At 44.1% G+C, this 65,779-nt stretch overlaps 3 protein-coding genes across 4 annotated transcripts; 1 reads left to right on the top strand and 2 right to left on the bottom strand.

Annotated features, from left to right (window-relative positions):
- The first annotated feature begins 20,967 nt into the window (after positions 1–20,967).
- LOC117652510 lies at positions 20,968–21,963 on the top strand. The gene is made up of 4 exons (XM_034397476.1): positions 20,968–21,151; positions 21,219–21,389; positions 21,473–21,739; positions 21,830–21,963. The coding sequence occupies exons 1-3, from the start codon at positions 21,001–21,003 to the stop codon at positions 21,505–21,507; spliced, it is 357 nt and encodes a 118-aa protein (XP_034253367.1). The 5' UTR covers positions 20,968–21,000; the 3' UTR covers positions 21,508–21,739; positions 21,830–21,963.
- A 12,612-nt stretch (positions 21,964–34,575) lies between these two features.
- Positions 34,576–36,860, bottom strand: LOC117652677. The gene is made up of 3 exons (XM_034397765.1): positions 35,853–36,860; positions 35,385–35,762; positions 34,576–35,301 (listed from the first exon to the last, which is right to left on the bottom strand). Exons 1-3 carry the CDS (start codon positions 36,858–36,860, stop codon positions 34,576–34,578), a joined length of 2,112 nt encoding a protein of 703 aa, XP_034253656.1.
- Positions 36,861–42,482: 5,622 nt separating this feature from the next.
- On the bottom strand, positions 42,483–46,547 carry LOC117652509 (glutamic acid-rich protein-like). Of its 2 annotated transcripts, XM_034397475.1 has the most exons (7): positions 46,529–46,547; positions 45,435–45,515; positions 44,547–45,356; positions 44,134–44,475; positions 43,917–44,055; positions 42,840–42,902; positions 42,483–42,763 (listed from the first exon to the last, which is right to left on the bottom strand). In XM_034397475.1, the coding sequence occupies exons 2-7, from the start codon at positions 45,477–45,479 to the stop codon at positions 42,546–42,548; spliced, it is 1,617 nt and encodes a 538-aa protein (XP_034253366.1). In that variant the 5' UTR covers positions 45,480–45,515; positions 46,529–46,547; the 3' UTR covers positions 42,483–42,545. The 2 variants fall into 2 exon arrangements, with proteins under 2 accessions (XP_034253366.1, XP_034253365.1); XM_034397474.1 differs by lacking the exon at positions 46,529–46,547 and having other exon boundaries at positions 45,435–46,509.
- Between the last annotated feature and the right edge of the window lie 19,232 nt (positions 46,548–65,779).

Below are 65,779 nucleotides of genomic sequence, written 5' to 3'. Positions count from 1 at the left end.
CGTTGGTTTCACTCAAGGAACCTGTGACTTTCTATCACCCCAAATAAAAGAAGGAAAATTCTTGAATCTTAATCAAAATAAGTATGAGACAAGCTTCAGTAATACAAAAACTCTAAGAAATTGAAGGCTAACTTCCAAATTACATTTTGTAGTCAGAATCATCCAATCAGACGGAATAGTACAACTTCGTGTAAACGAGACCAAGGGCGACAGGAAGCAAATCTAGACGACCAGCAGAATTTCAAAGAAAATAAAACTGTATTAGTCAAGAGAGAGAAAAAAGATTCAAAACAGAAAAGACATTTACATCTTTTAAAAAAGTTTCACTTGTTTCAAAACAAAAAGCGAGTCAAAAGAAAAAAGATTTTTAAAAAATTCACTAGTTTTCTAAACAAAAAAACATAACATAACATCTTAATAACTAATGTAACTTCTCATTTCTCTTCTTTCTTCTTTTCCTCTTCCTCTATTTTCTTCATCTTCTCCTTGAGACGTAGAACAGCGGCTTTCACTGCCTCCTTTTCCTCTTTCTCTTTCTTTTCCTTCTCTTCTCTCTTCCGAGATCTCCCTTTCTTTATCTGGAGTAATTCTAAAGCTTCATTAAGGTCTTCTGGAGTCTGAAAAAAATTTCAATCATGACATTACTTATATCAAGGAGAAAGCTACATTGAAAATGTTGTTTTCACACTCACCACATAAGTGCTTCTGTAATTAAGTACAGGAGAGGGCTCCTTCTTTCTCTTCTTCCCTTGGACATCAGGATCACTAATAGGAGGATCAATAATAGGAATAGGTTTCGGCCCCAACCGATTAAAAACAGACTGAAAAGGAAATATTTGTTTAAGTACGTAACTTTTAAGTAAAAATAACAATACAAGCAAATTTTTTTTAAAAACTTACTTTTTTTGGAGGCCCCTTAATTTCTCCCTCCTCTTCTTCCTCCAGATCAATTACTGCAGGGCGTGGCAGCACCAAGCCATTGTGGGAGAGTTCTCTCAAGTCCCTCTCTAGAGGAGAGTTGGGCAGACTTTCCAGAGAGTTTTGTGGAATTTCCACCAAGACTCTTCTCTCTCGTGCCTGAAACAAAAAGCACGTTGATTTTAAGAATTTAAAAAAAAAACACTAGGTTTTACTTATGGGGTAAGATTTACATCATAGACTTACTGGATAAACCACCGCGACTGGTGCTGGCCTGGTAGGCCTCCGAACAGTCGGGTCTTCCTCGACGGGCTGAGCAGGCTCGGCAGGCTCTGCTGGCACCTCAATCTGCCTCGCCAGTTCTGATCAGATGAAGTTCTTCCTCCGAAGTTAAAATAGGGAAAAGACCCCGGGGACCATAAGCGACTTCGGGGTATCCCGGCCAAGGGGTTGAAGTCTGAAATCAGAGAACCATAGAACACATGAGAAAATCATGTGGCGGGAATACACTCAGCGACAGCGTCGATACCCCGTGCGTTGAGAGCAGCGCGGCCCTGCACTGAAAGGCCCGGCCCCCTCCCCCTCCCCTACCCCACCCTACAGTGGCGGCGGCGGCACGATTCTTTGAACCGACTCGCGACAGATACTAAACTCAAAATATCTGACAACGAAATTGAAGTTAATAAAGGGACACTCAATCATAGACACAGCACAGAAAAAGTTAAGTTGTCTCGAAAACACGCCCAGTCGTGGACAGGAAAAGACAAGGACAGCAGACCAGGTCAGGGCCGGACGCTGGTCAGTCAGCCTCAGTTCAAAAACACGTGAATTCATTACAAGACGCATTAGCAGCAATGCATCGAGAGGGAAACGCGAAAAATATAATTGGAGAGAGACAGACATACTGACGGTCAAAACAAAACATCGCCGTCCCGACACGCCGCGCTGCATCATCAGAAACACGACACGCGACCACACTGCGACGCACACACAGGGGTGATAACACTCACTTTATCCCCTTGAATAACAAGCTAGGACCCGCCCTTCCGTCGAACCGAGTTGCCAGCTCCGCTTCGCTGCGCCGGCAACTCGGTTCGACAGGGGGCCGGCCCAGCTTGGCCTGCCGGCGGCCTTTTCTCAGGCCTTCGGCCCTCGCATCAGACCCAACTTGGCCAGTCGAAGGCCCGGGCCTTCGGCCCGCTTGCGGGTGATTCCGTGCGTAGGGGGTCATTTCACACTGTTAAAAAAATTCTGAAAATTCAGACCGAAAGTGTCAGACTTGTCCGTCTGAATTTCGTTTTCAGACTAGAGTCCTAATATTTGGACCGCAGGTCTAAAAATACGGACCTTGTAGTCTGAAAAAAATTTCAGACGCGGCGGTCTGAAAATTCAGACTTAACAAGGTTCAATAATTTGCCCTGCGGGTCTGAAAGTAGAATTCAGCGTCCGGTCTTAATTTTCTGCCCGACTCGTCTGACTCCCGCCCCCTCTCTCTATACGCTGCTTTAATCGGACTGCCCCGAAGGTAGCACCTTGAGCCCCAGAGTAGCCCTCTTTATAGCGCTCTGGGAGCACCTTGACCAGCTAAGCTAGTAGGCCCGAAAGCGATCTATTTTGTCTCTGACTTGTTCGGCTGAGTCCGTTCGGCACCGAGCAGGGCCGAGCACCGAGCCGAGCCCAGTGCAGCGGCCGCAGGACTGTCCCCGCCGGTGCATTCTCGGAAAGTCCGGCGAGGCAGGGCCGGCTGGAGGCGCCCTCTGATTGGCTCGGCAAGGAGGGGAGCGCTAATCCGTCGGCAACTCGGAATGTTTTGGCCGACCCGGCGCCCTGCACGCAAAACGTCAGTCTCCAGCAGTCTTCCAAGGTGCACACATCGCGTGTATTTTGCGTCAGGTCCACTCGCTCGGCGCGCTGAAGTCATGTCGACGGAAAGAAGTGTATTTTAGTTCGAAGTGTTTTCTGCTGACTCTTCTTGACGCTGTAGTGACTCTGCGCTCGCTGTACGCATCTCCCGAAACTGAAGGGGCGGGCGGTGAGAGGGCGAGAGGTGTTCTAAGTTATTCGCCTCTCCCCGTTCACACTCGTCCCCAAAGTGCCTTCATCGGATATTAGTTCAAACTTCTGGTTGGACGAATCTGATACGTTCACTTCGTGTGCACCGGTGCGTGTTGGATCGTGTGCTTGCCACAGTGAGTTAATTGTTACAACCAAGGTTTGAGTTGATTTTGCGATGATAAGCAAAGAAATTTATGGTTATGATGACTCAAGTGACCAAAGTGACTTTCTAAGTTTTTTTCTAAATATTTGTCCAGATATCTCAATTCTTGGATAAAAGTTCCTTTCCATTGCATTAACTCATGCACTAAGAGTTGTACACCACCTTATTTTAGTTTCTGAGTTATGGATGTTTACGTTAACTTTTAGTCGTTTCTCTCAAATTTTCCTCACGACAAAGGATTAGCTACCCAGTCTTCATATTATTGTAATTATATCTATTTTTGCAAAGGAAATAGATAGCTTTTTTAAAAAATATCTCCCTTAGTTTTGCTGAAACACCATAAACCAATAATAAGGCAAAATCTTTTAAATTTGAAGAAAAATAAAAGTGGGCCTGATAAGTTAGCTTTTTAAAAGCTAATACAGCCTCTTCTGGACTTGTATTTTCAAATTTGACAACGCTTTCTTTTTCATATGCAAAAATAGATATAATTGCCAGAATCTGAAGGCTGGGTAGCTAATCCTTTGTCGTGAGAAGAATTTGGAGGAAACAACTAAAAGTTTACGTAAACCTCCATAACTCAGAAACTAATTAGAGTTGGAGTCCCCAACTTTGAGAATAAATTTATCTAGTAGTAGTGGAATTTTGACCTCAAAATGAACTTCCTGTGACAAATATTTCTAGGACATGCAAGTTTCACTTGACAGTATCCTTCAGGTTACAAAGTTGCCTTTTACTAGCCACAGCAATTTTCATCCTTCTTAAAGCATTGGTTGGATCAACTTTCATATATTACCTTGCCCGCACTGCGCACAAAGAGGGAGGCGAGGGGTATGGGAGTGAACTGCTGAAAGCAAATTCAGACCAGGAAGCCCTTTTTTAAGAAATAAGACATCTCAATTTTAAGCTCACCAAATTCCTAAATTTCAGAGTCCAGCGGTCTTAATACCAATTCAGACTAGAGGTCTTAATCCATATTCAGACTTGTGGTCTGAATTCACAGGTCTGAATTTTCAGACCGCATGTTTCTGAAAAAGTTGGTCTGAAAATTAGGAGTGCCTTTTGCGAAATTTTCTTCAGTTCATTTAGTCTGAATTTTCAGAATTTTTTTTTAACAGTGCAGGTCACCGGGGCCTTGCGCCTGAACTGAGGTCGATTAGGTGGCTCTGGCAATTCAAATTTGTTTTACTAAACGAAGACCATGTCCTCATGTGGATAAGTCAATCTAACTTTTGTTTTTTCTAGGTTTCGTTTCGTAAGCTGCTTAAGGTGCGAGATCGCGGACCGGGGTCCAAGCAACGGCTAAAGGAACTTAGACCGTTGTATTGACCGGAGTCCTCTCATGCGAATACTCCTTGCCATTTTCGTTCAGGCAGTTCAGGCAGTGTAGCACTTTCCCGAGAGATGGCACCACAGTCGAGTACTTCCAAAAAATTAAAAGGTCCTTGTTGGGGGTGGAGAGTCCTATCCTCACTGTGCATCATCTTCGTGTCAATGCCGCCTGATTTGGCAGTGTAGTTGCCGGTGCGGGCGAGGCGAGCACCGGCACCCTCGTCAAAGTGCACAAAGACAGCTTGACAGGTGTCATTCAGCATGAGCACAGCAACGGGTGAACTTCTGAGATTTCAAATTTATCAAATCAAACTTGTTTCAGTCGTTTTCCTCGTCTCGTCGCGGTGCCAGGGGTATATAAATTTATCCCAATAGTGCAAAATGAACGGGTAGTGTCCGCGGCCTAATCCTGTTGTTGGCCCTTCTGGGGCTGCCCCAGTGGCCGAGCGCGCTGCCGGTCCTGGGCTGCGTCTCCAGCGGGGGGAGGGGAGGGGGCAGACGGAGCGGAGACAATAGATCGGAATGCAGCGAGGTGTCCATCATAAACGTGTCGCACCGACTCGGCCGTCCTGCACGCAGTTCCGATTCTTTCCGCCGCGCCACCCTCCGATGCCTCAGGATTCGACCGCCAAATTCAAAACGTGTGAAAAGGACGGAAAACTGAGTGAAACGGCAAGAACGCCTACGCAAAAACTATGATAGGTACAGCGAATCCGAAAACGGATCCGTGTAGGGGAAGGGTGTCCGGAGGGCAATTGATCAGTCTGAAAGTAATCCGACAATAATTAGTGTCATTGGGGTAGCGTCAAAGAAAAGAGCGAAAGTAGTCAGTTTTGAACACCTCACCAAACGTACAAATATTGATCGCGCGGCTCCCGGCCTTATCAATTGCCCTCCGGACACCTTTCCCCTACACGAATATGCTTTTGGTTTCCAGATCAGACGCATAGTTGAGCCGTAGGCGTTTTTTTCCGCGAGCGCTGTTTTCACACTTACAACGTTCAATATTTCGGTTCAAAATTTTTTGAAAAGAAAATCCTTTGAATGGGGTGCTTGTATTGTCGTCCTTAATGCATGTACAAATTTTGAACGAAATCGGTGACCCAAAATTTACGCGATCTAGCACCTTAAGGGGGCACACCAGTGAAAATCGTCAAATTTTGGCCTCCTTTTTTATTTTATCTCATTTTTCTGCTATTCATTCCGAGTCGAACGCCGCAAACCCCACCTCAAAATTCCAATTACTTTGGCTTGGGCACATTTTTGAAGTTCCTAAAAAGGTAACTATTTTTGCATATTTTACCTCAATTGTTAACGTGCAGGTGTTTCACTTGAAGTCCAATGACAAAACCCTCGAACCATCGAAACGCAGTTGGAAAAAGGAATATTATGGCGCAAACCGAACTCAAATATGTCATAAATTGCGTCCGTAATGAGGAATAATGCGTGTAAACCGTAGTTTCACTTCAAACGTCGTTTTCTCGAAACACCATTTTATACGTGGTGCCCACGATTGCGGCCGCAAAAATTGAGATAATTGAGTGCGGTTTGCGGCAAAATGTTCCTTAAACTTCCCGCTATCGTGTGAACCTCGGATATGGTCGTAGCATGAACAGGGCCTGAGCCACAGACACGGAAACGTGAAAAATATGGTCAAAAAATTAGTTTCTTTTTTGCTTCTCAAAAAAACACATTTAGGATTGTGTTTCCGACATGTCCGTGGTTCACACGATAGCCACATGTGTCCTGATGAGAAATTTTGAAACCCCATGTTTGTGGCTCAATCGAGGGCTTCACCAAGTTGGGCAAAGTGGAGCCGTGTCACCGAAAAATGAAGATGGCGCCCACCCCCCCTTCCCGTCACCGCCCCTGGCTGCCGTGTACTTTTTTGGTTAAATTGACATATTTTATCGTTCAGAATGAAATTTCAACCCATTACCTTCGTTACTTTAATCAGAATAACGTTTTTACGAAGCCTCTGCATTTTCACTGGTGTGCCCCCTTAAGTGTCGTTTTGTAAGTTCCGTCATGGTCACCAACACCTTTAAGACAACATTGCCATGCTGTAGCATATGACTCAGCCACATCAAAAGAAAACTGGCTATTTCACTCTCTTCCCTGACTTATTCTTCGCAAAATTACGGAAGGTGACCTTTGTATCATCACTTGTTAAACCCGAAACAGCCTATGGGAAAATGTCCACCGTGTGACCATGTGACCTATGCTGCTTTCACAACTGACGGTCTACTGGGGTTCCTTTTCGTTTTAGAACCTCGCGACCACTTGGGATCGAAAGAACATAAAAAACGCTTCCAGAAGCCCGTGCCCGCGGGACATTGGGCGGTCAAACGACGCCTCCAGGCCGTCAGAATTGTTCAAAACGGTAAGGGTGTAAAAATAGATGTAAATTCCGTTTCGGGCCGTAGCTCCTATATCTGAGGGAGAAAATTTCCACAACCTTCGCTGAAAAACGCTATTTTGGATGCTCAAAATGACATCGTCAACAGTTTTTACCTATCTTGTAACCCAGCGGGTCAGGAGACGAAACACTTCGCTTTGTAAATTCCGTAATCTGTAAATTCCGTAATCTGTAAATTCCGTCATTATTTCTGTAATTTCCGCCGTATTTCATAAGGGGTGAAATTAAAAGTCAACTTGTAGCGCTGCCACGCTCAGAGGGGTACTGTGGGGTACTATGTATGCCATCTACACCAAATTTAGCCCCTAAAGTTGAACTTTAAAAATGAACATTTGGTACATCCAAAATGACTCTCTACGCACGGAATCACCCCCGCATCACACACACCGTGAGCGGGTAAAGCAAAGTTATCGATGTACCATCGTGACTTAGGCCCGCCCTTCTATTCACAATATGCAATAGTCCTTACACTTTTTACTCCAACTGTCCTTAGAATATGCCCGTTTCATTTGTCTCTTGGCCCTCATTCCGAAAATACCCATATTTGCCATGCTACTGCAACTCCTTGCAATAGAGGCACAGCAGGAGCGCAAAACGAGTCCGTCGCACTTTTTCCCATTACTCATGAAGGCGGGCTCCTGGACCCCCCATCCGACCCCTCGTTGAAGAGGTCTTGCCAAGACCTATCCAAAACTTAAGTAAAAATTTTCAGTCGGTCGACCCCCTTTTTTCAAGATCCTGATGTGACTAATAGACGAAATCGGGCTCCTGGACCCCCTTTCCGACCCCTCGTTGAAAAGGTCTTGCTGAGACCAATCGAAATCTGCAATAAATTTTTTTAGTCGGTCGACCCCCGGTTTTGAAGATCCTGATCTGGCCAACTTGTAAAAGCGGCCGATGGGGTCGGGACCAGGTCCACAGGGACCAGGACCAGTTCTATTTTTTGAATAGAAGGGCGGGCCAAAAAACATGAAGCATAAGACTTACCTTGAAGTGAGTGAGGATGTCCGACTTCATCAATCTCCAAGTTTTTTTGAACACACTGTTTCTGTCAAGTTCAAGCTCGGTGATATCTTTCTTTTCCATCACCATACGGTGGGCACAATGTTTGATAAAGCTAGTACTGGCCTTTTTTCGCCATGCAGCTTCGATGTCTTTAATGAAGTCCTGGGGGACTTCAAAGTCATCCTTGTAAGAAAGCTGGATGGCCTGCTTCATCTCGGCCTCCATATCCTCCCGGTCAGGCAGGTCATGTCCCTCCGTAATGGGGAACACCTCCATTAACTTTGTTTCCATCAGGGTTCTTAATTTTTGCATCCTTGCAATGGATTGGACAGCATTAGTTTGTTTTACTGATTCATTGTGGTTTGGGAAAACGTATCTGCAAATAAAAAAAAAACACTTGAGGTTTGTCTTTTTTTTCACGAAATAAGGCCACCGTAAACCGGGGTAACTTGAGACAGCAAGGGTAACTTGAGACACTTCTGCTTTTCCACCTTTTTGGAGCTGCCACCTGGCTTGGCACATTCGGAGGTCAAAACTGCCCTAGCAATTTTTTTCATACTTGTTTGGAAAGACGATTAAGCGTGTGAACGGCGGGTTGGGACCAAGCTGGTCAGATCTATAACGATTTTTCAATTATAGTAAATTTAACAATTTTAGAGAAGTGTTACAAGTCTCCCTTGGTACTCGAAACACGTCTTGCTGAGACCCAAATGACTGTAGTACCTTTCAACCCTATTATTTCAACATTCTAAATGCAGCATTGGTTTTGAGAGAAACCCATCATTCATCGGGTTATACTGACTTTTATAGAAAATGGTAACTGTGCGGGGTAACTTGAGACACCAAATTTCATTGAATTTAACGGAAGTTGAGTGGCGTAATTTGACACTGGCACCTCCTTGTACTACAGGGTGGTTTTAAGTAACGGACCTCTCAGTTCTAAGATTAAAACTAAGCCGCATTTGATCGGTAATCACTTTTTTAGACAGTGTAGAGGGTCCCAAGTGGATATGCAGCTTAAAGTTGGAGTGTTTTCTCAACTACACACGGACCAGGTGAGATATAATAAATCTTGAAGTCTCAAAAGATGAGGAATTTCATTCCCTTTCCAACGAGCTAAATGTCATTGAAATCGGACAACTTATAGCCCAAGAACCGTCGATTTTTGGAAGAAAAACAACTGTAAAAATAGTTTAAGGATTTTGAGTAAATTTTAAAAATTGACTAAGACTATATACCTTAGCAGGAATGGACTTGTGTACGTAAAATAAAGAAAAATTTCTTCACAGGTGTCAGGGTTGGATGTGAAATGAGAGAATCGCTGTACTTAGTTGACAGAGTTGGATGTGAAATGGGAGAATCGTTGTGCTTCTGAAGTGCCTGATTCCTTTGGTATTGGAATTAACTGTTTCAGGTAAGAAACCATCACCAGTTGGCTTCGGTGTTTGAAATAGCACATATCTTTCTTTGAGTAACGCAGTTTCTTTGAAGCGCTCGAATGGTTCCAGTCCATGCTTTTTAAAATCAACGTAACCCAGACGTGCATTCAACATTTGGAGCACCTTTGGCCAACTCCTTGAGCTGAGCCTCCTGCAAATAAAGGACCGTCACAGAGTTAAAACAGCATGGAACTTATTTGCAAAACTGCGTATAATTTATTTGTTTATTTACAGGTACAGATGGTTGAGATGGATCTGGGGAAGCTTGGGAAGCTTGACTTGCCACTTTCTGAATTTCCTCAGTGACAGACGTGCATTCAACATTTGGAGCACCTTTGGCCAACTCCTTGAGCTTAGCCTCCTGCAAACAAAGGACCGTCACAGAGTTAAAACAGCATGGAACTTATTTGCAAAACTGCGTATAATTTATTTGTTTCTTTACAGGTACAGATTATTGAGATGGATCTGGGGAAGCTTGGGAAGCTTGGCTTGTCACTTTCTGACTCTCCTCATTGACAGACGTAAGGGAGAGTGGGGTAATTCCGGACGCTTTTTTTCTTTTTGGTCTTTGAGCTTGAATATGCTTCTTGGGTCAAATGTTACTACAGGAGAGTAAAGTATGGACCTTTAACTTCAAAATGATATACATGAAAGCCAAATCTCAGCAACGGTTAGGGAGATATAGGCGCCCAACAAAAGCCCTGCAAGTGTCCGGAATTGCCCCAGGCTGGGGTAATTCCGGACGACCTATGGGGCAATTCCGGACGACCTTAATATTTGACACCACTCGAGCTTACTTTCGCTTGTTTTGATGTGAGGCATGCTTTCAGAAGGCGCACAAGGACATTTGCTGCGAACTGAAGTGTTTGATTTATTACTCAAAGCATATTATAAGAAATAGTTTCTATCAAAACCCCTAAATTGACAACACTGTCTTGAGTAATGCTCTTAAACATAGCTGCTATGCTATTTTTCGTTCTTTCTTTATCCTTCTAAACGGTGGGGATGCATGTCCACAGTTTTAAACCCACTACCTTAACATTATGCGGGAAATTGAAGAAAATAACCCCTCTTGTCCGGATTTACCCCACAGGTAGTGAAAACCTTTGATGTTCAATTGTAAGAAAACGGCGAGCCATACGAGCAATCCCGAAAGGTCATAGTAAAGTCCAATGACCATATAATATGATAAAATTTTAGTCATGGGACTGAACTTGACGGTAAGGTACGATAAGTACATGGAAATACGAGGGAAAGATGCAGCTTTTGCCTATTTTTGATGGTACTCAAATTTCGTGAAGCGACCACAGCCAAACGGTTTGACCTCCTACCTTGGCGATTTGGAATTATCATTTTTAACTGATTATCTTTCTCTGTTACGCGGGCTTTTGAGTTATCTTAACTCAAACCCAGTGAAAATCGAAGTGTCCGGAATTACCCCGTGTCCGGAATTACCCCACTCTCCCTTACATTGTTCAGGGGGCCGGCCCAGCTTGGCCTGCCGGCGGCCTTTCCTCAGGCCTTCGGCCCTCGCATCAGACCCAACTTGGCCAGTCGAAGGCCCGGGCCTTCGGCCCGCTCGCATCACACACACCGTGAGCGGGTAAAGCAAAGTTATCGATGTACCATCGTGACTTAGGCCCGCCCTTCTATTCACAATATGCAATAGTCCTTACACTTTTTACTCCAACTGTCCTTAGAATATGCCCGTTTCATTTGTCTCTTCGCCCTCATTCCGAAAATACCCATATATGCCATGCTACTGCAACTCCTTGCAATAGAGGCACAGCAGGAGCGCAAAACGAGTCCGTCGCACTTTTTCCCATAACTCATGAAGGCGGGCTCCTGGACCCCCTTCCGACCCCTCGTTGAAGAGGTCTTGCCAAGACCTTTCCAAACCTTAAGTAAAAATTTTCAGTCTGTCGACCCCTTTTTTTCAAGATCCTGATGTGACTAATAGACGAAGTCGGGCTCCTGGACCCCCTTTCCGACCCCTCGTTGAAAAGGTCTTGCTGAGACCAATCGAAATCTGCAATAAATTTTTTTAGTCGGTCGACCCCCTTTTTTGAAGATCCTGATCTGGCCAACTTGTAAAAGCGGCCGATGGGGTCGGGACCAGGTCCATTCATCTTGTCTCGTCGCCCCGATTCCAAAAATACCCCTATGTGCCCTGCTAGCACCAATAATGGCGGAAATCCCCCTCCCGCTCATGTAAACCATGATGCACCTGCAGCAGCCCTTGTGCGACCCGGACGGGATTTGCACCACCGCACAGTGGTCTGGGAGACCGATTTAGGCGGACAAAATGGGCATTTCTATAATCTGTCAAATATTAATTATATCGGCACTAACCGTTAGTATAATGTTTAGGAGAGTTAAGGGGGGACATCACTCCAAAAACAGTGCTTTTGTAAAAACGCCACAAAAACCAAACGGAAAGAGAAAAATTGTTCATATTTTAACAGACAAAGTATAAAACAACACTAAGTCAATCCGCCAGGGCAGTACAGCGCTTTCGTTGAAAACGCATTTTTGAGTGTTAGGTTAGACCATTTCGCACGGTTGCAGCGCTGGACGCCAAACGGTTTGACCTAGAACAACGTTATTTGGTGACAGCCTTCCTGAGATGTCTGGCTATGGTGGGTACCTCAATCACATTTAAAAAATAATTTTAAGTTGTATTTGTTTCATGCCAAAAAAAATTGTTCAATTTTGAACGTTAAAAAATAATAAAAATTGACCAATGCAAATTATTTTGCTACCCACCATAGCGGCATGTCGTAGGAGCTTCCATGCTAAATCTCCCCGCTATAGCTCAAAAACTGCGCCCTAGAGGCCTGCAACCGTTTGCAATTTCATGTTCCGAGAAAAACGCGATCAAAGTTGGGGAAACTGGGCTTTTCCCATATGCATGTCTGCGGCCCACAACCTCCTAAAACTGCAATTTTTTGAATTTCGGAATGCGGTTTTCGCCATTCGACGCAGAAAAGAATGATCCACAATATTAACAAATAAAAAAAAATTGCAATTTTTGATCATTTTGGAGTGATGTCCCCCCTTAAGAACAACACTTTTGGAGCAAGGGGTCACCTTATTTCTCACACACGGGGCACTCAAACTTAATGAATGCGCAAACGCTAGTTTTCACTTAAAAAAGTTGTTCACAATTTAAGTTTTGCAAAATTAAGTCTTGGTCACAGCTAATTTCTGAAGATACAGCGTGAAAGAGCGCTCTTTGGCGAATAAATTTGATTACTCACTTTTGAGAGTAGACCAATTTTTCTTTTCGCTATCGACTCGCGAAGAAAGTGTTGGACAAACGGTTAAATTCAAACTTTTCTAAGTTCGAGAAAGTTTCATTCGGCTTCATTCATTTTCATTTCTGGTCTAAAATGTCAGCAATATTTTAAGGAAAACGATGCAAAAAGAACCATCTGCTAATATCTGCTACTCTAATTTCTGCGCGGTCCAACTTAACCACGGAATGCACAATATACGACACCGGCCGGCACGCGCGCGCTCGGCGCACAGACCGATTTAGGCGGACATAATTCAATACTCCGGTAATACTCAGACAAAAATAATGAAACTGCTGAACATTAGGTTTAACGGGTCGCTTAATCCGATTCTGTAAAAATTTTGAACCAGGGGCGGCGCAGTTTTCCACAAAAGGGGGGGATTTTTGTTTTCAAGATATGGCCTTCAAAAGTATAGTGGAAGTGTTTTGCGGACCGCTGAGTCTGATTCTGTAAAAATTTTGGACCAGGGGCGGCTCAGTTTTCCAGAAAAGGGGGTATTTTTTCTTGTTTTTCAAGATATGGCCTTAAAAAATACAGTAATTGGGCTTTGAGTGCCGCTGAGTCTGTTTCTGTAAAAATTTTACATTACAGGCGGCTCAGTTTTTTTTAAAAAAAGGGGGTATTTTTGGAGTTTTAATTCCCTTTTTCCTTTTTCTGGAAAACTGAGCCGCCCCTGGTCCAAAATTTGGCAGAATATCAGACTCAGCGGCCCTCAAAATCCAGGAGCTGTATTTTCGAAGGCCATATCATGAAAAACAAAAAATACAAAAAACAATACCCCCATTTCTGGAAAACTGAGCCACCCCTGGTGCACACTTGTTACAGAATTAGACTAAGCGGCCCTCGAAACCAAGAAGCTGTTCTTTTGAAGGCCAAATCTTGAAAATCAAAAAAATACCCCCCTTTTGTGTAAAACTGAGCCGCCCCTGGTTCCAAATTTTTACAGAATCGGATTCAGCGACCCGAAAAACCTAACCTGCAGCAGTTTCATTATTTTTGTTTCAGTATTACCGGAGTATTGAATTATGTCCGCCTAAATCGGTCTCCCAGACCACTGTGCACCGGATTATTTGTTGGGACGGTACTCCTGAAGTACCCTCCAAATCTGGTTACTCTAGCTCAACTCCTTCCTTGTACACAGACGCCAACAACAACAACAACACACAGACACAAAGGCAAATGCATAGGCCCTCCCCCTATTTTTTGAATAGAAGGGCGGGCCAAAAACATGTGCTGATTCGAAACGAGAGTTTAACAGGACAGACAAGGCGACCCTCGTCAAGAGGCAAAGCACGCCATGCGGTCCGGCGGCGTCGCACACACGTTCCCACGATCGGAGTTTTCACTTACCTCAATAAATAACGAAAAAATTCGAATTTGGGCGATTTTTGCACGTTACAAGCAGAAACGGACCTTAAAACGCAGTCTGACATAAAATGACCAGAATCTTTTTTGTTTGTCTTAAAAAACTGAACAAAATGACATCGCGGGTTTGAGGATCGGAGGAAAATTGCGGCCTCAGAGCTCAACAGACTTTTCTTTATACTGAAAACAACGAAATGCTTGCCCCTAGATGGTAGGCAAATTGATTTGCACGGCTATATTTCACGTGGTCGGTTTGTTTTGGGATAGAGTAAGATAAAGAAGTGGATAGGGACCCATCTCGGCCGTCCGAAACAAGAAAATTATCTCCAAATAGTGAACAACATGTGTTTTTTTCAGCGAAAATCGCAAGCAGAATACTGAAGACGAAGTCTGACAAAAAATTGGTGAAAATGTAATTTCTTCGCCGTCTAAAACCGAACATTTTGCCGTATCGATTTTGAAAATCCGATAAAAACTGTAATTGTTAGGATAATTTTGGTGCTTAAAACGGGTTAGAAACCATTTTTGCTTTTGAGCCGGTATTCAAAATCGTCTCAGGACAAAACGCAAAAAAGATGGGTTATTGGCTGAGCGATAGCGAAGCCCTTGCCGTGTTTGGGCGCTCCGAAAAGTGACTGGTCGTGCGTCTGTCTGTCTGTCTGTCTGTCTGTATGTAATCACTCACGTTTCTCAGCAACTACTGAACGAATAGTATCCAAATTTCACACCTGATGTCTCCTAAACATCCTACAGGGGGAGTTTATCTCAGATTAACAATTATCATCGTTTGAAATATTCAAAACATCATTTTGAACTAGGTAATTAGCGTGTTTAGGTTGGTAGCAGTGTGTGGCTGACCAATTTCTCATACCGGCTGCCGCGCTTGCAAGCCGTCTGCAAGACGGGACGGCACTTATGCAAATAAACAAACTAAAGAGCAAAGGGGTTCTCAAATAGGTACTGAGATAGTTTTTTAACATTCTAGAATGATTGAAACCATTCCGGGGTGTCAACAGAGGAAAATACGGAAACTAAATGTGAGAATGGTTTACGTGTTTCGTTCCCCTCTTCCCCCTCCCCCGTCACAGGGGAACAGGTCAGTGCACTGAGTTTAGTTGTGGATAGTAAGAATGTTTTCTTTGCCTTTGTGTGCATCTACTGATTTTATTCTCTCTGATACTATCCTAATTTTTAAAATTCATAGTGAATAAAGTCAGGTAAATGCATGAATAACTTTTGTTGAAATTCGAAGACATGTTAATTGTCTTGGTTTGTCTCGGGGAAATGACACTCTATTGCAATGCTGCAAGCTAACATAAATTCTAGTACTTACATCTATTGATTAAAAGAATCCATCAATAGATGTATTTTGTGCAATAAATAATCCATATATTTAGTGCTAACAGATTTTGAACTGATATTGGGTTCAATGAGACGATTCAAATTTTGAGCGGTGGGTGACTTGGTAAGGGAGAGTGGGGTAATTCCGGACGCTTTTTTTTCTTTTTGCTCTTTGAGCTTGAATATGCTTCTTGAGTCAAATGTTTATTACAGGAGAACAAAGTATGGACCTTTCCCTTCAAATTGATATACATGAAAGCCAAATCTCATCAACGGTTAGGGAGATATAGGCGCCTAACAAAAGCCCTGCACGTGTCCGGAATTGCCCCAGGCTGGGGTAATTCCGGACGACCTATGGGGCAATTCCGGACGACCTATAAATTTGACACTACTTGAGCTTACTTTCGCTTGTTTTGATGTGAGGCATGCTTTTAGAAGGCGCACACGGACATTTGCTGTGAACTAAAGAGTTTGATTATTACTCAAAGCATATTATAAGGAATATTTTGTACTAAAACCCCTAAATTGACAACACCGCCTTGAGTATAGCCCTTAACATCGCTGCAATGCTATTTTTCGACTGTTCTTTATCCTGCTTAACGGTGCACTCTGAGAAAAAATGACGGCAAATTCTGGATAATTTTTTTGCCAAACTTTACCGTACTTCAAAAACCAGTATCCACCGTACAGTCTACAGTATTTTCCGTACTTGTTTTACAAAATATTCCGCAGTTTTTTAACAGTAGTTACCGTTCTTTCGTACAGTGCATGCCGTAGGAATTACCAGATCTGGTCCCAACAAAGGCCGCTCCGAAGAATTGTCTACATCAGGATCTTGAAAAAAGGGGGTCGACCGACTGAAAAATTTTATTGCACCTTTCGATAGGTCTCGTCAAGACCTTTCCAACGAGTGGTCGGAAGGGGGGTCCAGGAGTCCGACTTCAGCAGTTATGTACATCAGAATCTTGAAAAACGAGGGTCAACCGACTGAAATAAATTATAGCAGTTTTTGATACATATTAAAAGTACGGGATTGGCGGGTAAAAAAGTACGGGATTCCTTGTAAAACAAGTACGGTGTTGCCTGTAAAAAAAGTACGGTATTGCCTGTAAAAAAAACGACGGTTTTGCCTGTTAAAAAGAGTACGGTGAAGTCTGGAGTAATCAGTACAGGATTTACCGTGATCTTTTCTCGCAGTGTGGGGATGCATGTCCACAATTTTGAAGCCAGTACCTTAACATTATGCGGGAAATTGGAGAAAACAACACTACTTGTCCGGATTTACCCCACAGGTAGTGAAAACCTTTAATGTTCAATCGTAAGAAAACGGCGTGCCATACGAGCACTCCCGAAACGTCAAAGTAAAGTCAAAAGACCATACAATGTAACAAAATTTTAGTCATGGGACTTAACTTGACGCTAAAGTACGATAAGTACATGGAAATGCGAGGTAAAGATGCAGCTTTTGCCTATTTTTGGTGGTACTCAAATTTCGTGAGGCGACCACAGCCGAACGGCTTGATCTCCTACCTTGGCGATTTGGAATTATCATTTGTAACTGATTATCTTCCTCTGTTAGGCGGGCTTTTGAGCTATCTTCACTCAAACCCAGTGAAAATCGAAGTGTCCGGAATTGCCCCGTGTCCGGAATTACCCCACTTTCCCTTAATTGCTTTTAATGGGACGATTCCTTTCACTTCACCAAAGCTTGTGTCCGACAACTGGAACCAAGTATTGGTAATGATTTGAAAGCTGGCTTTCTGAATGTAAGCCCAATGTTAATATTTTACTGTATTCTTTTACTCTAAAGATAAAATATTACGAGGCATGAATAAGGTAAATTAAGGTGGCGTATTGAGCAACAAGTGGCCTCTGCATTTAACTTCATGAGACGATTCACTGAATTCGACAAAACTTGTTCTCCGTCGAGTGCTTCAGATCAGCCTGCCCTAAACTGAGTCACTTAATAAAAACTATGATTACATATTCCAGTCTATATTGTTCAATTCACTGGTTTTAAATGAAAGAATGACAAAAGGCTTCTCAAATATAACTAATAAATTTGTGAATTCATTAGTTTGAAGAAAAAGATGTATCAAATAGTGAGTCAAGCAGACGAGTAGCTAATTAAGCGATTCAATGCTGGCAATGGAATGTTACTCGACTGAAGGAATCGCATTGGTGTGGCATTAGGGTATTGGTGACGACAAAGGGTGATCCATGAAGACAAACCCAGACCCATTCTTTACCCATTATTGATCAATTTGATATCAATATTTTTCAATCGAATCTCATATTCATTCTTGGAGTTTTTGGAGTGCTGATTATGAAAACCACTTCCATCTCTACTCCAGACTTATATTTTCATCTCAAATTAGGTCATTTCGGACCAAAATTTTCAGGTCGAGTTTTATATTGTTTCCTGCAGTGTTTGATGAGCTGAACTCAAAAATAACTTCCAAATTTTTCCCAGACTCAAGCTTTACCCAATTTTGACCAAATTTGGACCAAAATTTTTGAATTGAGTTTGATGTTGATCCCAACAGTTTTTTGTATGCTGATAACGAAAATCACCTCCATTTCGACTCCACACTTTTATTTTCATCCCAAATTAGGTCATTTTGGACCAAAATTTTCAAATCAAGTTTTTTATCGTTTCCCGCAGTTTTTGGTGCGCTGAGCTCAGAAATGACTTCCAAATTTTCCCCAGACTCACGCATTACCGAATTTTGACCGATTTTGGACCAAAATTTTGGAATCGAGTTTGACGTTGATCCCAACAGTTTTTTGTGTGCTGATAACAAAAATCACTCCTATTTATACCCCAGAACTACATTTCACTCAATATGAGCCCACAAGCTGCAGTCCGAAGTGCACAAATTCGCATCGCTCAGCCACACTACGCGCCCACTCAAAACGGCGCGTACCCCTAGTTTATTTTTAGTCAAGAATCGATTTTTGAGCGGAATTGGACAGTCGAAAAACCTTCGTTTTTTTTTGGGCCACCCTAGGGGAGGGTGCGATGGGGGATGGGGGGGCTCTGGACCACTGTCTTCTTTCAGACACACTACAAACCTAACTGTCTACTAAGTACACACTTACAAATGCGTGCTTGCAAGTACACACTTACAAACGCATGCTTAGCCAAGTACACACTTACAAATGCATGCTTGCAAGTACACACGTACAAACGCATGCTTGACGCCGTATAACTCCATGCGTCAAGCATGCGTTTGTAAGTGTGTACTTGCAAGCATGCATTTGTAAGTGTGTACTTGGCCAAGCATGCGTTTGTAAGTGTGTACTTGCAAGCACGCATTTGTAAGTGTGTACTTAGTAGACAGTTAGGTTTGCAGTGCAGTTTTCCCACGGACAAGACATGACAGGGGGAGTATTGCCAATAATTCCAGAAAAAATATTTCAGCCGGAGAAATGATATCAAACACGTGCCAACATGAAGGGATAATGAATGAAAGAGTGTTAAGGCAGGTCGTGGACAGGGGGTGGGGGCGCGCCAGCACAGCGTGGCGCAGCGTGGAGTCGCTCGGCTCGGCCCGGCGCTCGGCTCGGCGCTCGGCTCGGCTCGGCGCTCGGCTCGTCACCGGCGGCGTGGCGTGGCGTAGGACAGGGAAGGGTTCCTGTGCAGCCGGAACTCGCGCGGAGGCGGGTAAAATTCAAACCGGCCGAAACACGCTCGGACTTGCGCGCGGCTGCGCGCGACCGCGCGGCGCTCCCAGGTAAAGATGCGTGCCGTTCCCTCCCCATGGGAGCACAGCGCTGTAGCCCAGACGGTTAGAGAGAGTTCTGCCGCGCTCCGAGCGCGGAGGCACGGGTTCGAGTCCCGCTGAGTGCCGGCGCCTTTTTCACTGAGTAGTTCCAGTTTTTTCCGTGAGGGCGCGCTGGCGGCGCTAGCGCTGGGTATAAATCCAGGCGCCCCGACCGCAGGAGCATCATTCTTCGTTCAGTCGCTGACCAGTACACATCAGCACGATGACTTACGGGGCATTCCAGAGCCGATTGACAGTGGTCGAAGTTGACCATTGACGATTTCGCTCATTTTTGGCTCAAATGTTACCTACCCATAGGTAAACACCTCCACAAAAATTCAGCCCTCTAGGTCAATTGGTATAGGAACTGTGAGCAATCAAAGTTTTGAGCTTTTTTTCTTTAGTCGGCCAGAGCAGTCCATCCTTGATAAAAATGCACTCTAAGTCAAAAAATAACTTTTTTTAGTGTTTTACAACCTTCAATTTTTTTTCTATCCCGGAATCCAAACTGGACCCGTTCTTGACGGTAAATAATTCCTCAGATGACTACCTAAAAACAAGCGGCTCGATATACTGAGGGTATGGGTATGGTTTAGGCGCTACAGCACTCGGAAAAATTACAATTGCGAAAAACACTCAAAAACGCTCAATTTAGTCGAACAACGTGTCCCTCCTCGTAGCTGTGGGTGTTTATGTGTCAGACTAAGACCCCGAGGCCAATTTCAAGGAGAAGGGTCCTCTCGCATCCACTTCGGGACCGTCTTGTAGGGGTGCCAAGGATCGGCTCACGGTGTGCCGGCTGAAACGCCTGCAAGGTAGGCAACTTATTGTGCATTTGGCGGGATAGTCGCCAGCGCCATCTGTTGAGGGGCGTTGGTACTTCGCGGCCACTTGTTTGTTCTTTTCTTCAGTCTACCTGTTGTTTGTTGGCTTTTGATTGAAGGCTAGAGTACTGGACGTATCTTTCTGTTGCCTTTCCAGTGTGCGTCATAACTTTTCTGCTTAAAACTATGTTAATTACATAGTATGTTTAGTATATAGTTCGGTTACTATGGACCAGCTAAGTGGCAGTCTCGCAGGTACAGTAGGGTGGGTTTGCAGAAGCACCCCACGATAACATAACCTCAATGAGTTGTGAGTTACTTTTAAGGGGGGACATCACTCCAAAAACAGTGCTTTTGTAAAAACGCCACAAAAACCAAACGGAAAGAGAAAAATTGTTCATATTTTAACAGACAAAGTATAAAACAACACTAAGTCAATCCGCCAGGGCAGTACAGCGCTTTCGTTGAAAACGCATTTTTGAGTGTTAGGTTAGACCATTTCGCACGGTTGCAGCGCTGGACGCCAAACGGTTTGACCTAGAACAACGTTATTTGGTGACAGCCTTCCTGAGATGTCTGGCTATGGTGGGTACCTCAATCACATTTAAAAAATAATTTTAAGTTGTATTTGTTTCATGCCAAAAAAAATTGTTCAATTTTTTGGGGTCAAAATTGTTCAATTTTGAACGTTAAAAAATAATAAAAATTGACCAATGCAAATTATTTTGCTACCCACCATAGCGGCATGTCGTAGGAGCTTCCATGCTAAATCTCCCCGCTATAGCTCAAAAACTGCGCCCTAGAGGCCTGCAACCGTTTGCAATTTCATGTTCCGAGAAAAACGCGATCAAAGTTGGGGAAACTGGGCTTTTCCCATATGCATGTCTGCGGCCCACAACCTCCTAAAACTGCAATTTTTTGAATTTCGGAATGCGGTTTTCGCCATTCGACGCAGAAAAGAATGATCCACAATATTAACAAATAAAAAAAAATTGCAATTTTTGATCTTTTTTGAGTGATGTCCCCCCTTAATAAACTGTAACTTTATTCTTATAGACACTGCCGAAGAACGAATGTGCTGCAATCCGCTGGGTACGCACAAAAAACCGATCGTTTCTCAATTGAAACTTGTTACTCCATTGTTTGGTTTACCTAGAGATCTTGACGGCCAATGGCTATGCAACAACTGCATAAAGAGTTTGAAAGTGTCAGCTGATAAGACCGGTACGTACAGAAAATTAATACGACGATGTGCTTATTTGACTGCATTATAATTTAAAATATATTGCAGATAGATCACGCTTTGCACCTTATGGCCACAAGAAAAAGACATTGAGATTTGTTGTTTGTATATCAAAAGAAGATGGTCTTCCCCAACGTCTAAACAAATGGGTGTGCACAAATTGTTTGAAACGGTTGAAGATTGATGCCTCAGTGAAACCATTACTTAATGAAGCATCAGGTAAATGCTCAACCATGGGAACAGCAGCTTATGCTTCACCTTTGATCTGACACAATGTTATAGTTTAGGCGCTTTCTTTCCAGGAGACGGAGGTTTCATTCAAGGAGACGGAGTTTAAATTCAAGCAGACAGAGGTTCCATTCAGGGAGACGCAGTTTCAACTCATGGAGATGGAGTCTCAATTCAAGGAGATGCAGTTACAACTCAAGGAGACAAAATTAGCCAGCCACCTGCAACAACTGCCTCACAACAGCATGGTGAAGATCCTGACTTAAACGAGCTGCTGTCAACTGCACCAAGTGTGGTACACCCTCAGGAAGATGTGACACATTTTGGAGAGCCGGCAGCTGGTAATTTTTTGAGTTTTCTTACTAAGTTCCTTGTATTTAGTAGTCCTTAATTTGTTACTAATTTTTGGTTTTATCTCTATTTTCTTGCAGATTCCTGTTTCCTCTCAAAATATTGCAACTCGACAATTTGCTCTGAAAAATATTCAGATTTTGACGGCTTGCCACATCATACCAGGGAAGCAGTACTATTTGTGACAAAAAGAGAAAGTAAAAATGTACCCCAGGGTACAAAGGGCAGGGACGTAATCAAGGCGTGCTGATGACACGCCTTTACTGGGAATTCCTCGTTCATGTGGTACAATTTCAAGCCACAATCCCAAGCACGAAGGTGTTTCAGCGGGTTACCCGGGCCTCTCGGCCAGGGAGGACACGCTGGCACCTCCATTGTAGCGCGCGTGCGGCCCAGAACATCTAAGGGCATCACAGACCTGTTATTGCTCAATCTCGTGCGGCTAAAAGCCGCCTGTCCCTCTAAGAAGATTTAGTACCGCCGGCTTCCAAGGAAGCCGGGTACGTCTATTTAGCAGGTTAGAGTCTCGTTCGTTATCGCAATTAAGCAGACAAATCACTCCACCAACTAAGAACGGCCATGCACCACCACCCACTGAATCAAGAAAGAGCTTTCAATCTGTCAATCCTTCCAGTGTCTGGGCCTGGTAAGATTTCCCGTGTTGAGTCAAATTAAGCCGCAGGCTCCACTCCTGGTGGTGCCCTTCCGTCAATTTCTTTAAGTTTCAGCTTTGCAACCATACTTCCCCCGGAATACAAAAACTTGTGATTTCTCGGAGGCTGCCTGCGGATGCATCAATGGACATCCCGCAGAAGGCCAGTCTATATAGTTTATGGTTTGGATCACAGGGCCGATTATCGGCTCGTCTTTAAGCCCCAAACTCTCGTTGTTGTTGTTCAACGAGAACATCCCATGCATATGCCTACGCTTTAGTCCGCAAAACCCCTCCGGGGGGGTTGAGTCTAACAGACCGCCGCACGACCCATCCCGGGGGGTTGAGTCTAACAGACCGCCGCACGACCCATCCCGGGGGGTTGAGTCTAACAGACCGCCGCACGACCCATCCCGGGGGGTTGAGTCTAACAGACCGCCGTACGACTCCTCCGGGGGGAAGAGTCATACGGACCGCCGCATGACACCTCCAAAGGAATAGCCTTACAAAACGCCGCAGGGAGAAGCATGTTACAGACGGCTAAACGACTCCTTTTTCGGAAAAAATTTTACAGCTCACTTCAAGAGCTCCTTGTCCTTCAAGAGCTCCTTCAGATGTTGGTATTTATTAAAATGTTTTCAATGTGCATAATTAAATTTTGTGCTTTTACTTCAAGTAAGGATGAATGAACACAAAAGGGTGAAATTCAAGGGGATTGACACGACCTGAACCTCATGTCGTCAGAACTTGATGAAAGTTGGCTCAAATGTTACCCCTATAGGGGTAAGTAAGCCCACAAAATTTGAACCCTCTAGCTCAACTAACATGGGCGCAGTGAGCAATCTAATTTTCGCCTGAAATTCATTTTCACCTTTTTCAGCAAAATGCACATTTTTGTAAAAATCGTCGCGCTGGCCGCCCCGACGGCCTTTCTTCCGCCTGATCGACGTTCCTAGACTCAAAATTGTCTGGGGAATCCGAATCTGGCGTCGGTTTTCCGCTAGCGTTCCGATAAAATTCCGAAAATGGCACTTTTTTACGGAAATTTAGTTATTTCAGGGGTTTACGCGACAGGCCGTATCCACTAGCCCCCAATCCAAACATGCCCGTTTCAACTTTTTTTCAGTTAGGGGACACCATAAGCTTAATTTTAAGTTGGGCCCCGATATTGTGTATGGGTCTCGTTTAGGAGCTAGCCCTATGCCCAACTTTTGACTTTTTCCCTAAAATTTGTTTTTCTGTGAAACCTTTAAAAAGGCATGCCATCCTCAAAAATCGTCCTAGGCGGCCAATAAAGTAGTCTAACGGACGCAGAATTTCCCGAGGATCACGATGCTGCACGTGCATTTGAGTTTTGGGGCCTCAAACACAGTCAAAACTCCAAAAAACAACAAATTTATGTCAAATGCCACAAAATGTTGAACGGCAATTTCGACCCTTTTCCCCGTCGCAAGGCCGCTTTGCCGTTGCCTAATCGGACTCCTTGGAGTTTCCACTTTGAGAATAAGCAGGAAAGAGTCAGCAGCCCAGCGGCGGCCAACGTGTGGCCGCCGCCACACTGGAAACTGCGGACTTCCCCGTAAGGACGAGGCACCGCGCCACCCAGGTAGGCAACCAGTTTGACGCACCCCTCGGCCACAGGCGGTGGAGGTCGCACGCGCCGCCCGGGTAGGCAACCAGTCTGACGCGCTAGGCCCGAGATTAAGTGGGGGTGGGGAGGGGGAGGGGAAGGGACGGTAGCGGGGGGTGTGAGACAACCGTCGACTGTTAGTGTTGTTAGTGTGTTGTTGTTGTTGGTGGTGGTGTATTGTGTTTTTGTGGCTGCTGCTATGTAGGTTATCACTTTTCGGCTTGAGGCCATAAGAAAGGAGCTCTCTCTGTGTGCGTTCGGGCTCGCCTGAAAAGAAACATATGAAGATTTAACTTCAGTTGAGGTTAAAAGAACTAGTACATTTATCAAGGTGGAACAACATACCCCCTACCGGCTTCCGCATCCTGAACCGATATGTAGATAAAACCTTACGGGATTAACAGGCGAGCCCGAACGCACACAGAGAGAGTTCCTTTCTTATGGCCTCAAGCCGAAAAGCGATCAACAACAAAGCAGCAGCCACAAAAACACAATACACCACCACCAACAACAACAACACACTAACAACACTAACAGTCCACGGTTGTCTCACCCTCCACCCCCACCCCACCCCCACTTAATCTCGGGCCTAGCGCGTCAGACTGGTTGCCTACCCGGGCGGCGCGTACGACCTCCACCGCCCGTGGCCGAGGGGTGCGTCAAACTGGTTGCCTACCTGGGCGGCGCGGTGCCTCGTCCTTATACGGGGAAGTCCGCAGTTTCCAGTGTGGCGGCGGCCACACGTTAGCCGCCGCTGGGCTGCTGACTCTTTCCTGCTTATTCTCAAAGTGGAAACTCCAAGGAGTCCGATTAGGCAACGGCAAAGCGGCCTTGCGACGGGGAAAAGGGTCGAAATTGCCGTTCAACATTTTGTGGCATTTGACATAAATTTGTTGTTTTTTGGAGTTTTGACTGTGTTTGAGGCCCCAAAACTCAAATGCACGTGCAGCATCGTGATCCTCGGGAAATTCTGCGTCCGTTAGACTACTTTATTGGCCGCCTAGGACGATTTTTGAGGATGGCATGCCTTTTTAAAGGTTTCACAGAAAAACAAATTTTAGGGAAAAAGTCAAAAGTTGGGCATAGGGCTAGCTCCTAAACGAGACCCATACACAATATCGGGGCCCAACTTAAAATTAAGCTTATGGTGTCCCCTAACTGAAAAAAAGTTGAAACGGGCATGTTTGGATTGGGGGCTAGTGGATACGGCCTGTCGCGTAAACCCCTGAAATAACTAAATTTCCGTAAAAAAGTGCCATTTTCGGAATTTTATCGGAACGCTAGCGGAAAACCGACGCCAGATTCGGATTCCCCAGACAATTTTGAGTCTAGGAACGTCGATTAGACGGAGGAAAGGCCGTCGGGGCGGCCAGCGCGACGACTTTTCCAAAAATGTGCATTTTGCTGAAAAAGGTGAAAATGAATTTCAGGCGAAAATTAGATTGCTCACTGCGCCCATGTTAGTTGAGCTAGAGGGTTCAAATTTTGTGGGCTTACTTACCCCTATAGGGGTAACATTTGAGCCAACTTTCATCAAGTTCTGACGACATGAGGTTCAGGTCGTGTCAATCCCCTTGAATTTTACCCAAAAAGATCTTTGGTTTTCCAGTAAACGCAAGCGTTTATTATTAATTCATATATAAACTTTTTCAAGCTGGTCACACAACGGTTATTTCATGTCCCTAGTTACCAAGTTGCAAACAAGTGAAAAGGTTTCACAAAACAACGAATTTAACACATTTGAAAAGTTTAACTTATCGTACTTAAAAGCATTTCCATTTCATTCTACAAGTACACTCAAAACGATGAAAAGGAAACCCAACAGAATTTCTCCAAAAAGAAGAAAAAGAAAATTCCTTCTGAGGTTTATATTTCTCCTTTGTGGATTATCAACAGAGGGTTCGACTTCTGCTAAGAAGTCTTAAACAGTACGACCCACGAACATTTCTAAATTACACACGCACCCTTTGCGCAACGTGCATTTGGAAAAATTTTCGCCGAATGTTATGACAAACCTGCCTTACAAAGGTCACAGAATTTCAATTAATATTTCTTAATTTATAAGCAACAGATAAAGAAAAACAAAAGAAAAACTGAAATATTTTCTTCCACAGAATAATAAACAAAAACGACGAACAGAAAGGCGAATTTTCACTTTTTTTTACAAATATTTATTAAAAATTACTCAAAGGCCAGCAGTTGATATTCTTATACAAGAAAAGAAATGAACTTATTGTAGTTCTTTGCCGAACGGCTCGGAAGAATTTTTCGATGGAACCTCGAACCATCTGAACATATTTTTCGTTACAATTTTGAGATACAAGTGACAAAAAGCTCATCATAACTTCACAAAGTCTGTACAAACAATGTTCTTATTTCTTTAAAGCAAGAAAACATGTTTTTTTTTTACTCGCGTCAACTCTTAAGTTAGCTTCTCCGTGCGAACAGCGGGAGGTGGAACTAGTCGTCGGACCGGAGTAGGACACGCCATGGACAAAGCCGATGGGCGACCTCAGACGCCCCGGCCAACAGATTTTAAAACACCATGCATGGAATCCAATGCAGAGGGTGACGGGTGCAATAGGTCCGGCCTCCTGCCGATCCGCGGACAGAACAAGCGAGAATTGACAGTACCATCAGGACGTAGAAATATCGAATCAAAGGACACAATTGTCACGCCACGTTTTTGTTTGAGCGATTCAATCCAAAAATTAATTTTTTTTACAGAGTCTTGGTGTCGTAAATAAATTGGATTTCTAGATGGTAAGAGGGGGATCACATACACGGCATTGACGCCAGCGCGAATAAGCGACCGGACGATTGACACATAATTTTGCCAGGTTTGAGAAATATCCCTAGCCTTAAGAACGTCATTGACACCGATCAACATTGCAACCTTGGCGCCGCGAAACGCGCCGGACGCCAGGGCCAACTTGAACGAACCGGACCTTTAACTCATCAACGTGCTGACCGCTCACACAAAGCTCACGACTCAAAGGGTGATAGCCGCTTTCGTGGCGTTTGAGAAGCCGTGCCAAAATACCGTCCCCCATAAGAATCATCATTTCCAAAATAAAACAAAATGATATTTTGTTTAAAAAAAATAAATAAACTGCACGTATCACATTGAGACTTTCTTTCTGTGATATAACAACGCTCAATATTGTATTATTTATATCTCATTTATGAAACCAAACAGCAGTGTAGTGAAGTGATGGCTTTACGGGCATGGCTCACATGATATACGCACACTTGGCCGAAATTACCCCACAATTACTAATTCCTCATTTTTCTACCAAATGTGCCTAAATAGACGTATTTTCAGCTGATTTAACACGCTTGACCGAAATATTTCGATGAACTGTGCACAATAGGCTCGGAGCTAGATGAAATTCACGCTCGTTTGACCGAAAATGAACCTGCTTCACACTTTCGTACTTAGAGTTTTTTTTTAAATTCCAATTACATGTCGATGAGACGTGCAAAACTACCAAGTTAATATCAGTGTTTAATTTTAAATGAAAAATGTTACTTTATGTTCATTGCGTCAGACATGTACAAAGCCAGGGACTATCCTGCTTGATTGACCGAAATTAAATCATTTAATAAATAAAATAGAGAATTTAAAAAAATGTATTTTAAAATATTGTATTTTATTAAATATTTTATTTTGGAAAGCGTGCTATTTTATCCAGGAGCACACCTAGAGTGCTTGGAGTGGCTCTCTAGGCACACCCACCTGAAGTATCTCTGCGGGATGCTCATTTTCGCATACCACCGTGTGGGGTGTATGAGAAGTTTACTACACCGCTACACGGTGCGCGTAATCTCTCGTAGAGGCCACCGTAGCCTCGCTAAAGGTGAGCCACTTCAATTCTACAATTTGGCATAGACTATCAACTGTGAAACCGTCCACCTTGCGGGGGCTGAGGGGGCTGGTGCGGGTGTAGTAGGACAGAGCGCAGTGGCACCGCCTACAGTTTCAGAAGCAGCAAAACGTTAGGAAAAAACACCTACTTTTTTAGTCGCTTCATTGCCTCCAAAGAATTCACGTCCAAACTTGGAGGTAGTTCCCGACCGTGCAAACGGCGCCGCCCTTCTCGGGGAGAGTCGGCGGGTGGTGGCCGACGGCCGGCAGTTGGCAGCGAATGGCATGGCATGGGTACCCCATGGCATAGCTTTTACGCCGAGGCAAAGGGACTTGGCAAAAGTGTGACGGAAATCCAGTGCGACGGAGTGCGACAGCCGAGAAACCCAAGAAAGATGACCGCGCCGGGGGAAGTCCGGCAGTAAGGCAGCGCGGCTTGCCGTCAGCCCGAGGACGCGCACGTGGTAAAGTCGCAAAGCTCGAGGGTCTCGACGTGGTCCTCGCTTTAGGCATCCACGCAGCTCGCCACGCCAAGGCCGTGTCGTGCACCTCGGTGTCGGAGAACCGATGCGACACGCATAGGCACAGTGGCGTGCGCAGAAATTTAGAAAGGGGGGTCAGGCCACGCTTTTTGCCTACTTACAGGGAAAAAATGACGCAATTTGCCTACCTTCCAGGCGGCTGTCTAGTGGCCAAAGACCCCCCCCCCCCCCCCCCCCCCCCCCCCCCCCCCCCCCCGCACGCCAGTGACTAGGCACCTCTCGAGGGGCACCCCGCGGCCCGGCGGCGGGAGGGTCGCCGTCGTGGACTCCGAGGCCGGATAGCCAGGACACTCCACGTAGATTCGCTTTGGCCGCACTGGGTCCCGACTGTGCCCTTGCCTCCGAGATTTTGTTGCTCTGAGGTGGTGGCCGTCGGAATCCTCTGTCACCCCAGCTTTGGCTTCATGCCTTACCGATATCCTTGCAGGCGTCCGGGACGCGGCACATCAAGGCGTCGTCGCCGAGGCCACGGTGTGGCTGTCGGCGGCGGCGTCGTCTGGTGCGCGCTCTACCATCCTCTTGGCAACCATGCCTCGACTTTTTTCTTTGGCTGAAACGGCCCATCGTATCAGGCATCCAAAACAGATTTTGTGTCACTTGGACCACCGAGATAAAATCGGCTTTCTCCATACGGTCCATCGTATCGGGTGTACCGCGCATTCACGGCAAGTTTCCAAGGTCACGGTGCGCCTGGCGGCCGCGGCGGTGTCGTTGTGCACCTTGCCGAGGCCTCGGCGTCGGCACGGGTCCCCGGCACTGTGCTGCGGCGCTTGGGCACTCGCTCGCGGACTACGGCGCGTTGACGCGTACTCTAGGCGGGAACCGCGCTCTCCTTGACGGGGCGGTGAAGGTTGGTAGTGACACAGCTGCACACAGCCGGACACGTCAAAACGAACACGTCCGGGGGTTGTGCTCGCTGTCGTTCCGCGTGCGCGGCGTGGAGCTGTGCGCCCGGAGGACCAGCGTCGTTGCGGTCCTCGCTGCACGATGCTCGACGATCCGACCAAAGCCGTTCTCTAGGTGGGACGCCGTCGTGGTCCCCGCTGCAGGGAGCCATGGCGTCGCCGTGCAGCGATGCGCGGCGCTCTCCGTGGATGTGCTGACTTCCCCATGGTCCCCGACTTGGCCCAGACCGCACTTCAGAGGCGATGGCGTCGTCGGCACCATTGACACGCTCCCCGGACGCACGGCGGTAGTAGTGGTACCCGGACTGCGCTGCCGTGGGCGAGGCCGCAGACAGGTGGCGGTAATCGCGGACGATCCCAGATGGCCGAGGCCGCTGCCGGCGTGGTGCGGCCCTGCTGCCCAAGTCACCCTTTGCTTGCGCGGCCGGCGGCGCACTGACGTGGCCGTGCCGGCCGTGCTAGAGAAGGGCGCCAACGCACACTTCGGCAAGACGGCTTGGCCGTCCCCCAGCACCTGTTGGCGGTGAGGTGTTGTGTCCTGGTGCAGCAGCATGCGTGCGTGCGTGCGGTGCGCCCACATGACTTTATTATTGCAGTCTCGACATTGTTCAGTAGCCCATCTCCTCTCCTGTGTATCTTTGGGGAGCAATGTACAAGTGGCAGGTATGGGTGAAACGCATGGGCACTGCCCTCCCCTCGGAGCATACCCGATCCGTCTGCGCCCCTACTAAGGTAAACCGCCGTTTGCTTGCTCCGCTGTGCTCGCCTCACACGAGGCTTACTTCGAAGCGATGTCGCCCGGGTGGAAGGATCTGCAGTTAAAACTATAAGACAAAACAGGAGTTTTTCTGTTGTAAAATGTATTGTTTTAAGTGAAAAAAATTTAAAAAATGAAGAAGTTAAAAGTAACTTCTAAGAGAAACAAAATTGTAGTTAAACTGTAGTCAACTGCAGTAAAACTGCAGTTTAACTATGCAAAAACTACCAGTTATTTGGAACAACTATAGTTTCTCCCTCATTCTCGTGCTAGTTAAACTGCAGTCAAACTGCAGTTCAACCTTAGTTTCGAACAACACTGTTAAAAAAATTCTGAAAATTCAGACAACTTTTTTCAGACTTGACGTTATGAAACTCCAATTAAGACCTTTTTATGAAATTTCATGACTTTTGTTTGAGATGTCAGACAGGGCAGTCTGAGACCGTGCTTGGTCTGAATATTTGTACTCAGTCTGAAATTTCATAATGAGGGAAGTCATAAAATTAAGATTAGGCTGACTAATACAAAACCAGATATACAAAATCAAACGTCGCGCATCAAATCATTATGATATTGGCAGTTGTTATGTTGAGGGAGCTTGTTGAATGCAAACTGTGGACCAATCACTTCTCACATGGTTTGGTCCACTTGCTTGCAGCCGCCTGGAGTTACGTTTCAGGGACCTGCCGCTAGGTGGCGCCTGGAGCGCCGCGGCAGATCGCCACTTTGTATTTCCGATTAATGCCATTAAAGTAAATAATTTTTGCAAACAGCATCATCTGTTGCTTTAGTAATTATCAGCTCTAGCCTTTAGCAATAAGTTTGAAACAAAATGTTACTCTGAAGTCCATAAAACCGCATTTCAATGTTGGCTCTCGCTGGCGTCTGCGTTCGGTCATTAGGTTGGGTGCCCGCATGATCCTCCGTGATGTTGTGGCACACATGAGAGATTCTATATGAGTTCTCACCCTCGAACGACGAGTGCCTCAGTCTTACTGCGGACCATCTCGTCTGACATTTTTGGAGTAGCGATGGTGTCCATCGTGCGCGGAATTCCGGCGCGCCTTCAAGTTTGCTCTTTCTCTCACAGGAGAAAAATCGTTATCCGTCCAGTACGTCCGCCCTAACAAGCGTCTAGACCACCACAATAGGCTGCCTTTTGCCCTTTCCGCACGATTGCTGCATGATGAATTCACACAGTATGTTCTAAAATTTTGGACAAAAAGTATGAATTTTCAGCTACAAAGCAGTGGGAATTTTAAGACTTGGCCATGTCTGAATTTTAAGACTTCATTTTCAGACCAAGACGAGTCTGAAAATTAATAACGAGTTTATGTAAAAGTACTTCACTCAAATTAGTCTGAAAATTCAGAAATTTTTTTTAACAGTGAACTTAAAAGCCATTTGAAATAACTAGAAAGAAAGTAGTGAGGGTTCAGTTTCCGAAAAGAGAGTGAAAATTCAAAATCGAGCCTCAGCACTGTAATCAAGTTGCCACCTTAGGTGTTTTCAACCTTAGGTGTTAGTGAGTGGAGTCACGTCCTTTCGGAGATGATCACTCGTATAAAATATACAGTACTACGCAACGAGGACTGATGCACTTGGGGGCACAGCGATCGGACCCTAACCAAACGACGACCCGTAGCCGTACGCGAGAGGAAAGTTGTACTCAATGTTATTTCCCTAATATTCCACCTATCGAGGTCAATCCTTTTGTGGTAGAGTCATAGCATCTCAAATATTTGCCCTGCACAGAGTTTGATCCAAAAATATTCCTCTGATCGGCTGCAAGAACACTTTTAACTCGAAGACGTAAATGATGCGACACTAGCGCCACCTAGCGGATGATGCACTAAGTGTCCATTTTTGCGGTAGTCAATATGTTTTGCTCCAACTGCACTCCACGAAAGTGTTATTTAATACTACTAGCATGTAATATTATGTTTATTTTTAAAAGGATATATGAAGGACTTAACAGATTTACTTTGATTTAGATTTAAATAAAAAAAATTCAAAACTAAGAATTTTTCTACATCTTTTAAACTACAAGCAATTTTAGAGTAATCCTATGTAAAGTTGTAGTCCTCTTCATGACAAACTTGCATTTTATGACCAATTTTAATGTTTAATGTCAGTATAAAAAATGTAAGCGCAAAATATTTTGGACCTTTGCGACAAGTCAGTTTACGTAAACTTGTCGCAGACTTTGGGTTACTTTGTCTCTTTAGGGAGGCTAACTTTAAAAAAGATGAAACTTGCATAAATTTTTAAACAGCGAACAACCATACCATTTAAAGTAAAGCCAACTGTATTAGGTATAAACCTTAAACGTTTGGTTTTAACCTGATACTTTTTTTAAAGGGAGACGACAAAAAATTCATCGTAAACCTCAACTGCTTTAAAAGCAATGAAGCAGCCACTGTAATTCTGAGTTCCCCTAGTGGTATGTAACTTTTACTTGATACAACTAGAAGATTGCATAAGAAGTATGGAAACGTACTAGTTTTGAGACATAACTATCAACGTTAGTATGTCGATAAGAGAATATGTTTAAAATACATACTAAGTACGGAAACATTCTAGATGAGAGACAGTTTTTGAATATTTATTTTCAGCAGTCGCTTTACTTCCAGAAATGGATATTAAGTAAATTGTAACTGAAACTTAAACTGAACCTCCAACTGAACTTCAAATCAGCACTAAAACTACATTGTGAACTGACAGAAAACTACAATTTCAACTGCAAAGTGGAATTGTATTTAGTCTTCAGTTTCTTTTTAAAACTAACTTTAGTTCGGGAACTGCAGTTTTGGTACTGTAGTTGAAACTACAGTTTAACTTAAGATCCTTCCACCCGGGCGTTTTGATTCTAGTCCCGCCCACTTTGACTGAACCAACTATACTCGGCGTCCTGAGGCTGCGACCTTTACAATTCACAACTCAATTTCACTTTTCGACTTAAAGAGTGTACCCGCGGCAAGGCTTGTTTGCAGGGACAAGGGGCGTGATGAGAAATTTCGCTTTCTGTAGAGTTAGGGAGGGAGGGTAGGGTAGGGCAACCCCTTGAGTGTTAGATATGGTGGAGAGTCAACTTCTCATACGAGACCACAATACACAGCGTGCTATGAAAAAGTAAACATTCTTTTTAAAAACGTGATTTATTTGTTTAAATATTAAATTAATTAAATTTTTAATTTTTGAATTTTCAATTAGGTGATGGATGTGTTGCACTCTTCATCGAAATAGTTTATCAATTATCGGCTAAGCGTCCATAAATCACAAAACATGGCCCGTTTCGGAACGGGATGACGAAACTTATTGATTCCATATAATTGAAATAACGCGCGTAAATCAATCATTCTCGCATCTATTTCGGGCAATCGTGCTTACTTACGATCTTATTTAAACAGAGTTACGCACGCTCTACCGAAAAATAAAATAGCTTATTTTAATTTTATTGCGCTATTTCGGTGATAATTATGCACGCTTAATCGAAAAGCCAGAATAACGTGAGAAATACGTTTCGGCAAAGTGTGCGTATATCATGTGAGCCCATCCCGGCTTTACTACGAGAAGCAACTAAAAGTACTTCAATTTTCCTAAGTATGCGAAAACTTTTTGAATTCTTTTAACTTTTATGTCCGATTTTTTAAAAATGCTTTATTAGTATATAATCCAAACAAATTCTTATTTACTTAAAACAATTGGAAATACAAGTATTAGCCTAGAATAAAGCGCCAACCACAAAATGAGATAAATCTCAAAATTTCACCACCCTGCCCCGCGAAGCAGGTGATGAGATGCTCGAATGGTCCAAGTAGACCAACTTTTTATTTCGATCTTTAACTTTTTGGCCCGTCCCGTTCATTTTTTTTTTTTTAAAAATGACGGAGGGACGGGCATATAGTATGATGCCTGCTGTGCGTCCGTCCGTCCGTTCGTCCGTTCGTCCGTCCGAGGACTTCCCGTGGTCCGATCTTGACCAAATTTGGTATGCAGCCTCCTTGGGTGACCCTTAGAACCGCCCGGTGGCAGCAAATCCGATCCGAGCCCCGGGGGCGCTGCTGCAGGTGCATCATGGTCTACATGGGGTCGAGGAGGATCTCGGCAACGGATGCAGCTAGAAGGGCATGTAGGGGTATTTTTGGAATCGGGGCGACGAGAAAAAACCAATGGTGCCAGTTTCGAGCGAATCGGAGAAGTTCGGACCCGGGTTCAAATCCCAGCGGGGTATTTTTGAACATTCTTTTTATTCGAGTTTTTGCATTGTTTCTGATGTCCTTGAGGGTGCTGATGACGAAAACTACATTTATTTTAACCCCAGACTCAGGTTTAATTCCCGTCAGGGTCAAACATAGGCGAAATTCGTACGTTTCTTAATGTACGGGACGGGCCAAAGTTGCCGATGAATATCGCTACTTTTCCTGTTAGTTTTAAATTTTGCGTTCTTTCTAACCACTCGACTTGCCTTATCAAAGAAGTGACCTGAAAACAATATTCTTCGTCCTGACATCACTGTAGGACCCATTTCCTCCTCGGAGGTTTTGTGGACCTTGAGATGACCCTTTCAGTATACAAATCCGAACATTTTTTTGTGCCTTGGCTCTACCGACCGCCACATAAAACTGCCCATGACTGAAGACAGGTTTTCTAAGGAAGATGCCAACGTGGTCAAAAGTCTGGCCCTGGCTCTTGTTGATGGTGACGCAGAAAGCCAGAGTGATGGGAAGTTGAAACCGTTGCACAGAGCCTGCAATAGGGATGTCGTCACTACGCATCATCATTCGAGGCAAAAAAATTTCATCCATTTTTCCTTTGAATGCCCTTAGCCGTTTGACCCCTATTGTGTTGGGGAAAAGCTTCGTCACGACAAATCTGGTGCCATTGCATAAGCCAAGTCTCTTGTTAAGGTTGATGAGCAACATTACTATTGATCCAACCCTTAACGACAAATGATGTGGAGGAAGGTTCGGAGCATTAATCATGTTCAGTTCTTCGGGTGCCATAATGAATTCTGCAGGATTCTCTTCAGAACGCTGCCCCACGTCCTGATGAATAATAGAAGTTGTGCCTAGATAATCTCTGGATGGAATTTCCCTTGACAACATTTGCTGACAGACGTTATCATCACAGACATCATTTGTTGGTGCAACTATTATCCCATCAGACAAATGTTGATTTACCGTTTCACCATATATCTGTAAGAGAAAAAAAAATATGTTAGTAACGATTCAGTGGATAATGAGTTACATAAAACTTAACGTCTATAAATAAGACTTACCTCTTGGGCGAGTTTTTTGGCAAGGTTAAACTCAAGCCGTGTTTGCACGCCACACAATCTATGGTCTTCATTATCACCTTTGTCATTTGCCATGACGAGCATACTTTCTGGTATTCTGATGAAGTCAGACCCTGCGACGTTTTCACTTCCATCTCGCACTTTCAGGATCCAGTCAGCGTATACTGGGTCTTCAGCTGCTCGCATGTTGTGAGTCAGTTTAAGTTCGCGTCTTTCTTGCCAGTGTGACCAAGATGGAAGGGAGTTTTCAATTAGATCGAAAGAGGAGGCATTTCTTAACACAGGAAGAATTTGCCCCATGTCACCACCTAACAAAACCACCTTTCCACCGAATGGGACCACATCATTGTCCATAATATCCTGTAAACAAAGAGAAAAGACAAAAGTTATCAAATGTCATAAGAGACAAAACATTGGACCCAAATTTTAAAAAGATTTTCAAAGACTCACTCTTAGCAAAAAATCGATGAGAACGACCTGCCATTTGGCCATCATTGACACCTCATCAATGACTATGAGCTTGGCATCCCTCAGTCGGATGCCATCGGCAGAGTCACATTGTATGAAAGACCTTTGGGAACAGTCAGTTTTTGCTCTGATGGGGATGCCGAAGGTTTTATGACAGGTATCGGCGTCTTCTAACAAGCCTGCAGCAATAGCAGTCATGGCACAACTGACAACAGGGATGTGATTTGTTTTGCAGTCCATCAGAAGTCCAAGATAAACGTAAGTTTTTCCGCAACCTCCAGGAGCCACTAATGAGAAGAACTGTGGTATATCATTTCGATTAGAACGGACCGCCTGCATAACTTCATGATGTACTGACCGCTGCTCTTCTGTGTAGCTGTTTACATGGGAAAAAAGAGCATCAACTTGGTGATTCGACTCATGTTGATTTTCGTCATTGAATTCAGTCTCAAGTTCATCTAAAAACTCGTCGTCATTTGGGGGTCCCTCCAAAACGTCCTCAAAAATCTCTATACCATTAAGTAAAATTTCCATAGGTACATCGAGATCAAAGTTCATTCTAACAGGATTCGAAAATCGACTGTTAACATCAGGGACCATGACTGTGTCAGATACATCGCCCGTCATTTGACTGACTAGATGCAAAATTTCTCTTCTCGCTCGAATGAGTGCTTCTCTTCTTCCACAACCACGTCTTCGGAAGTCAGCACTCATTGCTTCACGATGCTTTTTCCAGAGTTCTTCTGCATTTTCAACGAAGCAAGTTGCTAGTATCGTTGCAAAAAATGCCCTGACTTGGCGAGAGGCACCATGACTTGCAACCTCACACATTGCCGATGTGTAATCTACCTTAGAAGTATCATTAATGCCTAAAACTTTGCACACCTTGCCAAATGAATCGTAAAACTCTCCGTCGACAGTGAGAATGTCTTGAAAGGACCGCATACCAGGGCGGTTTAAGAGCAAGAGCCTCAAATGAAACAATTCCATGTTTCTCGGGGATGGATTCACATGCATAAGTCTTGCGAGAGTCGTACAGGATGCTTTAGAGACCCATTTGTGGCCGTTCCACATTCCACATTCCACATTCCACAAAATTATCACAAAAAGAAACCTGTTATTTAGACCAACTGCAGTGTGGCAAGGAGGTGACATACAATCAGGAATGGTATTTTCCTGATACGTTTTAATTTAATTTCAAAGGTCCCCTATTTGCATTTACCCCTTATTCTAAAATTACAACCCCAAATCCCAAAGTATTGATATTTCTCAAATCTTTTAAAACTTAAAATGATTTTTTAATCAAAGCGTTTGAATAAAAAAAAAGTTTAAGATCAAGTCTTAACTACTAGTCACACATGGAATTTTTCCACAATCTCACCACACTGCTCTGGAAAATTAGCGAATAGATGCTCGAACCATTCGAGTGTGCTGTTCGAAATACAAAAAAAAATCCGAGGTCATCTCATCTTGCGAATAGTTTTCATTCGCCTATCCCAATTTGCACACGTCTTTTTACTTTTTGCAATGCGTCGTTGCTTAGCTATTTCCCTTCGAACAAGCAATTGCCGCCTTCGTCGGTCTCTTACGACCCATTCCCAGGAGTGTGGATCTAAATTCTCAAACTCAACACGTGGTTCTGGACTAGGATTCGGTGTGAGCAGCACAGTTTCTGTGTCAGAATTGTCTTGTACGTTTTCTGCACACATTGGTTAATAAAATTTAGAAAAATCAAGAACCTATAAAGCCCCAATCCGACTGACTGACTCACTCACTGACTCACTCACTCATAGAAATGTTTGGGGTCAAGGAGTGGTCGTAGAGACTTGCGGTTTTTTCCATTCGATTCCAAATTTTATGGGAAAATTGGGAAAAATCCCAAAAGTTGAAAATTCCTCACCGTTTCCGAGAAAACCTACTTTATCTACAAATAACAGGAAAAGTAGCGATATTCATCGGCAACTTTGGCCCGTCCCGTACATTAAGAAACGTACGAATTTCGCCTATGTTTGACCCTGACGGGAACTAAACCTGAGTCTGGGGTTAAAATAAATGTAGTTTTCGTCATCAGCACCCTCAAGGACATCAGAAACAATGCAAAAACTCGAATAAAAAGAATGTTCAAAAATACCCCGCTGGGATTTGAACCCGGGTCCGAACTTCTCCGATTCGCTCGAAACTGGCACCATTGGTTTTTTCTCGTCGCCCCGATTCCAAAAATACCCCTACATGCCCTTCTAGCTGCATCCGTTGCCGAGATCCTCCTCGACCCCATGTAGACCATGATGCACCTGCAGCAGCGCCCCCGGGGCTCGGATCGGATTTGCTGCCACCGGGCGGTTCTAAGGGTCACCCAAGGAGGCTGCATACCAAATTTGGTCAAGATCGGACCACGGGAAGTCCTCGGACGGACGAACGGACGAACGGACGGACGGACGCACAGCAGGCATCATACTATATGCCCGTCCCTCCGTCATTTAAAAAAAAAAAAAATGAACGGGACGGGCCAAAAAGGGGAACAAATTTCTCACCGTTTCCGAGCAAACCTACTCAATCTTCAAAAAAGGGGACCGACCGACTAAAAATTTTTATTCGCCCCATCGGTAGGTCTGGTCGAGACATTTCCAAAACTGTGCCGCAATCTGGTCCCCGTCACCGGCAACATCCTAAAAACGATATAATAATATATAAAAATACGCCTAAATTCAACAAAATCCACTCAATCTTCAAAAAAGGGGACCGACCGACTGAAAATTTTTATTCGCCCCATCGGTAGGTCTGGTCGAGACATTTCCGAAACTGTGCCGCAATCGGGTCCCCGTCACCGGCAACATCCTCAAAACGATAAAATAGGCCTAAATTCAACAAAATCCACTCAATCTTCAAAAAAGGGGACCGACCGACTGAAAATTTTTATTCGCCCCATCGGTAGGTCTGGTCGAGACATCTCCGAAACTGTGCCGCAATCGGGTCCTCGTCACCGGCAACATCCTCAAAAACGATAAAATAGGCCTAAATTTAACAAAATCCACTCTATCTCCAAAAAAGGGGACCGACCGACTAAAAATTTTTATTCGCCCCATCGGTAGGTCTAGTCGAGACATTCCAGAAACTGTGCCGCAATCGGGTCCACGTCACCGGCAACATCCTCAAAACGATAAAATAGGCCTAAATTCAACCAAATCCTCTCAATCTTCAAAAAAGGGGACCGACCGACTGAAAATTTTTATTCGCCCTATCGGTAGGTCTGGTCGAGACATTTCAGAAACTGTGCCGCAATCGGGTCCACGTCACCGGCAACATCCTCAAAACGATAAAATAGGCCTAAATTCAACAAAATCCACTCAATCTTCAAAAAAGGGGACCGACCGACTGAAAATTTTTATTCGCCCCATCGGTAGGTCTGGTCGAGACTTTTCCGAAACTGTGCCGCAAACGGGTCCACGTCACCGGCAACATCCTCAAAACGATAAAATAGGCCTAAATTCAACAAAATCCACTCAATCTTCAAAAAAGGGGACCGACCGACTGAAAATTTTTATTCGCCCCATCGGTAGGTCTGGTCGAGACATTTCCGAAACTGTGCCGCAATCGGGTCCCCGTCACCGGCAACATCCTCAAAACGATAAAATAGGCCTAAATTCAACAAAATCCACTCAATCTTCAAAAAAGGGGACCGACCGACTGAAAATTTTTATTCGCCCCATCGGTAGGTCTGGTCGAGACATCTCCGAAACTGTGCCGCAATCGGGTCCTCGTCACCGGCAACATCCTCAAAAACGATAAAATAGGCCTAAATTTAACAAAATCCACTCTATCTTCAAAAAAGGGGACCGACCGACTAAAAATTTTTATTCGCTTCATCGGTAGGTCTAGTCGAGACATTTCAGAAACTGTGCCGCAATCGGGTCCACGTCACCGGCAACATCCTCAAAACGATAAAATAGGCCTAAATTCAACCAAATCCTCTCAATCTTCAAAAAAGGGGACCGACCGACTGAAAATTTTTATTCGCCCCATCGGTAGGTCTGGTCGAGACATATCCGAAACTGTGCCGCAATCGGGTCCCCGTCACCGGCAACATCCTCAAAAACGATTAAATAGGCCTAAATTTAACAAAATCCACTCAATCTTCAAAAAAGGGGACCGACCGACTAAAAATTTTTATTCGCCCCATCGGTAGGTCTGGTCGAGACATTTCCGAAACTGTGCCGCAATCGGGCCCCCGTCACCAGCAACATCCTCAAAACGGTAAAATAGGCCTAAATTACACAAAATCCACTCAATCTTCAAAAAAGGGGACCGACCGACTGAAAATTTTTATTCGCCCTATCGGTAGGTCTGCTCGAGACATTTCCGAAACTGTGCCGCAATCGGGTCCCCGTCACCGGCAACATCTTCAAAAACGATTAAATAGGCCTAAATTCCACAAAATCCACTCAATCTTCAAAAAAGGGGACCGACCGACTAAAAATTTTTATGCGCCCCATCGGTAGGTCTGGTCGAGACATTTCCGAAACTGTGCCGCTATCGGATCCCCGTCACCGGCAACATCCTCAAAAACGATTAAATAGGCCTAAATTCAACAAAATCTACCCTATTTTCAAAATAGGGGACCGACCGACTAAAAATTTTTATTCGCCCCGCCGCAATCGGGTTCCCGTCACCGGCAACATCCTCAAAAACGATTAAATAGGCCTAAATTTAACAAAATCCACTCAATCTTAAAAAAAGTGGACCGACCGACTAAAAATTTTTATTCGCCCCACCGGTAGGTCTAGTCGAGACATTTCTGAAACTGTGCCGCAATTGGGTCCCCGTCACCGGCAACATACTCAAAATCAATCATCAATTGTCATCAAGAACCTATAAAGCCCCAAAATCCGACTGACTGACTCCCTCACTCATCAATCAAGAACCTATATAGCCCCAATCCGACTGACTGACTCACTGACTCACTCACTCACTCACTCATGGAAATGTTTGGGGTCAAGGAGTGGTCGTAGAGACCTGCGGGTTTTTCCATTCGATTCCAAATTTATTGGGAAAATTGAGAAAAATCTCAAAAGTTGAAAATTTCTCACTGTTCCCGAGCAAACCTACTCAATCTTTTAAAAAGGGGACCGAATGACTAAAAATTTTTATTCGCCCCATCGGTAGGTCTGGTCGAGAATTTCCGAAACTGTGCCGTAATCGGGACCCCGCCACCGGCAATTGGGCAACCATCATCAAGAATCATAGCCCCAATCCGACTGACTCACTCACTCACTCACTCAAAGAAATGTTTGGGGTCAAGGAGTGGTCGTAGAGACCTAAGGTTTTTTCCTTTCACCTCTATCCTTGTCAAAGCAGTCTTCAATATTTTCCGGACCTTGTATGCACCCATTGACTGCCACAGTAGCTAATGCAATACAAGCTATATATTTGGGCAGTAAAAGTAGCCTTATTATATGGTCAAAAGTGGTTAAATAGAGCTTTCAAAGAAACAGGACATTTACTTCCTTAGAAAATTTGCCTTTGGTCACCACGGACTTACTAAATACTTCGGCACGCGCTCCACACATGCGGGGGTCTGGGGGCGGAGCCCCCAGCGAGCAGCGCGAGTTTTACCATATATATATATATATATATTTTTTTTTTGCAGCAGTGATTTTATACAGCACCGTGTGCCCCGCCCAAAAAAAGCCAATTCGACTGGCCAACCAAACAGCAGTGTGGTGAAGTGGTGGCTTTACTATGAACACTGTGGCAAAAAGGTACGGAAAATCCTGTTAATTTTTTTGCCAGGATTCTCCGTAGCCCTCTTATCAATATTCTCCGTAGGCTCTTACAGTATTCTCCGTAGGGCCGCACAGTATTCTCTGTAAATCCGCACAGTCTTCTCCGTAGGACCTCGAAGACTGTATAGTCCTACGGAGATCACTGTGCGGTCCTACGGAGAATACTGTGCGGTCCTACAGAAAATACTGTAAGAGCCTACGGAGAATATTGATAAGGGGCCTACGGAGAATTACCACAAGCTGTTTACAGAATTTTCCGTAGCTTTTTGCCACAGTGAAAAGCAACTAAAAGTACTTCAATTTTCCTAAATATGCGAAAACTATTTGAATGCTTTTAACTTTTATGTATGATTTTTTTAAATGCTTTATCAGTATTTAATCCCAACAAATTCTGTTTTACTTAAAACAATTTGAGATACGACTATGCGCCTAGACGCTTGCCACAAAATGAGATTAATCTCAAAATTTCACCACCCTGCCCCGCGACGCAGGTGAGGAGATGCTCGAATTGTCCGAGTTTAAGGTGTGTTCATCTAATTGTGTACAGCCGTCTGCATTCACAGTAATGAATACTGTGTTTCGGACTTCGGACCGACAGCAAGGAAATACCTCACTGGTTGCATTACTGTACTGGATACAAGTACAGTTTGATGTTATCGCCTTCATTTCTGTGTCAGATTTTATTTTACTATCATTGTAACTGGTTTAATGATGGTTAATAAGACTTTCCTATGTTTCATTGTTCTAAAAAAACTTATGATTAGTTTGAGGGGAAATAAAAACAAGTACGATATACTTTTTTCTAGTTTTAATCTTTTATTTTTTACCCTTTTTTTCACACATGCACATATGCAAAACAAATAAACTCGTAACATTTTAGATGGAACGAAACATTTTATATGTGTCGAATGATTGTAAGCATAACAGTTTCCATGTTGTTACTTGTTTTGTAATGTACCCGTAGTGCTCTAGCTCTTCCAGAAATTACAAAGACTTTTCCGTTGAATGGAAAGCGCAACTTTCCACTACAATCATCACGCGACAAACAAACATCACGCGTTGGCAAAGGTTCTTGACACAAACGAGTCAACACCAACATATCGACGGACGTATCTGCAGGAATTGAATAATAAATGAGATAACGAATGCAAGGAGAAACATTAATGAATAAGATCGCACATTTTCTTACCGCCATATACATGTCGTTTGCAAAACGATCCCTGGGCTAATATGTCCTTGTCAAATGTTGCACCTGTAAAAGATACATAAACATGAGACTCAAGATACACAAGGTGCAAGAAACAGACAAGGCACCGTGCCCCTCCAACGCACGTGCCGGTGATTGCCAACCAAGTATTAAGTCGAGTACGACTTTTGCAATCTCCCAGTCCCATCACGGGACTCTGTCTGAAAACTCTTTTTTTTTTAATTTGTTTTTTTTTATTTCAAGTGAACAAACATACAATGTTGTATGATTTACAAATCAACATTTATAAAAAAAAGGTATAGAGTACAAATGTAATTGTATAATAAGGTAAGTAAAGAGGTGGCTTGTATCGTCCGAAGTTGTTTTGTCCGAACCTAATTAACTTCAGTAGTTATTGTAATAAGTTATTAGTTAATTAAGTTATTACAATATCTTATCCTGTCTACAAGTTATTTAAATGGGGAGCTGGAGAGGAAGTCAGAGCATAGATAGCATCAGCTATGTCCGGGACCCAATATGAATCCCGTGGTTTCTCTCAAGAATAACTTATTGCAATCAACTTATCAAAGTATTTGTTTTAAATTGCTCTCGCTTGCCGCCAGTAACTCGGCACCAACCGAAGGATCCGAAGGCTGCCCGAAGCCAGGGCCGAGGTTAGCCGGGCGGCCTTCGCATCCTTCGGCTGGTGCCGAGGTACTGGCGGCAAGCGAGAGAAATTTGAAATAACTACTCTTACAAGTTGATTGCAATACATTATTCTATAGAAAAACCACGGGATTCATATTGGGTCCCGGACATTGCTCGTCTATGCTCTGACTTCCTCTCCGGATCCCTATTATAAATAACTTAAAGACAGGATAAGATATTGTAATAACTTATTTAATTAACTAATAACTCATTAGGATAACTTAAGTTAATTAGGTTCGGACAAAACAACTTCGGACGATACAGACACCCTCTAAGTAAAGACAAGTTTACATTGTTTTTACAATCAGGTATCAATAGACAGGAAAATAATGTAAAAAATGTTACATAAAACAAAACATTAAAATGTCATACTGTTATGGTAGTCATTATCTTCAGATTCATCAGAGTCGCTGGACGTTTCATCACTTGAAGATAAATGTTTATCATCATCATCTTGGTCGAGCTTATGGATTTCCAAGTCTTGATCATTTATAGAATCTGGTGGCAGCACCTGAAACACAAAGTATATAGTAATTAATGGTGATTTTGAATTCAAATAGTTCATATTATTTCTGGGTTGTTAACGTACATGGCCTTTGAGGAAGCATTTCTTGAGATCGTACATTGGCAAACATTTGCTTTCATTCTGTGAAGTGCCAACTCCGACAAGACTAAACGCATCCTTCAGAATGCCTTCCATGTTCGGCTTGCTGCCTTTGGCTTCAACCAGTTTATCAATCAGTGTCGGAAGGTGGATTGGCCCTCGACATGATCGCGTGAATTGGGCTTCCATGAAGATCTTTGCCTTCTCGACGTCATGAGTCATAGAGTGAGTCTTCAAGTGACTACCAAGATTGTTGTAATCTTTACCACAAATTACACACAAACCTCGGGCATCCCTGCCATTGGGAACCCGATTACTCACTCGGAACTGCAACAGACAAGGAAATTAGTATATGAATAGTGAAAGACAATCTTTACCACATAAATTAGTATACTTACGCCAAATTTTCTGCACTGTACAACTGACAGATTAGCTTTGTCAATTTTATTAGCGGCAGCCTTGTCTGCTTTATTCTTATTACGATGTTCCTTGGCGGCTTGCTTTTGTCTCTCACGTTCCAAAACGGGCAGCATCACCTTGTTTGGCACTTTAAAATAATGATAGTCATCGTCAAGAAGTGTCTCCTTACTGCTGGCACTCGATCGTCCAGAATCACTTCTCTCATCATCGCTCTTTTTCTCGCTTCTCTTGGATTTCTTGTCTTTTCTTTCCTTCATTGCTCTTTCACTGCGAGATTCCTTCATTTCATTTTTCGTGTTACTTGTTTTAACCTTCGTTTTCTTCTTGTCATTTTCTTCTTGCGACTTTTGACTTTTCCCATCACTTCCCTTGTCTTTCTTTTCATGCTGTCTCTCTCTTCTTTCCTTCATGGCTCTTTCTCTTCTCTTATCATCTTCCTTCCTTTTTTCCTTCTGATCAGCAGTTTTTGAATCTTTTTCTGATTTTCTGAATTTGCTCCTCTCCTTGATATCATCCATCATTTTTCTTGTCTTATCATCAGGAATTTTTCTTGTCAATACTTCATTGCGCCTGGCAACCTTTGGCGGTGTACAGTCCACCGTACTCCAATCGTGTCCTCTTCTCTTTCCCCTTGAGGTGCCAGGAAGTGAGACATCCATTTGAGGAGTCTGAGAGGATTCAGATTCATTCGACTCAAACGTGAGTATATTGGTCGCATTCGCCAGTTGTTCTTCTGCATGCAACCATTTTTCTAATTCTGACTTTAAAGCTTCCTCAGCGGACACATCCTATATAGAAATCGATCCAGTTAGTGAACAGAAAACAACCAACATAGAACTGTTGTAAAATGCATCCATTCTACATACCGTCGCATTGTCGAGAAGACTCTCTAAGTCCGGAAGGGATGCCATCTCTTATTCCGATTTGTTCGCGTTGACACACCTACTCTGCACACACAGAAAAAATTAAGGTATTAACCTTTCTGTTACAATAGAGTTTTTCGACAAGCGACCACTTCATAGCCCCTGTGTGCTCCGACAACTACGCACCCAAGGCGTGAGAGACAACCACTTATACTCTCTCCCCGTTGTCCTATGAAGTATTCGCTTATCGACAACAACACCTCTCCGCCTGTACCGCCGTACACCAGGAATGCTAGTTCGGTCCGCCGCCACCTCGGACTATCCGAGCACCTCGGATCATCCGAGTCACGTACCTTTCAGGCTGCAGCTCCGCACACAAAGAGTGCCCACTCGGTCTGCCGCCACCTCGGACTATCCGAGCACCTCGGTTCATCCGAGTCACGTACCTTTCAGGCTGCAGCTCCGCACACCAAGAGTGCCCACTCGGTCTGCCGCCACCTCGGACTATCCGAGCACCTCGGTTCATCCGAGTCACGTACCTTTCAGGCTGCAGCTCCGCACACCAAGAGTGCCCACTCGGTCTGCCGCCACCTCGGACTATCCGAGCACCTCGGTTCATCCGAGTCACGTACCTTTCAGGCTGCAGCTCCGCACACCAAGAGTGCCCACTCGGTCTGCCGCCACCTCGGACTATCCGAGCACCTCGGATCATCCGAGTCACGTACCTTTCAGGCTGCAGCTCCGCACACCAAGAGTGCCCACTCGGTCTGCCGCCACCTCGGACTATCCGAGCACCTCGGTTCATCCGAGTCACGTACCTTTCAGGCTGCAGCTCCGCACACCAAGAGTGCCTACTCGGTCTGCCGCCACCTCGGACTATCCGAGCACCTCGGATCATCCGAGTCACGTACCTTTCAGGCTGCAGCTCCGCACACCAAGAGTGCCTACTCGGTCTGCCGCCACCTCGGACTATCCGAGCACCTCGGATCATCCGAGTCACGTACCTTTCAGGCTGCAGCTCCGCACACCAAGAGTGCCTACTCGGTCTGCCGCCACCTCGGACTATCCGAGCACCTCGGATCATCCGAGTCACGTACCTTTCAGGCTGCAGCTCCGTACACCAGGAGTGGCCACTCGGTCCGCCGCCACCTCGGCTCATCCGAGTCGCGTACCTTACCGTCTGCAGCGCCGTACACCAGGGATGTCTATTCGATCCGCTGCCATCTGGTTTTTCGGACTCCACTAGTGTACATACCTCTCCGCAACACAGGACACAGCGTTTCCCAGCAAACTGTACTAGTCCTTTAGCCAACCTTCCTATGCTACCGAGCGACACGACACTGTAAAGTTGAAACGCCAGAAGGTTTAAGGTTATAAACAACGGCCTCCGTTGGATAAGGGCGGTATCTGATCGCCTTCAAGCCCCAAACTTTCGTTCTTGATCCACCATTTCAAACCAGAAACCGGTATGTGAAAATTGTTTCCTATCTTTTGAAATTATTGGTACGGGTTTCTAAACTGAATATGTCCTATTTTCTTGCAGGCACTGATTCTACAATTGAGTGCAAAAGAATTAGTTATGATACAGAAAATGCATTGGTTCATAGCCTCACCCAACCAGTCGATGATATTCAGGTTGAAGTAGGCTCCTACGTTGCTGTTCTGGTGGAGACCAAGATTTACATAGGTTTAGTATCTGATGTGAATGATGGTGATGGTGAAGTTGAGTTGAGCTTGTTACATCCTCCTCTGCCAGCAACTACATATTCATGGTCAGAGAACTTGTTGAGTCATATAGTCCCAACAAACCACATAATATGTAATGTTGATTTAACTGAGAGGTTTGATCTTAAATATGAGCTACATATTTCTGTTGTGAAAGGAATTAAGGACAAGGGAACGTACAAGAGAAAATTGCTCCTGAAAAAGTGATTGCATTTAGAATCTTCAATCTTTGTATTATACTTTTTGCACCTGTTTTTCGACCTTTGTATTTACCCCTAAAAATAATATGATGATAAATAACTTGATTGCATATTTCTGAGGTAAACCTATACTGACCCTTAATTAATTGAAACCATTACATCTTACCAAAAGGATTGGCTTTACATTGAGGGACTCACGCAGTAGCAACAGCCTGGCCGCACAAGGCCCCTGGCCGGTAGGCAAAACCGTGCAGAGGTGTGTGCGAATTGCGTACCCTGCAGGCGCCTTCTGAAACAAAAATATCTGTTCTACGCGTTACAGATAGGGCACACCTTGATAATGAGATGCCATTTTCCTCAAATTGGCCTCGGGGTCTTAGTCTGACACATTAACACCCACAGCTACGAGGAGGGACACGTTGTTCGACTAAATTGAGCGTTTTTGAGTGTTTTTCGCAATTGTAATTTTTCCGAGTGCTGTAGCGCCTAACCCATACCCATACCCTCGGTATATCGAGCCGCTTGTTTTTAGGTAGTCATCTGAGGAATTATTTACCGCCAAGAACGGGTCCAGTTTGGATTCCGGGATAGAAAAAAAATTGAAGGTTGTAAAACACTAAAAAAGTTATTTTTTGACTTAGAGTGCATTTTTATCAAGGATGGACTGCTCTGGGGTCAATTCTGCGTGCAGATTCGGATTTGCCACTCAATTTTACATAAGGGTACCAATTTTCATACCTCTGGACCCAAAAGAAAAGAATTTCGGAGCATTTTAGTAAAATAGTGCAATTTGGTCAAAAACGACTAAAGAAAAAAAGCTCAAAACTTTGATTGCTCACAGTTCCTATACCAATTGACCTAGAGGGCTGAAATTTTGTGGGGGTGTTTACCTATGGGTAGGTAACATTTGAGCCAAAAATGAGCGAAATCGTCAATGGTCAACTTCGACCACTGTCAATCGGCTCTGGAATGCCCCTTACGCTATCTGCGACATTCAGATGCTCCGGGGCAAGTACGGGGAGTATGTTCTCAGGGAGGTTTCGTTCTATGAACAAAACGAAGCGGCCCAGATCCACAAATCGGCCACCTTCGCTCCACCCTACCCAGGAGATGTGATCCCAGAGAAGCAACTGCGCCGAAACAAGTACATCGTGAGGCGCTTGCATTCCCTTCCCTGGGAAACTGGCTTCTCGCCCTATGACAGGCTCCCTCAGACTCTGAGCGAGATGTCGGCACAGTATGACTTCCTCTACGTGAAGGCGGATGAGAAGAAGAGAATTCTTCAATTCCTCTTACCCTCAACGAAAATCTTTGATGTAGAGAAGTTCGGTTGTCCAAGCCTCAAAAAATTACCCAAGGCCTGGGCACCTTGCCATAATGATACCATAGGCTCTCACAGTTCCAAAACATGTGCTGCGCGGAATGCAGAGCGAGTGGGTTTGTGGATGCAGGTGTACCTCAACTCACCTAATTAAGGATGCACTGTAAAAAAAAAAACTGAAAACACAAAAAAATCATAAAAAGACAAACTCCCTAAAAAATTAAGCCAATGATATCCGTCTGATTAGGCGCTTCGGGAGACAGCAAGCAGGCCCGATGGGTGACCAGGGGACAGAGCGCAGTGGGTGGCCTGCCTCCCAGGCGCCCGGCGGCGCGTGGCACGGAGCGCGGCGGGCCTGTAACGGGTATGGTGTACCCCCCTCGGATGTGTACCCCCGGTACACCAAACCTAGGCATGGTGTACCCCCCGGTACACCATTCCTAGGAATGATGTACCCCCCACCCTCGAGGCCAGGGGGTACACCAGTCCTAGGAATGGTGTACCGGGGGTACACCATGCCTAAGGAATAGTGTACCCCCCGGTACACCATGCCTAAGGACTGGTGTACCCCCTCCCTTGAGGACAGGGGGTACACCAGTCCTTAGGCATGGTGTACCGGGGGTACACTATTCCTTAGGCATGGTGTACCCCCACCCTCGAGGACAGGGGGTACACCATGCCTAAGGAATAGTGTACCCCCCGGTACACCATACCTAAGGAACGGTGTACCCCCCCGGTACACCATACCTAAGGAATGGTGTACCCCACTCGGCGTCAAGGCCTTTATTTCCAGACATTTTTTGGAAAAAATTATTTCCAGATATTATCTGGAAATGCCTTTTGATTTCCAGATATTTATCTGGGATTTAACATTTTCCAGATACTCTCTGGAAAAGGTAGACATTTCCAGACAAAATCTGAAAAAAATAACGGCATTTCCAGATAATACCTGGAAATGCAAAAAAAATATCTGGAAATTGCCAGACATCAAATTGACCGTGTGTCCTCAAGGGAGGGGGTACACCATACCTAAGGAATGGTGTACCGGGGGTACACCATGGGGGGTACACCATGCCTTAGGAATGGTGTACCCCCCGGTACACCATTCCTAAGGACTGGTGTACCCCCTGTCCTCAAGGGAGGGGGTACACCATGCCTAAGGAATGAATGGTGTACCCCCCGGTACACCATTCCTAAGGACTGGTGTACCCCCTGTCCTCAAGGGAGGGGGTACACCATGCCTAAGGAATGGTGTACCCCCCGGTACACCATTCCTAAGGACTGGTTGGTGTACCCCCTGTCCTCGAGGGTGGGGGGTACACCATGCCTAGGAATGGTGTACCCCCCCCTACACCATACCTAGGTTTGGTGTAACCCCGGTACACGATGCCTTGGGTATGGTGTACCGGGGGTACAGGCCAGCCGGGGGGTACAACAACCCGGAGACACCGGCCTACCTCGCAGGCGCTCCGCCTCCTCCGTCAAGCGCACCTCACAGTCCAGATCGCCCCGGACGCCCTCCGGGGGGTTGAAGGGTAGGTTAGACCTACCCCCTAGCTTAGGTTAGGTTGGGTTAGAGCCCTCATCTTCACCTCCCAAAAAAAATTCCAAAAAATGACAAAAATTTTTTTTTTCCTAAAATGACCTATTTTTTTACCCTTCCGAAGGTTAGGTCAGGACAGGTTACCTGGGGGGGCCAATATGGCGCCGGGTGACCTAGGGGTACCCTTACTACTAGTGGATCAGTTCCTTCGTAACCAGAACAAACTGCACTCACTGCAAGGACTGAGAACCAAACGGAAAGATTCAAACACAGAAGCTTCTGAAGATCCCACCCTTTCCACTGTGCCTCTGCCAAAGCGAAGAAAAACTAGCAGACCACTCATCTATCCCATAGGGTCAGGGCGGGGAAAAACCGGACACCTGCAAGTTGGGGAAGAAACGCACACCGCACTTTCGCCACAAATTTACCTGTTTTGGGACGTGCAAAGTATTCAGTATTGCTTATTGATGATCTGCTAGATTGCGTTTAAGAGGAATTTAGCCTACTTGAACCGGAAAGTATTCAAAGTCACCTTTAAACGAGGTCTCGTTTAAAACACCTTAAAAACTTTCAAAGTTGGTGCCCGCAATATCTCTTTTGAACGACTTTCCGAGCCTACTGTGACGAATATTCTTATTGTAAACGAAAGTTGGAAGTGTGGAGCCCAAGATACGTTCAAATGTTTTAGCAGATTTCCAGCTGGATTACATATGAAGGGTTAAATACGAAACGGGGAAAAACCGTACACTGGTGCGGGGAAAAATCGAACACCTCTTTTTTCTATAATAATCGATGAATTGCCCTAACATCCCACCAAAGTGGTCGTAACAAGTGTATTTTAGCATTTCCCAACATTTAGTGGGAAAACAAACACGGCTGTTGACGATTTGATACATTTTGGTCATTTGACCTAAAAAACGTGCCGCCACGGACCCCCCAACAATGCTGCGATGATTTCTGTCTACCTAGGAATACTCGTGCGCCTGCTTCAGTGGGTATCGCAAGTGTTACCCCCAAATATCGTTCCCAAGAGATTTCTGACCTACTTTCATAGCTTTTTGTTAAATTAAAGCCTATGTCCGATTTTTCCCCTTAGGTGTTCGATTTTTCCCCGTTTCGACGGGGAAGAATCGCACACTGTTTTTTCTCATTTATTCCTGAATGAAGCCGCAAACGCACTCGCTGAGGGTTGAAATGTCTTTCTTTGAGGCTCGATCAACAGACCCAACGGATACATTGGCTAAAGATAGTCAATTAGAGTCAAAATCGAGAAAGATTGCAAAACGTCCAGTTCTTCCCCGCCCTGACCCTACGAGAAGAAGAGGAAGAAAATAAGCAAGTTGGCCGAATGCCATTACCTTCAAACAGTCATATAGGACCCCTGATTTCATAATAATTCCAAGTATAATTTTTCTGTATTTAAGGGGGCTCATACATGTTAAAAGCACTTTAAAAAAAAAAAAATTTGATGTAGACGGATTAAGATTTTACAATTTCTGTGTTAAAATCCTTTTAGATAATTTAGTAAGCTTCATTTTGGCTTAAGGGAAAGTGACTTTGGACATTTTTTGGAGATTTAGTCGAAACGTTTAAAATTTTGCTTCTCGTAAGATTTTGTTCGCATACTTGCTCAGATCTGTGGGGAAAAAATCAGGGAGACTCATCCCCAGTAGTGTCATAGAATTGACTAGAATGGGCTTTATATCTGCAATAGTTTTCAAAAAAAAAAATATAAACAATTTTTTTGTTTAAAAATTTGTGTAAAAAATTGTTAAAAAAATTGTTTTTATTTTTTTCTTGAAAACTATTGCAGATATAAAGCCCATTCTAGTCAATTCTATGACACTACTGGGGATGAGTCTCCCTGATTTTTTCCCCACAGATCTGAGCAAGTATGCGAACAAAATCTTACGAGAAGCAAAATTTTAAACGTTTCGACTAAATCTCCAAAAAATGTCCAAAGTCACTTTCCCTTAAGCCAAAATGAAGCTTACTAAATTATCTAAAAGGATTTTAACACAGAAATTGTAAAATCTTAATCCGTCTACATCAAATTATTTTTTTTTTAAAAGTGCTTTTAACATGTATGAGCCCCCTTAATTGTGATTGATAATTGTTCCTGAAACATGTATTGTGACCTGATCCAGTATTCATGAGTTAGTAGTTACTTCTTAATTTTGAATGTGATGTCTTGATTATTGTATTGTACCTAAAGTATTGTGACCTTATGCAGCATTGACAAGTTACTTATTACTTTAAAATTGTACATTAAGATTTGACTGTGATGTCTGGATTATTGTTCCTAAAACAAGTATTGTTACCTCATTCAAGTAAGATGAAAACACTCTTAAAAAGGTTACCTAAAATATATTTGCTGCTCCTTGAGATAAATTTACTCCTTTTTTTCTAAACGCTCTTTGCGATCACCTTGATTGCCACAAAACTTGAAGAGGATGACCAGAAAGCAGCCCGTAAATCTGAGGGGGTCCAATACTTGTCAGAAGATTTGAAGGAAGAAGTCAGCCCAGTGATGATACGTTCAATAATGAAACACCACTCAACTGACATCATTTGTTCTTGCAATAGTTTTGCAGCACTTCACTGGAAATCTACCGGCGTGACTTCGTGCCGTTCCAGGGGGGTTACTCCGGCAGGTAAAGTCCCACCAGGTATAACCCCACTAGGTACAATCCCACGCCAGGTATAATTCCCAGCAGATATACACTCTTTTAATAGGGTACTTCGGAGAATATTCAGACCGGAAGTTGTCAGCGCTACAACGGGAGAAACGAAAGAGCGTCGCGCGGCCGTGCCAGGCGGTGGTGGGGCCAATAATAGTCAGAATGGGGGTACACTGTTAAAAAAATGTTGTAAATTAACAACACTTATGCTGTTAAGTTTGATAGCAACATGTCTTGTATTATTACAAGCATGTTGTAGCCCTCGGTGCTGTTTTCTGATAATTCGATTGTAATAAAACAATACTTCTTTGGAGTCTTCGATGATGTCTTCGGAACATTTGTGTTGATGTCATCGTACTGTTATTTAACAAGACCCTTGTAACCTGACAACAATAAGGTATTTTAACGAATCCGGGCCCTGGCCCGGAAGTCAAAGAACAAAAGTAAGAACCAAAACCGCTTCTGCACTGTAAATCCAAAGGCAATACTTTTAGTACCTTTTTTGGCGATACAATTAAGTATCGGCAATAAACGGCCTTACGGAAAAGTATTGCCTTCAAAACGGCGATACACAAAAGTATTGCCAAATTTTGGCGATACTTTTTTTGTATCGCCGTTCTGAAGGCACTTATCCAAAAGGCCGTGTATTGGCGATACTCAATTGTATCGCCGAACTTTCGTATCGCCGTTGCATTTGCTGTGTGCGTATGCGTAGACGTCCCCCCTCCGCTCTGACGCAGCGTCTGCGCATGCGTCGAAGCGGTTTTTGTTCTTCCTTTTGTTCTTCGACTTCGGGGCCAGGGATTCGTTACAATACCCTATATATGTTTTATGATTGCACGAAGCCTGTATCTTAACATAAAACCTGTTTAACTCCACAACTGTTTTGAATAAGGATTACAATGTTGCTACTTGACAAGAAAGTTGTTATATAACGAAAGTGTTTTTTCTGGATGGGTTGCCCGTTCGGACACAAAACAATACTGTTGTTATTTAACAGTACTACTGTAAGTGATTGTGTTGTGGGTTTTTGACAGTGTAACAGCGACGCTCTTTTGTTTCTCTCGTTGTCGCGCTGACTTGCGGTCTGAATCTTCTCTGCAGTACCCGATTTATTTTAATTTACACGGATTCCCAACATATATAAATCCCACCAGGGTCTTATGTGCACCCTTAAAATCTTACGAAGTATTTTGAGCATACATATATCAAACTAAAATACTTTGTTATACGAAGAAACAGTTCGTAAATTACGAAGTATTTTCTTTGTAAGCTTACGTATGCTCAAAATACTTTGTTATACAAGCTACTTTTCTTTGTAAGGCCCAAAATAGTTTGTAAGGTTTTCTCAGTGTGGAGGGTTGGGGGGTCTAAGGCATGAAGGAGAGATTGTGTATTGGCTTGACAGTCTGAAGAGGCGCTACACTGATGTGACCAAATCAGTCAGAATGCCCATTGATATGCACAGCAAATGCAACGGCGATACTAAAGTACATTTTTTGGCGATACAATTGAGTATCGCCAATACACGGCCTTATGGATAAGTAACGCCTTCAGAACGGCGATACAAAAAAAGTATCGCCAAAATTTGGCAATACTTTTGGATGATGCCAAAACCACGGCATTAAACCAAGGTCTTGTCCCCTTCATTTTGTTCGACGTTTATTGCCAAATTGTGTATTGCCGTTTTGAAGGCAATACTTTTCCGTAAGGCCGTTTATTGGCGATACTTAATTGTATCGCCAAAAAAGGTACTAAAAGTATTGCCTTTGGATTTACAGTGTGGTCGTAATAGATTTGAGCAGGGCCATGACAAACTCTGTTTCTACCTGTATTTGTGGAATGAATTTAAATGACTCCGTACATAAATGTCATGAGTTCAAAAAAACAAAAACAAAAAAAAACAGAAAAATCTATATGCCATTGATATGCTGGTGCTACAGCCATCTGTTGTATGATATGAAGAGGAGGGCAAATATACTTCTACCAGCAAAGATGCATCCATTTTCTCCTGGTAGAAAGTTCTTGAAGACCCTTGTGCAGTGCTGTTAAAGTTAATTTTTTTTGTTAACGAGTTAAAGTTAAGCCGTTAACCTAACCGAATTAACGTACTCGTTAAAGTTAAGGCTCTTCAGCATTAGTTAACGAGTTAACGTTAAATTAACGCATTAACGAAGTTAAAGTTAGTTTTACTTCTTGATGAACCGAAGACGTTGTGTGATTTCTTGATTTTTGACAGATTTTCAGTCCTCAAGATGCCAAAAAATGACTAACTTTCAAAACCTTTCACAAAAATTGAGGTTTTGTTCATTTTCTTTCACCCAAGACATAAATTCTACATATTGTATGACCCAAATGTCGGCAAAATATGCATACACAGATGAACAAAGTAAACGTTAACGGCGTTAAGAAGTTAACATTCCTACTTAACTTAACTCGTTAACGTTAAGACATTCTGACTACTTTAACGAGTTAACGTTAATTCGTTAATTAACGTTAACGGCGTTAAATAACTTCGTTAATCGTTAAATTAACTTTAACAGCACTGCCCTTGTGGCGACAATGTCAAGAACGTCAGATGTTTGTGATGCATCTGAAATATTCAGGCGGGCTGTTATCATTATGTACTCAGAAGTGATGTCCCCTCTTGTCGTTCAGGCCTCAGGCTCAATTTCTATCAAGTAAGTCACTTTTTTGAGCTCATTTTATTTAAAGCCCATTTCCTCTTTCAGCCCTCAAAGGAAAAGTTCCAATTTCCTTGTGGCTGTATTTTCTTGGATGCTAAATTGTGTGTTTTTAAAAGGTGGTTGTTTTATTATTTTTTTCCATTTTCAAAGGTTTGGCGCTTATGTGGAAGACATTGTTGGCTTTGATGGAGATGATGTTCGCTTCCAGTAAAGAAGAAGGATGATGAGGCAGAAGACATTCTTTCAACAGCCTACAACACCTACAAGGATTCCCCATACTACAAGATATTTGACAAGACTCGCATTCGTGCAGCACGCTCAAATCTTCAGTAAAATTAGTGAAATTGAGCAACTTTGAGAGCCCGTAGCGTCCAAACCCGACGTCGTAGAGCCTCGCGCGACCCCGCATCCGAAAAAGCGCACTTTTTTCTTTCGGAAAAGGTACTTAGGTAGATTTTTTGGCCAGCAGGTTCCGGGGTCCCAAAAAGCCCCAAACCCTCAAAAACAGCCATTTTTAGGGGGCTTTGACCTCTGCCAAAAAGCCAATCGGTGTTTGATCCGGCCCAATTTGTGTTTCGGCAATTCGTATTCATTAGAGGAACCAAAAAGCCCGGGAGGGAGCCAGAACTAAAGGGGTCCCCGGCCAAAAGTCTTTTTTAGGCACGAAGTAGCCTTATAGTATACCCAGGATTCAGCCGGCCCGATTCAATTTGTGTGGCCCTTTATGCATTTCGGAAATTTTCTATACGATTTTAATGAGATTTTGCAGACTTGTAGAACTTTGAACGCTGATTCTCATGCTGAAATCTGGTTAAAAAGTTAACGGCCAATTTTGAGAAATTTGCTGCCAAAAACGCCGTTTCCATGGCAAAACTCGACTCGTCAGAGGGAAAAAAAGGGAGTGGGGGGAGCCCGAGCCGGGGCGGACCAATAGCCGAGCTTCTTTTTGGGTCTGTACAGCTTACTCCAAAAGCTGAAATAGCACGTCCGAAGTGAAAAATTTCTTTTACTGCAGGTAGACAAGATGTAACAACAGAATTGGTGTCGGTTCGAACGCAATTTTTCGGGTAGAACTATCCAATCTTGATCGGAGTGTTTTTGGACATGCGCAGTAGGTTTGCAACCTGTTAAACAGTTTAACCAACTGTAGCATTTGAAATCTGTATTAATTTTGCTCTCTTTCTTGCTTTTTCTTTGTTTCCTGCTTATGAAAATTCATATAAAACAAATTTTCAATTTTTATGCGATAACTTTCTAAAAAAAAATCACAAAAAATTAGCAAAACAAAAGTTTTTTTTTTTCTGACATAAAGTTTCTCAAATATTACTATTTTTCTGTCAATAAAGCAATTTTGATGTTGTTGTGATTCAGTTAGCACTAGGACCACTTCGCTCCACCTCGCGACTTGCAGTGCTCATGTTCCTCGAACAAGACTCACCCGCGTTTCGAAACCATCCCTCCCGAGTTTACGAAGTTTGTCAAACCAACCGTCGTGGTGTTGATACGTTGTAAGGGAGAACTATTACACAGAATTGAAGAAAACATGACTATAGAACCACAGCCTTTTGAATCTTGCCAAACAATTCAACGTCAGCAGCAATGGAGGGGCAGTTTTAATGCGCGACTGCTGGTGCTTTCAGCTTCGCGATTTTCGCAAGGGCGCAGACGCCGAGAAACTAGTTGCCAACCCGTGAAAATTAATTTACTGCCTTCTTTCTGCTAAGAACATTTTAATAATGATGGACTAAAGATGTTCCATTGTCAGAACACTGCGGAATACATTAGCATTGGAATTTTTTGAATTTACCAGCATTTTGATTTCTATTTATTGTCAAGTTTAAATTTCGACGGGTGGCACATCGACCACATTGGTACCACTGCCATTGGTAGTCCCCTGAGCCACAACTTCACAACACCACTTCTTTTCTTTCTCCACACTCTTACACAATAATCAAATTGACTTCGTGACTCCTATAGGATTTCTTGAAATCGTATTTTTTTTTTGTCTGGAGCTGCTCTTTACGTACTCAGGGCCCAGAAGTTTGCTATGTAATACTGTTGGAATGTACTTAGTGTAAATGTACTTGTGCATTTTGTATTTCTAAAGTGTATTTTTGTAATTCTATAGTGTAAAGTGTAGTTGTCTTTGCCCGAGTTTAACAGTTTATCTGCGGTAATTTTCCGCTTGAATCCTTATTTTCCGCTTAAATCCTTATTTGGATTATTTAATTTAAACTTGTTGACAGAAAAGTCATTAAGTACGCCACGGCGTTTTGGCTGTCCTTGTGTTATTAAATTGAAGGTCGCCTGCTAGTGTAATTTTAGTATTGATAATAATTCAAACTGTAATCTGAACGTTGCCGCTCTTGTTGTGATTTTCTATATTTAATTTCAAGACAGCTAGTTTGTGGATACGTGCCCCACGTTTAACGTGTAACTTGTGCACTAGTCAATTGTGAATTGTACATCCAGTTTCTGTAATTTTCGGTGTGTTCTCTGCAACTGGGAGGAGGAGTGACGGTAACGTCTAGACTTGAGCACCCTTGCGGGCACTTATATAGTGTCTTTAATTTTTAACTTCTATACTGTAAAAAAATTCCGTACTTTTGTGAGGAAATGGTACAGAAAAATATAGTACGGAGGTACGGAGAAAAGCACGGAACGTCCGTACTTGCTCCATATGAACCCATGTAAATGGCTACGGAAGAAAAGTACGGAAGTTCCGTAGTTGGCAAGTACGGACGGTTCAGGCAAATTATTGACCTGACATGTTCCGTACTTTTTCTGTACTTTTTTCTCACCGTGTATTTTAGTTTTGGCGTTGTCTGGCGCTCTTGTAAAAATAAGTCACTTACCCCGCCTCTCTCCTGTTGTCCCCTTTCTTCAAACCTCCAAACACATCAAATTTGTGGCTTCAAGAACCCAGTCATCACAGCACACAGTCCGACCCCGCGCCTTCCGATCCATCGCAGCCCCGGGCCAAAGTGCGCTATGCGCGAAGGCCAGAAAAATGTTAAGAGACTCTCTCCCTCTCTTTGTCTGAAACAGTGCACCTGTTCTATTTATTTACCTGTTGTGTAGACGTGCAGGGCTTATGGGGCTGTCCGCTCAGAGATCGATCGCCTTCGAGTCATGTACACACTAAACTTCTTACGGATACATCCTATCTGTATTACGGACATTTTTGTGCAATTGCAATTACAGATAGATTTTGCTTGTAATACGGATGAAATCATCAGTATTACAAAGAGTTTTACGTCCGTAACATACAGACGAAAATATCCGTATGGTACGGACGTAAAACTCTTTGTAATACGGATGATTTCATCCGTATTACAAGCAAAATCTATCCGTAATTGCAATAGCACAAAAATGTCCGTAATACAGATAGGATGTATCCGTAAGAAGTTCAGTGCGTAGGCGAGGCGTTAACCACTCAGCCAAGTGTACGCCGGATTACCGATTACCAGTGACTACCTACAAAATTTTGGCCTATTTTTAAAAGAAAACCCCCCAAAATCCTATTAAAACGGCGAAAATGGCCAGTTTTGGCGTGTGATTACCAATGATTACTGGACGAAGTGTACACACGATTACCACAGTGGCTGACCCCTCGCAAGTAGGTCGTCTATGTACCGCGCTCGGTCTGAACTGCACCCGCCCGTTCCGCAGGACTTCGAAAAGTTTGAGTCGTCCCTTGTTGACCCACAGGTCTCTCGTATTTACGAGCGATTTTATGCTCAATGTTATGGTGGCTGCTCTCTGGCTATTTATTGATGGGACTTTTGCTAGTCGGTCTAAACACGCCCCCATCTCGTCATCTGCTCGTGATCTCAGCTTTGTAGCTATCTAGGAATGGTGAGGATTGAACTGAAAGTTTAATTTATTCGCAAACTTATGGTCAACGTACGCAAACTTACGGAATTGTCTCATCCCCTTTTTTACAGTTGTTCCCAGTGTGCTATGCGCTCATGGAATCGAAGTCGGAGGTTGCGTATCGTGCCTTGTTCGAATTTGTGAAGAATTTGGCACCGTCTTTTGCACCGGAGAACATTGTTACTGACTATGAGGCAGCGTTCGTACCATTGATCAGAGGCCTTTTCCCTTCTACTGGTGAAGCATTGCATCGCCAGTTGGCTTTCCCAAATGATAAAGAGACTACACACTTAGCTTAAAGGTGTTCAACCTGTTGCATTTGAAACCTTCTGTGCACATTTTTATCTATGAACCTTAAAATTACTATTTTTGGCAGGGCCAATTTTTCACCAGGGTCCCCCCTTAAAACCTTATAAGTATGGGTGAAATGAAACGCTCATATTGAGGTCTAATAAATGCCGAATACAGGTTTTCATATCTTTCCATTTTGCGGGAATTAATTGATGTAAAAGGGAAAATCAAATCGGAGCACTTTGAAATATCGAAAAGATCAATAGATTCGTCTCAAATCGATCATTAAGTGGCAGTTACGAAATGAGGCTCAAAATGGCGGGACAAACAAAAAAATTTCAGGGTAGTAGACCACTCTTCCTAGATAATTATCATCTTAAGATTCGGATGCTTTGTTTGGGTGTTAACGAGTTTTGGTGGACGCATATCTCCCGAAACAAGTGACTTGTGAAGAGGCACTCGGGGCCCTTTTTTGTGGTGAGATGAGAAGAAAGGATATGCTATGGGTTGGCCGACCGAGGGCTGGAAACAAATTTTTAGTGAACGTTTCAATATTTTTCGCAAACTACTAATTTTCAGCTTTTAGGGCCCATGAAAAACGTTGAATTATTTCCGAGGCTCTATAGGGAGACACCCACAAAGTTTCGCCAAGAACTGAGGCATCTGGTTTTGGGCCCTGGATGATCTAACATGGAATGCCCTTGCGCCCGTTTCTGGAAAAGTCGAATTGCGAGCACTCATCAGACCACCTAGACCGAAGGCTGCGCCGGGGCGCTCCGCCCCAGTGGCGTTATCAGCTTTCATGGGCCCACCAGGTGACGCGTGGGCTTATCACGGCCTCCCGGCCCCAAGCAACAAATGTATGCAGACAAAGTTGTCAGTGGTGGCCGAACGGCTCAGGTGTGGGCCAGTGCTAGTTGCAGTGTCCGTGTGGAACAACCAGTCCAACTGGTGGTCTTTTTCGAGGTGAGTTGTGTAGTGGCTGCACTGCACACAATCTCACTTATTGGTGAAGTCTCAGTGGTGCCTATCCTTCGAGACATGCACACTGATGAATTCCTACAAAGAACATTGACTGAAGCTACAAACGAACCGGAGGCTCCGCAGCCTGCAAAGGAATTAGTTTGGATTAACCATTGGTTTTCGTATGCCTTCCTTAACTGAGGTCCGAAAAGATAAGTTTCTAGCATCAGGGAATTAAGTGTTACACGCCAAATACAACTTCCTAACATTTTTTTTTTGGCCAAGTTTCTCTATAGCCCTCACTGTGCTTCGAAGTGTGGTACAGACTACAGATAACGTGTGGAAGGCGGAAAAGTGTGTTTACCCAAATTGACAACACGTGGAGTTTCTAGCATCAGGGAATTAAGTGTTACACGCCAAATACAACTTTTTAACTTTTTTGGCCAAGTTTCTTTGTACAGTCCTTCCACGTGTGGTACAGACTACAGATACGTGTGGTAGGCGCAAAACTGTGTTTACCCAAATTTACCACACGTGGAAAAGCGGTCAATACCCCTTAAGGTCAGTGGTCAGCAAAGTATCACATAAAATTCATGGTGAATACCACAGCAAATATGTGGTCAGTCCTCAATACCTCATATCATAAAAGGGTGGTCTTGACCACGCAATACATGAGGTAACGGCTGAATTATTGGCTTGTACACCACTTGAAGCGGTGTAATTCTTACCACATGTGTGCGTGGGTTAGAATGCGGTAACCACACCCACACGTTAGGTCTCACCACAGCCAAATGTGGTCGTAACTAGACCGCCCGTACGTGTAAACGCCATCGGCAGGCTGTGGAAGTGGCACGAACCTAACACTCTTCTATTACAGGCCGAGAATGGCCACCGTCAAGTCATGGGCCATGATACCCTTGGCCTTGCTGCTAGTAGTCTGGGCGCTTCCCACGGCAGTCAGCCAGTCCCAGGCAGGCCCTTTCGATCCACGTAAGCATGACATCTCCACGAAGTTGCGGACGCTGTTCTCAAGTTTTACTTCAGCATTGCCAACTCTAGAAATCCTCATGAGTATACTTGGCATGTTTCCCTTGGGCGTCAACTGCAAAGCACGTTAGGTCTACGTCCTGGAGAGTGGTTGAAAGCACGCTTCTGCGTGGAGTATGATGCGTGCTGCGTCGCTGTTACGAGGTCTCATATCAACAAAGCGGCACGGTTTCATCCTGAAGAGTGCTTACTAGCATGCTCCACCCTAGCCTAGAGCGTGCTTGCCAAGTATGCTCCTGGTTAGAGTGTGAATGCAAACACTCTCCAGAATGAAGCGTGCTTTGTGATTGACTCCCAGGTGGAGCATGCCATGCTCTACGTTGAGTTCCTACACGGTGAAAGACGCTCCTGGTTTTCCGAGGAGGCTTATGGTGGAGACATCCATGATTTCCAGAGAGCTCCTGGAAAAACCAGGAACCGTCTTTACCGTGTAGTGTGATGCACTGAAGATTGACTTCGTGCCCAACACTGATTTTTTTGTAATGAGATAAGTTCCGTGCAATAAGCACTGATTGAAGGGCTGCTGTGACTCCTTCAAATTATCGCATTTGTGCAAGCAATAAAAAGTTACTGCTTCAAAAATGCAGTAACTCTTTCTATTATTTGGCCGGTTTTGGTCCAGACGGTGTGATACCGTTCTTTGGCATGACTTTCCCGATCAAACGCATTTCTAGCATCATTCCTCACGATGAATTCACGTCAGATCACGGCGTTACTCACTCGTCATGCCGTTTAGGCCATGTCGAGGGGACCTATTCAAAATATCTTATTTGGGTGTACCCCCAAGACAATCTTCAACGCAGGCGAATTTCACTCAGTTTGACCATTTGGAACGGGTACGAGAGTAAGCAGAATATATTTCCACATGCACTATTGCATTCTTTGATCTTTCATCTTCTCATTTCAGTGAATTTAACAAGGTAGGTATACGCCAGACCGCGTCTTGTCGTAACAGGCTTCGCGATATCTCGCGGCCTGTTCCTCCAATCCGCGCCTGGCGTACCTACCTTGGCCTGCGGCGCTAGCCTGCCTTCGGCAGGCATTGGCTTGTCCATCGTCGGTTACTAACTTCTTACACAGAAAATTTATCGGCGTGACTTCGTGCCGCTGCAGGGGCGTGAATAAAGTGTCACGCCAGAAAACGGCATGACAGAAAAGTCACGTCAAAAATCGGCGAGACTCAAAAATTCTCGCCAATTTTTGGTGTGAATTTCTTGTCACGCCGCTTTTTGGCATGACTTTTCTCACATAACGCGTTGTCATTAACGGCAAATGACGGCGTGACTTACATGACACGCCGTCTATCGGCGTGAATTTCGTGTCACGCCAATTTTTGGCGTGACTTTTTGTCACGCCATAATTTGGCCATGTGTGCGACCATTACGTTTTCAGTGTACGTATTGCATGCTGGGGGACCCCCCTTTATTCTAGAAAGAGTTGCTTCATCTACAGATAACATGATCTTGACCCTTGTAACTTTTTAACCTGTCGAGGCTGGGGGTCTCCGCCCCCCAGACCCCCCTTTCTTCAAGACAGAGGTGATCTACCTGCAGAAAACTCGATTTCTCGCCGTTTTTAGGTGTTTTTCGGCTATAAAAACTGAACTAGTTGAGCTAGGATAGTGAAATTTCGCGTGTGCCGAGCCAAGAATATACCTAATAAGCCTGCAAAATCTCAGCCAGATCGGCCGAGCCGTTCAGGAGGAGTAGTGTACACACACAGACACACAGACAGACGGACAGGCAGACAAAACTTTTCAACCGCACTGGAGTAACAGGCTTCGCTATCGCTCAGCCAATAACAAATTATATTGGTTTGTAGCTGTATCAAATGATCAAGCTGAGTAAAAGTCGCCTGCGTTTAAGATAAGATTGGATAAGATTGTCTTGGGGGAACGCCCAGATAAGATCTTTTGTATAGGACCCCCCGATGTGTCGCCCGAAACTTGGCGAGACTTCATGGCTCACCTCCTGGAGTGTCGAGAAGTCTCACCTGACCTTTGGATTTGTAATGCTGTCACCCAACCCACAAAATACCAATTTTTAAACTAAGTGTGCTCCGTTGTTGCCAGTGATTGAAGGCCTCGTGGGCCCAGTGGCCGAAGGTGCCGCCGGCCCACTGCCCATCCCCTTCGCGTTGATCGCCAAGGTGTCCCCTTTCACGTCGACGCTCAACCCGCTCCCGCAGTCAGCGCTGCTACAGAACAACTTCACGCAGTTTTCCTCGGACATAGTGACGAACCTGTCGGCCCGTTTGGTGTCCTGGCTGAGGCAAAGCTGCCAGTGCCCCCTTCCTCCGACCGGTAAGCGGTTGTCTTTGGACCCTTTAAAGACTCCTCACCCCGTTTTGAGGTAGGACGCTCAACCCAGGCTCAACCGGACATCTTCTTGGATTTGGGGTATCTCCTTCACCCCGTTCGGACTGAACAAAACAAAAATTTATCAATTATGAAATATTCGGAAGTGAATGCGATGCACCCTTCCACAAGTGGGCCCAAAAGACAGGGCAGATCAAGACTCGCCGGGGGAAAGGGGGGGGGGTGATTCCGCGCGTATGGACGCACTCTGAGTGCTTCAATTTGAAAAATGAAACTTTCATTTCGGGGCCAATTTTGGTCCGAATAGCAGCTTGAGTACCCCAAGATAACCCTCAAGTCTAACGCGCGCCTCAACTTCATTTTCACTTTTCACCCCTATAAAAACTATCAAAATAATGACGGATCTTACAGATGAGAGATGGCGGAAAATTTTATGTTTTGGTCCCAGTCCGTAAACTACCAATCTTACTTTCCACGTGCTTCGGCCTCTACTTTGGGTATGCAGCCCTGAAGTTTCCGTGTACCACACGCTTTCGACATTTCTCGTGGTAGGAAGCGGGGATAGAAGAACTTACAGCATTTGCGTCCGTTCTTTGGGCACCCCTTCCCCACCCCGCCCTCGTGCTCTATTTAGAACTGCGATATCCACAGTTCCTCATCCCAGGGTAGTATGGAGCTCGGGGAGAATTTTTATACCTCGACCATGCCCGAACGGAAACAGCGTGTTTTTTGTTTTGTTTTAGGTTTTTTTTTTCGTAATTAAAATTGATTAGGCAAGCCATATTCTGTTGAAATGATGTTTGGGGGACAAGGGAAAAAGTTTCCCAAAACTGTTTACACTGAAAATCTATCGGCGTGACTTCGTGCCGCTGCAGGGGGGTGAGCGTGAAAAAAGTGTCACGCCAACAAACGGCATGACAGAAAAGTCACGCCAAAAATCGGCGTGACTCAAAAAATTTACGCCAATTTTTGGTGTGAATTTCGTGTCACGCCGCTTTTTGGCGTGACTTGTCTCTTAAAACGCGTTGTCATTCATGTCAAATAACGGCGTGACGCACATGCACGCCCTCTATCGGCGTGAGTTCGTGTCACGCCGTCTATCGGCGTGAGTATCGTGTCACGCCAATTTTTGGCGTGACTTTTGTCACGCCATAATTTGGCCATGTGTCCGACCATTACGTTTTCATTGTACTGCAAGCAAGCAATGGGTTTGAGTTTTTTTTGGGGCCGGTGCTCAAAAGTTGAACTTTTAAACCCGGGAATGACGGATAAGTACAGACTACAGCGTACATCACGGCAGCAATCCGTTCACCACGGACATAAGCACCACAAACTTGTTTTCGGATCAAAAATCTTCCGGGTGGAAAGGATTATACTTTCGTTTACATTTCGAAAATGCAGGGTTAGGTGTTACACTCGGTTACACTACTTAAACTGTAAGACATTTGTTGTCTATTTGTGCATGATTAAAGTTTAAACTACTGATCACAAGTACATTTTAAATGTAAATAATAGTACTTGGACTGCAGTTAGGTCAATGCAGTCCAGCTGCATTCCAACTGCACTTAAACTGCTCAAAATACTGTTAAACTAAGTTAAATACAGTTCAACTGCAGTTTATGTACTGGGGAAAATGGTATTTTTCGGACATTTGCAGTTTTTCCGCAGTTTTGAATCTAGTTGAAATCGTTCTTTTT

Source organism: Thrips palmi, unplaced genomic scaffold (genome assembly GCF_012932325.1).
Source record: "Thrips palmi isolate BJ-2018 unplaced genomic scaffold, TpBJ-2018v1 HiC_scaffold_7, whole genome shotgun sequence".
Classification (NCBI taxonomy): Eukaryota; Metazoa; Arthropoda; class Insecta; order Thysanoptera; family Thripidae; genus Thrips; species Thrips palmi.
The sequence above is the reverse complement of the archived record's forward strand: the minus strand, read 5'-3'. Positions and strand labels throughout refer to the sequence as shown.

What these genes read in the sequence shown, in the direction of transcription:
- LOC117652677 (XM_034397765.1), bottom strand. Translation starts at nt 36,860, where the DNA reads ATGGAATTGTTTCATTTGAGGCTCTTGCTCTTAAACCGCCCTGGTATG. An exon ending in TCATCGATTTTTTGCTAAGA is followed by an intron (nt 35,763 to 35,852) that starts GTGAGTCTTTGA and finishes CTTTGTTTACAG; the next exon opens with GATATTATGGACAATGATGT. An exon ending in CCAAAAAACTCGCCCAAGAG is followed by an intron (nt 35,302 to 35,384) that starts GTAAGTCTTATT and finishes TTTCTCTTACAG; the next exon opens with ATATATGGTGAAACGGTAAA.
- LOC117652510 (XM_034397476.1), top strand. Translation starts at nt 21,001, where the DNA reads ATGTGCTGCAATCCGCTGGGTACGCACAAAAAACCGATCGTTTCTCAA. An exon ending in AGTGTCAGCTGATAAGACCG is followed by an intron (nt 21,152 to 21,218) that starts GTACGTACAGAA and finishes AATATATTGCAG; the next exon opens with ATAGATCACGCTTTGCACCT. An exon ending in ATTACTTAATGAAGCATCAG is followed by an intron (nt 21,390 to 21,472) that starts GTAAATGCTCAA and finishes CTTTCTTTCCAG; the next exon opens with GAGACGGAGGTTTCATTCAA.
- LOC117652509 (XM_034397475.1), bottom strand. Translation starts at nt 45,479, where the DNA reads ATGGCATCCCTTCCGGACTTAGAGAGTCTTCTCGACAATGCGACG. An exon ending in GTCTTCTCGACAATGCGACG is followed by an intron (nt 45,357 to 45,434) that starts GTATGTAGAATG and finishes ATTTCTATATAG; the next exon opens with GATGTGTCCGCTGAGGAAGC. An exon ending in CAAACGACATGTATATGGCG is followed by an intron (nt 42,764 to 42,839) that starts GTAAGAAAATGT and finishes CAATTCCTGCAG; the next exon opens with ATACGTCCGTCGATATGTTG.